The 72089-nt window shown below is 39.7% G+C and overlaps 1 protein-coding gene and 2 long non-coding RNA genes across 5 annotated transcripts; 1 reads left to right on the top strand and 2 right to left on the bottom strand.

Annotated features, from left to right (window-relative positions):
- The first annotated feature begins 10962 nt into the window (after positions 1-10962).
- On the top strand, positions 10963-13392 carry LOC137049893 (uncharacterized). The gene is made up of 3 exons (XR_010899747.1): positions 10963-11594; positions 12143-12186; positions 12353-13392. It is a non-coding gene; the product is annotated as an uncharacterized lncRNA (long non-coding RNA).
- An 18897-nt stretch (positions 13393-32289) lies between these two features.
- Positions 32290-51646, bottom strand: LOC137048490 (uncharacterized; the record flags this gene model as incomplete). The annotated part of the gene is made up of 4 exons (XM_067426693.1): positions 32290-32793; positions 32986-33303; positions 49836-49867; positions 51582-51646. Coding segments are annotated over 4 exons (753 nt in total), but the record flags the coding sequence as incomplete, so codon positions are not given.
- On the bottom strand, positions 45626-49809 carry LOC137091361 (uncharacterized). 3 transcript variants are annotated; one of them, XR_010908077.1, is made up of 8 exons: positions 49544-49809; positions 49197-49447; positions 49007-49098; positions 48463-48565; positions 47668-47745; positions 46387-46467; positions 46152-46227; positions 45626-45724 (listed from the first exon to the last, which is right to left on the bottom strand). It is a non-coding gene; the product is annotated as an uncharacterized lncRNA (long non-coding RNA). The 3 variants fall into 3 exon arrangements; XR_010908072.1 differs by having other exon boundaries at positions 49197-49809; XR_010908078.1 differs by having other exon boundaries at positions 48463-48598; positions 49197-49809.
- Positions 51647-72089: the final 20443 nt, after the last annotated feature.

Genomic DNA, 72089 nt, shown 5'->3' on the forward strand with positions numbered 1-72089 from the left:
GATATGCAGGATGCAATGCTACTCTATAGGTACTCAAGATTGACATGACACTGACTGAAACTGAGTGTTTCACCCCCCCCCCCCCCCCCTTAAGACACTGACAATCACAAGATCTCATCAGAGGAGGATTAAACACCTCCACACACAGCATTACCAGCTTCACACATTACTGACCAGACTGACTTTATTTCTGTCAGACGACCACAGAAGCTCTTATTGAGAATCAACAGAGGTTTAGATGTTGATGATTTATTGAATATACAACTTTAGTTCGATGTCACCATTATGGTGATGTGGGCTCTTGACCCTTGACTTTTTAACATTATTGTTTTGTCTGGCACTTTATGACGTGAACATCAAGAGCACATGAGAATATAATTATCATGTTGTTACTTAACTCACTGATCTTATGTCTGACTTTTATATACTTCCTTGTTTGCTTATTACTTATGTTTTTGAATGTAGAAACCATGCAAATGTCATAAGTTGACCTCAGACCAGTTCATGACACCTTTAAATATTTATAATTTGAACAGGAACCGTGTGATATACCAGTGATATTCTTACGGATACTTCTGTAAAGGAGACCCTTGAAAAGGAGAGAGAACTTTCCTCCTAAAAGGTGAAAAGGATTTACATTTATATTTGCTCTTGAGTGTGGTCTCAAATAAACACCCAGTAGAGTTCATTTCACACTGGAGAGTGTTTGCTGTGTAGGATTTAAGTGAAGAGAGCCATGTTCCAAACCATATACAGGCCTAAATAAAACATCTGTATTCATCAAAAAATACTTATCTTTTCTAGTTTAGAAAGACCTTTGACTGATGCATTACAAATACAGATTAATAGGATATAATTAAACAGTTTCAAACTATATAGGCCAAACTGAAAATGAAAGTAAGGTGAATAATCTTTAACTGATATTCATCTAAAAAGTCGGCCCTTCCCACATTTTGCAGTTTAAAGTCCTTTGACTGATGCAGTAAAACACTGATAGTGCTCTATAGGGCGGGGTCCAGTGTCCTGCAGGTTAGATACTTTCATCTTACTCAAAGTGCTTCATAATTGTGCAACCTCACTGTAAAACATTTCTAGTGCTTTCAACTAATTATTATTTAGTAACTAGTTCCACAGATTTTTTACCTTCACTCAATTTTGTTCTAGAAATTGTTACCTGAATTAATATTTGTTTAATTGGCTCAAACTTGACTTCAGCTTTAAAATGTACGTTTACTCAACCTGTTTTTATAATTAATTTAACTAAAACGTTTTAATTAGAGGTTTCATTTTTAAATGGTTTTAATTGTTACTAGAAATTGCAGTGGTGGAACTAGTTACAACATGTTATAGCGAGGATAAAAACAAATGAAAGCACATTGTATCATCTCCATTTATAACATTTGTCATACAAACAATACATTTTCATAAGAATTAATTTCAAATTTCATTAAATAATAATAAAAAAAATGACCAAAGTTGAAAAAATGACCCTTGTCACTTTTCTATAATGTCTTTTCTTTAGTGTCTTTAATGCACCTTTAGTTTTAAAAATACACACAAAGCAAAGTACACAGTGGAGCATTCTTGCTACTTGTCAGTGTTTCAGCCAGTAAAGGGATGGTTCACCAAAAATTAAAATTCTGTCCTCTGTCCATTTAATCACTCTGTCCATTCTGTCATCATTTAATCGCCCTCATGTTGTTCAAATCCTGTATCATTTTCTTTGTTCTGCTGAACACAAAATACGATATTTGGAAGAATGTTTGTAACAAAGCAGATAGAGCAACCATTTACTAACATAGTATCCCCCCCCCCCCCCCCTACTATGGTAGTGATTGGTTGCTCCATCTGCTTGGTTACAAACATTCTTCCAAATATCTTATTTTGTGTTCAGCAGAACAAAGAAACTCATGCAGGTTTAGAACAACATGAGGGTAAATGACAGAATTGTCATATTTGGGTGAACTATCCCTTTCAGAAGAACTGACTGGCTTGGATGAGAAACTTTGCAACGAGTCAGCATCAATGGATATCTTGGTCACACCCTGTTGGAGAAAGATAGAGAAAAATTAATAAAAAAACAAAAAAATTTATATTCTTTATACATTTTATCAATATTAAGAATTTACTTGCATGTGTGACTAAACTAAAGTTCAGAATTCGTCCCACTTGTGAGGACGATGAAATGAGCGCCATTTTATCATAGTATTCATGGTTATGTTGTTCCCTTAATTTACGGGACAATTTCAAAAGTTGAAAACACAACCACGTAACCCTAAATAGCGTACATTATTTGGCCTACATTAACTTAAGTTACACGTTTGATGTTTCAGTAAATTTGCACGTAAAAATCATCACCACGGCACCTTGGCCTATAGCTAATGAGAGAAAGTTTGTCTGACACAAGACCATAGACACGCTGATATTAAATCTAAAATACATTATATAGTATTATAGTTTTAAAAAAATGATGTATTATTACTTAAACATGGTTAAAGACCACATTAACGTAACGTAAATCATTTATTCAATGACCAGTGAACTTGACGTAGACATCACTTAGGCCTAAATAATCCCTATTTCCCTTGGATATATTTACTTCTAATTTACTTCTTACTTCACTTCTAACATTAAATATCCACACAAGCCTAATATGTTCGACATATTTGTCTGCAATTTAATCATTAACACTTACCTGACGCGTGAACTACACCCTCAAAATTGCTGATCCTGCTTCTTTGGTGAAACTCGCGAAGTCCTTTGATCTCAATCCTTCCGCGTAGTCAAACAAGCTCTTGTACGTATTCATTAAAATTAGGCAGATTAAATGCCACAATTAACTACATATGTTCATGAATTATATATGTATATTAAAAATGTAATATGTAAGTGTTGTAGGATCCATCTTCTAATCATAATGCAGATACCATCATAAACAAAACATCAAAAATACATCTAATTTCACAAATATTGTTCTGATATAGGCTATTATCAAATGTTTCTAACAGCCCGTTTCAACAGCACAAACAAAAATCTATTTACCATAGTAAAATATTGTCTTGGCCATATAGCCTACTTTTATAAAATATTGACTGGATTTGAAAATATCAATTAATTTAATGTTTTTCAAATATATTTCTGCAGACTTAATATAATTAGTCTTCTTAACTAAGCACAAGTAAGAAAATTAGTTCAACATATATTTTTTTGCTCTTCCAACATTTTATTAATTGAGTTTTTAGAGTGCTGCTCCAGCACACGTGTCTGCCGTTAGTACAATAATCCCGAAGACCTTGATTAATTAGAGCAATAACAATTAGTGTCTAAATGCATGCACAGTTAAGTTTACTGTTTAACTTTAACAATGCAGTTAAACTAAATGTGCGAAGCAAACATTGTTCAAAGCTGAAATAACCTTAAACATATAATACACCTTTATTAGACATTCAAAAATAACTTAATTCAAGTGAACTTCTTGACAAAAACTCATTATATTATATTTCGTATTTACCTTTGCCCTTCAGCGAGTAGGAAATATATAGAAATTGAATAAAGTTATCAAACACTAAATTTAGTGCGTTTAGATGCACACAGATATCAAGAATCAGCGTATGAATCTCAACAATAGTGACATACTTAATGCTGCAATGCATGTTGGGAGAGGTGAGTTTTATACTGTGGTGTCTTAGTAGGGCTGGAGCTAAACTCTGCTGGATCGAACTTGCCTACCCCTGGTCTAAAGCAATAAAGTATTTGCAAACTTTTTTTGTACCGAATCTCATGCTGTAACACCACAGAGCTGTTGTAATCAATAATGTAAAATCAACTCATCACCCATACAATTAGAGCTTGGTCTCAGAATGATATAAGTTTATCAGGTCACTAAATCATGTTTAAATTGAAAAAAAAAAAAACATAATCAATTCCTGAACAGATTTTCTCTTTGCTTTCTTTGCCATAACAGCAGCCAGAAAAAAACAATGTTAAAAAGTCAAGGGTCAAGAGCCCAACTAAAGCAAACACTGATCACCATTATGGTGACTTCAAACAAAACTAGGAATTTCAATAAATCATCAACATCTTAACCTTTGTTGATTCTCAATAAGAGCTTCTGACAGAAATAAAGTCAGTCTGGTCAGTAATGTGTGACGCTGGTAATGCTGTTTGTGGAGTTGTTTAATCCTCCTCTGATGAGAACTTCAGAGATTTAATGTCTTCTTTTATCTTCAGTTGATTTCATCTATAGCCCTATTCGGACGGTAATTGTTTCTCGTGGGGTCGTAAGGTATTTTCATAATTTACAAGAGCTAGTCTGTGATTTAATTGCCGTCTGAATCCACATCTCTTGTTTTCAAGAAGAGATCGCTTAAAAATGAACTCTTTATATCCCTTTCGACCCCTGAGGAGCACCGTATCGTTGCGTTTCCCTGTAATTTGGATGCATTTTAAAGATCTAGCCTACACTTTTATTACTGAAATGATGGAAAATATTTACAAGAATAAGCTTTCATCACCACACACACACAAAAAAACCTTAACATTTGAAATGAGCCGTTATTATGACAGTAATTAATGTTATATAAGTTCAATTTGCAGCATTGTATTAACTTATTTCCCCTCATTTCTACATTTCTCATTTCATAATTAATAATTTCCTATTATTAAATGAAATATAATTGTATTATTATTCCAAGCATATGACATTTTTACAGCAGACTAGGCATGTGCCTATTTTCAATAATGTGATAAATCACGATAATGAATATGCACGATATTGTTATCGTGAGCACTTCAAAATATCGTAAATAATAATTTATTAACAATTATTACAATTTTTATAATGCACTCAAGAATACTTTGCCCATCAACCGTACAAATGCTCAACACCGCTATTCTGCGTCAAAGGGAAGCGCTCAGGTGTAAATGAGCCCAACGTGCGTTTGCACATGACTGAACCGGTGAAGGAGACGCGCTGCTGAAGTGCCGCTCAGTGACAGCAGAGGGCGCTGATGAACGGCAGAATGCAGCCGGTTACCCCGGAAACCAGCAAACAAAAGCATCCGCGCTAGTGAAGAAGTTTTTTAAAACAGCCATTCGTTTTTGTAATCTCAATGTTGTTCATCACAGCACCAAATACTTAATACTTAAAGACTTAATAGGCTATTTATTTTCAAACTTAAACATTATGTTTTAATCTGGACTACAACATGCCCTAATGATTAGAATTTTTGGATTATTTGTCCAAAAGACATTACGACTTCATTAGTTAACATGTTAATTCATTATTACCAAACTGACAATGAAAAATACTTATAAAGAATTAATTATTCTAAGTAACGTTCATTTCTTAGTTACTGTTTAATAACAAAATAACTTTTTTAATGGACCGAAGATAAAACTAACAATGATCAGTATTTCTTTACTAACATTACCAAAAGCATTATACTTTCTGTAACAAATGTAGCTATTGCTCAATCTTAGTGAATGCATTAAATATTGAGACCTTATATTAATTTGTTACCTGTTGTTCTTTATAGCCTAATTCTTTTGCACTTTAATCTGTTTGAAAATGGTACTTTTACAGCTCTGGAAAAAATTAAGAGACCACATAACATTGATTTCTCTTAATTTTTCCTAGAGCTGTAAATATTTTTGGTGCATTGTATTATTGTATTTAAACATTCGGTTATTTTTGTTATTACAAAAATAGTTCTTAAAGCTGTTATGCTATGACAACACTTTTTTTGCAACTTATTTCAATATCGTGATAAAAGCGTCGCAATTAATCGCAACATGAAAAATTGATATCGGCACATGCCTACTGCAGACAAACAATCATTCGACTGACCACGTGAGCAGTGTTCACAGGAACACAAAACTCGCTCCTCCACCGGGAATAGATCACCATCCGAATGCATGAGTTTTATCACTGATTGTGGATGTCCGTATTTTTACAGACGTCCACATGAGAAACAATTACCGTCCAAATAGGGCTTAAGGCTGTGGCTGAAGTCAGTTGTAGTTCTTGTGTTTCTCTTTCCTTCAGTGATTCTGCTTGTTAACATCAGCTTAATTATCTCATTAACTCCATTAGCATAAACTGATTCAGTGTCACATTCAACAGCCTGTAGTGTGCACACTGAGCAGTGTTCATTTCATCTGGATTAACCCATGGGACTACATGGCTGTGCTGGCTGGGAAACGGTGACAGTTAAAGGGTTAAACATCAACATAAACTACTAACACCATTCCCTTAACTAAGAAATCCCCCAAATAAAATAACACTTAATCCCTAATTTTACTCTCCTAATGCAGTTCCTTTGCAAAGCATGCTGTGAAGCACTTTGAGTAAAATGAAAGATGAAAGAATCTAACCTGCAGGACACTGGACCCCGCCCTATAGAGCACTATCAGTGTTTTACTGCATCAGTCAAAGGACTTTAAACTGCAAAATGTGGGAAGTGCCAACTTTTTAGATGAATATCAGTTAAAGATTATTCACCTTACTTTCATTTTCAGTTTGGCCTACACTGTAAAAAATAATTTGGTGACTTAATATATCTTATCTTTTTGCATCAAGTTTTTCTTACTTATTTGGATACGTTATCTGAACTAATTCAATTGTTATAAAAACATCCCCTTTAGTTTTCTGAACTTAAATGTTCTAGTCATCATAACTTCACTTTAGTTGGTTGCAACACTGCTTTAATCAGTATTAATTGCATTACTATATTCCAGGGCTCAACATTAACGCTTGTCCGGGACAAGTGGATTTTTTGATGGGACAAGTGAAAAATAATTTTACTTGCCCGACGGACAAGAGCCTGATTAAAAACAAAAAACAACACTAGCGAATCACCGAAATGATTGTGCAAAAATGTAGTGTAAGTGGCGAACGATAGTGGATGATAATATAGGACGAACTGACGATAACAAGGTCGCGGTGTTGACGCTCATGCAGCCTCTCGAGGAGAAATTACAACACTAGTGTGTTTAAGCTGTTTCCTGAATAGCATCATGACTGAAAATGACACTGCTTTTATATGACAGTTTCATAAACAATTAAGTAACAATCACTTACATTTACATTCACTTAAAGTCACTTACATTTTAGATGCAATATTGAGTGCTTTTGTTCGATTTCAGCAACGAAAATCGTTCACAGCAGAACCGTAACGCATCTCACAGCAACAAGTGTTACTGAACGATTGAGTTTGAATGAATCATTTGAATGAACGACTCAATGACTCACTCATTAAGATGGCCACCTGCTGCCACTTACTGGAGGTTTAGTTTCAAACTTTCCAACATTTATTTTTTGTCTATTCAAAACTACAAATCTCAAAACATTATTTAATGCAGTTGTAATTTTTCAGTGTAAATTATTTAATTTTATTGTTAACAGCCCATATAGTGTCTTCATTTAATTTAATGTATTGATCAAATTGAACAATGTAAAAAAATGTAACCTGAAGCATAGCCATATTTAATAAGATTAGGGGGGAAATGCCCTTTATAAAAGGTAAAAAATATAAAAAATAAAAATTCATAAATATGCAGATTTAAATATGTCAAAGCTGATTGAACACTGGTGAGAATATTGCTTCAGAATAAATTATATTTACAACACACACAATTAAAAAAATATCAAACTTTTTTCCGGACAAGCAAATTGTTTACTCGGACAAGTGAAAGAACGATTTACTTGTCCGAAAGACAAGCACATGAACATGATTAATGTCAAGCCCTGTATTCATTTGTAAATTACATTTAATTTAGACTAAACTTACAGCAAATTAAAATCACAGCAACACATATCAGTACACAATTATATTTATTGAAAAAACAAACACGAAAAACAACCACACAAAAGGACTTATGCCTGCCTCAATAGCTGTTTGCCTCCAAAGTTGCAAATTTAACTTGTGCGTAAGTCAGTCAAAGAGAAGAAAATTCCCTTCCTGATAAACTGGGACCAATTATCACTGGGAAAAGTAAAAGAAGCCACTGTATTTAATATCCCAAAATGCACATAAAAGTAAGTGGATGGAAACATAGCTAATGTATGTCTGTGTGCATCAGTTCTCAAATAAAGCAATTTGTTTTTAAAAATTAAATAAAACAAGCTCACCCAACATAGATTACAGAAATGTCCTTTCTTCAGAAATTTTCAAAAAGAAACGGCACAGACTGTTAACCCTTTAGAACCTGAAGCTAAAAAGGGGCGTTTTCACATATTTTGTTTTTTTGACTGTAGAATTATAACAGAATGTGCTATCATATCATAAGTGCAAGGTGTTATTTTTTTCAGAAGACAACTGGCTTTCAATAAATTAAAGTTACTGACCCTCACTGTATGTGGTAAGTTTGAAAATAGAATATAAATAGGCAAAAACTGCAAAAACGGGAATACATTTTTACTGCTTTTTATTGAGAAAAAAATCAGAAACCCACTGAACGAAAGAATCTATCACTTTAAACTTGAAGAATAAACTATAATACATATATACAAGTCTTTTTGTGACACTGGGTTGCAGAGTTTTCACTCAGGAGCCTTTTTCTTTACCCCGTGGCCCCTCTGAGGTGGTGTTCTGGAGGGCCCGTTTGCTTTTGTACAAGCCACACTGGGAAAAAACAAAACAAGCTTGTATTACAAACTCACAATATATTTATAAATGTTTTTTTCATTATAAAATAATACATTAGTTAAAGCAAAGTTGTAAAAAAACAAAATAAACACTTAAAGTTATAAATACCACCAAATAACAATGAAGTAATCATAAAAAATAATTACTTACACACATGTACACATCACACACATGTAAACACATGAACGGATACACATGCATGCAAACACATGAACACAGACAAACACATGAATGCCATGCATGCAAACACATGAATGTAGTGCATGTAAACACATGAACGGACACATGCGCGCGCATACACACACACACAGTATGATGCATGAAACAGTGATATTTTGAACTAAAACATTGAATCTATGCCTATTTCACCGACATTTCTCACAGTTTCAGCATAGAAAAGACAAGCTTCACTTACCAATCCATGTCTAGATCAAGGATAGCAACAAATGCCTCCTCAACATCTGAATATGCAGTCTCTGGGTCTGAAGAGTCCCTCTCAGCCGCCCTTACAAGTGTCAAAGATAAACTCAATAGCCTCCTATCTTGTATACACCGTCTTCGCCATGTTGGTCCTTTTTTAATTGTGTTTTGGAATCTAAAAATCCTCTAAAACTCTGCCGCGCTCCATATCTCCGTTCTATTCGCCCTTTCCCGCTCCCCCCCGAAAGCCGCGGTGATTTGCCGATGGAAAACATGACATTATCGTAATAAGCCGTATACGGAAAGCGCAGGGTATCTACTTTAAGGAGCAATTAAAATTATTATGATAGTGCAAAGGGTTGAAGAGTTACGGTAACTCCATATTTAACAAGTTATAATGCAAAATATGTAACTTCTGGCGGACCGCCTTCCGCATCAAACTTATGAAATAAGTGTAATGCCTCTCGAAGTTCAAAAGGTTTACGCCACGTCCGACGTCATCGCCGTGCCAATTAAGTTTTTTTACACTATGTCCAATGCGTCGCTGCGCCAGTTACGTTTTTTCCCCTCTACGGCCGACGTCATCGCCGTGCCAGTTACACTTTTTCCGTAAGTTTAATAGGAAGGCGGTCCGCCAGAAGCTACATATTTTACATTATAACTTGTTAAATATGGATTTTTCTTTTCTTTTTTTACACATCGACTCACATCAGAATGTCTTTATTAACCCCCCGGAGCCATGTGGATTACTTCTTATAATGGATGGATGCACTTTTTTCTGGGCTTAAAAATCTGGACTGCCATTCACTGCCATTTATAATGCTTTAGATTTTTTTTTTAATACAACTCTGATTGTATTCGTCTGGAAGACACCTAGGATGGCTTGAGGGTGAGTAAATCATGAGGTAATTGTCCTTTTTGGGTGAACTTACCCTTTAAAAGTTTATTTTTATTTATTTTACCTGTATCGATTCAAACTCATATTTAATAATTTTCAAGGATTTTCATGAAACTTACCTGTATCTGATGGCGATCTGAGAGAGAGACCATGCAGTGAAGCGAGATGTAGTTTCATCCGATCCGTAAACCAGTTCAGTTTCTAGTCAAGAATTAAAAGATCCTAAAAAAAAAAAACATTTTATTAGGTTTATTGACAACATTTTGCAATGCTTATACTGTACAATGACTGATATAATTAGGGCTGAGTACTTCAAATTTCACAATTTGATATTATTTCAATTCATAAAGTTAATATTTACCAGAAATTGCAGCAAAAATAAGTGAAACTGCTGTCTACCCACATGGAAAGAACCTATATGAGGATATATGCGCATATATGAAACATATATGCAGCTTATATGTACATATATGCTGCATCTATGCACATATATGATAATATGTATGCTGCATATATGCACATATATAATATGTATGCTGCATATATGCACATATATGATAATATGTATGCTGCATATATGCACATATATTCCACATATAGGTAAAATTGAGGTGCATATATGTGCATATCAGGCCATATGTCTCCTGTATTGCTTCTTTATATCCACATATAAGCCATATAAGATATGTCTCAGCTCATGGCAGGATCCGGTCATAGCTCAATGTAATTTTACAGGTTATGGTCTGTATTATTTGTTTTGTTTTTTGTTTTTACAGAATTTTCCTGTTTTTTCATTATACAAGAAATGCCTGGTGTTTTACAGATATTCGCTGTAATTTAAATTTCGACTATTAAATTTACAGGAATTGCTTGTATTCTGGTAGCCTATTACATCTGTTTTTTTTTTTAAGATGGATTTTTACAGAATAATATGTAATTTTAGCCTATACATAAAAGTGTGATTAATATTTTACAGATTTTTTTTTGTAGAAAAAAGTAAACGAATGTTTAACTACAGAAATCAGCAGTCATTCAACATGTTTTACTTACCATTTAAGATAATGTGTTGGTTAGTGAGTTGTTTTAGGCTAAATAATAGTATTTGTACATTAGGCCTATACATATTAGTCAAACTATAAATTGGATTGTAGCTACTAATCTTTTAACCTTGTCTTGCAAACAAAAAAAAAGAAGCTAATTTTGATAATTTTTTGCACTGACTAATTCTCCCCTAAATTTCCTAACCACATCTATTCATGTACATTTGATGGGTTTCCAAATCCAGTTGCAAATGCAGCTGTGTGTGTGTGTGCATGTGCGTGTGCTTGCATGCGCGCGCGCGTGACGCAGTTTCAAATTTGCTGCCGGTTAATTTTCCGTTAGTCACGCCCACAACAGTTTGCGGAGAGGTAACGTTACAGTGATGTTAGAGCGGGTGATTTGATTTTATTTTAGGCTAAGCTACACTCGTGAAGTGAGTCGTGAGATTAACTGGATTTGAGCAGCCGTGAGCAGGATCTCGGAACTATGTGAGGAAAAATAACGCGCCATTTCAGCGAGAATGTCTCGGCAACTACAGCGACTTTTGACAAGCAGCGGCCATCATATCAACCGATCACTGGGCTGAGGTAAGAGTCTCATTCTATGATATTTATATCGTGTGGCTGCACATTGATGTTGTTGGTTGTTTTAAAGCTGTTGTTAACATTTCTAATCGTTGTTCAGTCACATAACTGGCGTTGAGAGTAAAACACTGAAAATTATAGCAGTTCAGGCCTCTTTCAATTTTCCATCTGTTTAACCAAGATTAACTTAGCTATTCATAAAGTTTGAAAGGTTGTATGTGGTAGTTATGTTACCGTCATTATATCTTTTGAAACAATGAACTAACTTTATCGATTAACTATAGGCCTATATATATATATATATATATATATATATATATATATAGCTCTGGAAAAATGAAATATGATTATATTATCATCGATCCAGTCAGATGATTGGACAGTTACGTTACACCCCTAGAGTTATATGATGCAGCTAACGTTAAGTCTTCCAGATCACATTAGGTTGAGGTTTTTGGTCTCAGTAAAACATGCTGGCATGTTTTAATTAATGTAAAAGTCCTATTTTTTTTATTTGTTTTATTTTTTTATGCTTTTTTGTGTGATTTCAGGTCCTGTGGAAAGACTGGAGGTCTACAGCAGGCGAGCATTGCAGGTGTGGAAAAAGGGCACTGTTCTTCTCATTCAACAAATTCTTTGTTTGCATCTTATCATGCAGCTGTTTTGAATAGTATTTTGTTATAATTGCAACTAGAATAATTCAGAAACATGGCTTTTCCTATCACTGCTATCCTGACACATCTCTCTACCCTTCATTCCAGCGGATGATCAGCCGTAGCTGCTCGCATCTCAGCCTGCTTGATGGAAATTTCCGACCTTCACCTGGATGACCTTTACCTTCAACTCAACCTCGCCAAGACGGAAGTGCTCATGGTTTCAGCCAGCCCTACCTTTGTGTTATAACTGATCAGTTAATCTTCACAGACCACATTGCTAGAACTGCCCGATCTTTAGATTTTCCTTGTACAGCATTGGGATGATCAGGCCATTCCTATCGAAACATGCTACACAACTCATCCAAGCTCATGTTCCAGCCACTGGCATCAGTGTTTGCTGATGCACTGTGAAGACTTGCGCTGTGAAGGCAAATGGCGCATTGTGGTGCCATCCCAAAGAGGCACAAAATCACTTTCACAGACCTTTATCTGGACTGTTCCATGCTGGTGGAATAACCTGACTAACTCCAGCCATTTTCAGGAGACCACTAAAGATGCATTCTTTTGTGAACACATGACCCATTAAAACTAGCTCTTTTCTGTTTAACAAAACTGCTAGACTAACTAAAAATTGTCACTGCACTTATTGCTGCTTCCATACTCTTCATTTGTAAGTTGCTTTGGATAAAATTTAATTGTACATGTATAAAATAATAACTGCAATGTGACAGTATAAAAATAGAAAGATAATTGTCTTTTAATGTAGATATTTTTGCATATTCTAAATTATATACTAAGCTTGTATTTCCTACAACAGAAGTAACTTGACATATGTGTTATGTAAAATGACTAATAATGTAAATGTGCAGTTTCTGTACAATATTTTGTAAATTTAACAGAAATTGGCTGTAAAGGTTGCTATTTATGTACAAGTAGGCCTACTTAATTTAGAGGTTGAAGTTGTGAGTGGTTCTGTTCAAATAAATATTAATACTGTAAATATGCAAACATGTTTTTGAATTGATGTGCTTACTGCATTTTTATAAATAATATCTTAGTTATTGTACATAGAAAACATATATTTTAAAAGTAAATTACTGTAGATGGACAGCAGGTTTGTAAAATAAATTTGATTGAAAATTTGATGTTTTATGTGTAATTTAACATAATTGATCCGTTTTTCCACAGTTTAATAAATTATAATTAACATTAATATACTGTAATAAATTTTTTTACAGTGTAGGTGAACATATAGGTGCATATATGCACACATATAAGTGCATATATGTGCATATATGTACATATAATATAGGAAAACGGCCAATTTTATATATGTCACATATATTAAAAACCTATATCAAATCCTATATTAAAACATATATGTTTATATAGGTTCTTTCCATGTGGGTATCCTTCTCCAACCATTTGAACAGATAGACGGCGCGAGTTATTAGAGCTCCATGAACCCCGTGAGGTAAAAGCGTGTAGGGACTCTGTATTACAACGGCTCTGGGAGCGCACAACACACAAAAATATCATTATAAAACAATATAACGTCATAAATACACGTTGTAGATGAGGTTAAACACGTACTTTGTATTGTCTTGGTTAAAAGTAGACTCCATGTCTGCACTGCACGGCGAGACATCCCCTGAGGGAAAAGTTTTGGCTCGTTTAAACGCGCACAGCATATACATATTGCTATAAATCAATAAATTATGCAAAACAGATGGTAAATTAGATAAAACACTTAACTTACTTTATAATATTTCCCGGTAAAAAAAGTTCTCTCGCCTCAGTCCCTCGTCTGCTCCGCACCGCGAGTCAAAGATATCTCCAAGTTTAGGTGCGCACGGACACACACACACACACACACACACACACACACACATCACAGATACCATCCTAAAACAATATAATGTTATAAACTTCATACTGTTAATGAGATAAAACACTATACCGGTGTAAACACTACTCAGTCATTTGCTCAGCATCGCGAGTGAAAGAAAATGGCGTCTGGCCTGTCAGTCGGTGGGGGAGGGGATATGGGGGCGCGCGCGTACAGCACGTGCATTTACTGGATGTACGTAATTATCCTCTCCGCCAGATGGCGCTGTTTTCACTAGCCGTGTTAATACAAAACTTTAACCCTTTACTCCTTGACTCATTGAATTAAGATTTTAGGTTTATATGGTGTGCAATGGTATGTATAAATACGGTAAGTTAAATAAATGTGCTCATATCTATATAATTAGAGTGTTGTATATAAATCAGCTGCACAGAGTAGATTAAGTTTAGTTTACTGCAGTTAAATAAATAGACTAAAATATAATTTGAGTAAAGCCTGCAGAAAATCCAGAGCAGCTGTTTCAGTTTATGTTTTTAAGTTAAAACAACAATTATACTTGTTCACTTAACTTTCAATCTAGTTGAGGACAAGAAAACTGAAATTGTTTTGTTGAAATAAAATCACTTTTTTTTTTTTTTACAGTGTATATGATTTGAAATGGTTTACTTATATCCTATTAATCTGTATTTTTTGATGAATATCAGATGAGTTTTATTTAGGCCTGTGTATGGTTTGGAACATGGCTCTTTTCACTTAAATCCTACACAGCAAACACTCCCCAGTGTGAAATGAACTCTGCTGGGTGTTTATTTGAGACCACACTCAAGAGTGTTAAAGTGTTAAATGAACACTGAAATTAGATAATCGAGTGATTCATTGATTGATGATTGACCATTATTTAAGATTACAGAAGATAACAAGCACAAACACCAAAGAAGGAAATCAATAACTGTTTAATGGTCAGAGTTAATCTGTTGATCATAATATGCTGTTTGTCATCGTTGTTGTGATGCCTACGCTGACTTGTCTGTGTCTTGAATGCTGTAATCAAAACAGTAAATCTAACTCAGAGATTAGACTGTAAATGAGTTTTGTGATTCAGACCAAATGATTATTATGTGAAAACATAACCAGCAACACCTGATCATCTTTTAGCTTTGCTTGTCTGGCTGTTACAACTCAGTTACAGCAGCCCAAAACTAAATCTAATGTTAGATATTGCTTCACATATGACATGGAGATTATTATGCAGGACAGTCATAACAAAAAGTACTAAATTTCAGTTGAGTTTGCAAATATTTCTTGGATGAACTTCAAAGTACTTGAGAAAGAGGGTTGATGTAGGGCATTTCTTTAAGTTTCTTTTCATTTTCATTTTCACTTGTATTGACTTACGAAATTAAGGGTCATTTCTTATAAAACACACACACACTGCTTCAGTTGATGACATATTTTATTGGTGTACAAAGAAAATGTAACATCGCGTGCAGACAGAATTTCTGGAGAAGGAAATGTCTAACTCTGGGATATTTGAAAAAGCTTGGAAATCTGCTGAACAGAAACACAAACTGCCAAGAATTTGTCAAAGAATCATTCAGTTGCCATGTATATGTACTCAAGCACAGGTTTTGATCAAAAAACATAGAAAATCAGTGATGCTGTTCCCACTGATAAACCAAAATATAAAGATGGAACATATGCATGGAATTCACTTCACTTTTGGTCAACAGGAGCAATAGAGATTATGAAGAAAACACAAACGAAATGCTACAATATACCGTGGTACTGAAGATCAATCTGATATGAATGTTAAGGGCAAAGAAGTTAGTTTTGGCCTATTTGCTTCAGCCGCTCTTGATCATACAGTTATAAATCTTGAAATCAGAAATTGTGAAGGTGCTGATATGACTAAATATTCAAAGTTTCATGATGAAAAAGAGGTGCTGATTCCTTCACATGTACAGTCAATAGCTGTTTCAGTCCACCTATTTTTAATGCATATTTTGGGATATTGCATTAAAAAATGGAATACGCCAAGATGCGGATACATTTTAAAAAATTGCATAAAAACTTGTGCACTCGTTTGAGTCGGATACATTTTCTATCCGATATGAAAACATGCGCATAAACTATGATGGAGATGCATTTACCGGAAAAAATCCTTGATGTGCATTAAAAAAAATCATGTGACTTTCACGATGTAACAGTATAACTGTACTAACCAGCAGGAAATTCTTGTTTGCAAAGCATCTGAAATGCTGTTTTGGTCATTCAGAACTCTGTTGTCAAAGACGCTCTGTATATTCACCTCCTAGAACTACATGATTGCTTTCCCAATCAGCAGCATCTGCCTCTGAAAGCAAGAAAACAAGTTTATTGAGACGCAAAGGTTTCTCTGACAACATCATGGCTGCGTAGAAAAAGGATCCGGGAACTGAAATGGCCAGCCTGCAGTCCAGATCTTTCACCCATAGAAAACATTTGGTGCATCATAAAGAGGAAGATGCGACAAAGAAGACCTAAGACAGTTGAGCAACTAGGAGCCTGTATTAGACAAGAATGAGACATTCCTGTTCCTAAACTTGAGCAACTTGTCTCCTCAGTCCCCAGACGTTTGCAGACTGTTATAAAAAGAAGAGGGGACGCCACACAGTGGGAAACATGGCCTTGTCCTAACTTTTTTGAGACGTGTTGATGACATGAAATTTAAATTCAACTTATTTTTCCCTTAAAATTATAAATGTTCTCAGTTTAAACATTTGATATATCATCTATGTTGTATTCTGAATAAAATATTGAAATTTGAAACTTCAACATCATTGCATTCTGTTTTTATTCACAATTTGTTCAGTGTCCCAACTTTTTTGGAATCGGGTTTATACGAAAAAAAGAAATGAGAAAAATGATTGTATATGGTTGCTTCTCCTGTGTTTCTTCGAGATTTTTTAACTGTAGTTTATCAGGAAGTGACGATTATGTTCTCTTTGACTCACCCGATGCAAACTACTGATGTGAAGACAAAAGCAGAGCAGAAAGATCTCTGGTGTGACACGGTGTTCGCTTTGAAAGCTATAAAGAGAAGCTTCCTGAACTGTGCAATAGCAAACAGTGGAAACCAAGATTCTTGTTAAACATCAAATTGATTGTCATGCTTTATTGAATCAAACATTCATGCGCTGGTCAGCAGTGGGAAAAGTCAAAGCAGCTGATTTAATATATTGGAAAACTGAGATTTGAATCTTTACAAAATAGGCAAATAATACAACTTGTTAAATTTTTTAATTTAATTGCATCTTCGTATTAAGTACATATACTTGTTTGTTTGTTTTTTTTACAGTATAACCAAATTCAACAACGTGTGTGATTTGGGAGGGTTACAGGGATAACCTGAACACATTCTGAACAAATCTCAAGATCAAGAAATGATGTGAAACGCAATAAACTTTGGGATAAGCAGCAATCAGGTTTACAAGATATCAGTCAACTTTATGTTTAACATCTTGGTATGATTTATTTGTTGATCTCCTCCTAATCAACTGATGAAATAAATGTCATAGCCTACTTGTGAAGATTTTGGGCCCGATTTTGACTCGCCGACAGGTTTTGCGAAATCGCTGACAAATGCCCGAGATCATAGACAAATCGCTGCTCGTGCACGCGAGTGACAATCACGCAGTGTGAATGATCAAAAGCCCTATTCGCACAGGATTAGTATTATCTGGGAACCTCTGGTGATTTGTAATAGTTGCAGAGAATGTCTGTGATCTTAATCATGATCCTAAATGACTGGTTATGATTTCATACAGCTATATCTATAACAAAAAAACATTTACAAGTCTTGACATCATATCCGGAAGATAAATCAGTAAATTTGATTAAAAGGCTTTGCTTATCCCCAGCGAATGTGCCACACATTCAGATGTGGGGGAGTAATTTCTAAATCACAGAGGTCCCTAGATAATACTAATCCCGTGCGAATAGGGCTTAAGACGCGATCAGAGAGAATCGCCGACGAGTCGCCAACGCCCGTGAGATATTTGACATGCTGAATATCTGGACCTGTCAGCGATTCAAACTCCTGCTGTGTGAAATGAGTTCTGACTGAAAATCACATCGGCGATGACCGACAGCCAATAAGAGAGGGAGATACAGGGCAGCGGGAGGTTCAGAGAGTTATAGACAGAATATCAGTATTTTAATAGATAGATTTACACTTCTGTCAAACAGAAACAAAGCCCAAACATTTGCTTGTCCAGCCGCAGCAGCAGCACATTACACAATTATGTATTTACCTCAAACTCTCTTTGCAGAACACAATCATTGCTCTCTGTCTCCCCAATCATTTCTTGGAAAAGAACCACAATCACCCCTGTGCCTAAAAACAGCAAGCCTATATCACCTCATGACTGAAGACCTATTGCCCTTACCAGCATGGAAAGGGTTGTGTTAAGGCATCTCCCAAACACCAATTTGTCAGGTCAGTTGTAGTTTGCTTATGTAACCCCAGTAACGATACTTGTTCTGTTAAAGCTGGGGCCTGGGTAAGTAGGCTTTTTATTTTTTCTGTTATGATTTAACTATAATAAATCAAAGTTATTTTTATTTCCCTTCACCAGCAATAAAGACTAAGGATTCAAATACTGGTCTTATGAGTCTTTAATCTTTTTAAATAACCCAATGAATTAGAAAAACAAAGTAAAAGGGATAAAATATGAAAATAACTTATTTGGGGAATTTTGGGATTGCTTTTGGAGATGTACTGGGAGGGAGATAAAGATTCTTAGTTTTCACAAATGAGCCCCACCCTGATGAGCGCTCAAAGTCCCTTTAGCAGTAAGTTTCATAAAGCCTAGCGAACTTCATAAAGTGTCCTTTCTAAACCCTCCCCTTTTCGAACAGATATAAAAGAAACTGAAGCATTATTTCTCATCATTCATTCAGTTCCTGACAGATGGATCTGCGAGTCTCTTTCGTTCTTCTTTTAATTTTTCTCACTGGAGGTACAAAAAACTGCAAGTATTGACATGTATTTATAATGTCTCTCTCTCTGTCTGTAAGGTTATTCTCTCAAGTGTTACTATTGCATACCTGATGGCACGGGTTTCTGTGCAGAGAAAGTGGTGACATGTTCAGCCGGACATTATAAAGGTGAAACCAATACGGTGGAACGACCCATTGGTAAGTCCAGTGTGATGTGGAAATCTGCTGTAAAAGTGATCATACTGCTGGAGAGAAAGTATACTTGCTAACTGCTAATCTTGGAATTGTTTTATTATCTTATGAAATGGACATTTATGTCTTTTTTTACAGTGACCATCACAACGAAAGCGTGCACAGAGGAATGTGTACCAGGGATTGTACTGGATCCAGAAGGAGAGACAGTGGTTCTTTACAATGCAGGTATGATCTTTGTTTGATTATGCACTAGCGGTTTGATTTCATCCACAGTAACTTCAAATGAGGAAATTATACAAAAATAATTCAATATGAACAAGTGATTGTTTTTTAAAGAAGCAAAATATCAAACATACTCAAGAATAGTGTAAAGTTATAGCAACATGAAAATGAGAAGCTCATGAATTAGTCAAGTAGTACTTTCAGAGTTTTATTGTTTTTAAATTGCGAGAAATTGATCAATGAACATGCAGTTTTCATAACTATTATTATTAGTATTATTATTAGTAGTAGTAGTAGTAGTAGTGTAGTGTTAAATAGGGCTGCAACAACTAGTCGATAAAACGATAACACTCGATAATGAAAATCAACGATTCTTCACAGATTGCCCTCTGTGCACGCAAAACTTCCACCAGTCTCGCCAAATTACAGCACTGAGTAACGCATTACTATGGATAACATGCATCTAGAAATAGTGGAGTGCAAACAGAGCGAGTTGCTGCGGGAATGATCCAAATGATCCAAGTGCCCAAAACATGAGAATAGCTTATTTTATGCTTCAACACTCAAATGAATGCTATTGGGTTGTTTTAACCCAACCGCCAGGTTAAAACAACCCATTTACTGGGTTTGTCCATTTTCAGCCCAACTTGGGTTGTTTTTAACCCATCATTTTTTTAGAGTGAAGCGAATGCATTAGTGTTTAACATACCCTGTCATGTGCTTTAAGCGGGTTCTAAGCGCAAAACGTTCAATTTACAGGATATATCCACTGATCTATCTATCTATCTATCTATCTATCTATCTATCTATCTATCTATCTATCTATCTATCTATCTATCTATCTATATATATATCAGTGGTTATATCCTTATCTGTAAATGGCACTAATTCATGCGAGTATTTCCATTTTGCATGAAAGCACATCCTGACAGTCTGTGCTAAACTTCACTGAACGAGCGGCAGACAGAACGCAGTCAAGAGGGAGGCCATTAATATTCAGTGCAAAAACACTCATTTAGCTGAAATATCTGCTGTTGGATGATAAATGTAGGTTTTTAAGTATTTTATGAGAGTAGAATAAGTAGACTGTAAAAGGATAACAGCGTGTAATTGAATATAAATGCAACGTCATGTTTCTTATAGCCCATCCTATTTACAGAATAAAGAAATGACAGTAACAGTTACTGTGTCCACAGCAAATGCGTGTGTGTTCCTGCAGAATATTATCTTATCTGTTAACACTGACTTTATGTTTTTGTTTTTCTTTAACATCATTTTAACGTGGGGATTTAAACCGTCCTTTTGCTTAGTGACGTTTGCACATAATGTATAGCACAGATATACCCTTATGAAAACATCCATGGTTTTATTACAGTAAGACCATGTTTTTTGGTGTATTGATTACCATTCTACACAAATACAATCGTATGTGTTTATAGCACCCAGCTGACACATTTGTTTGAAGGATAGCACTTGGCAGGATGTGGAATAGTGTTTTTTGTCAATAAAATACAATTTGTTTTTGTTTTTAAATCAAATTTATTTGCAGAAATTATTGACCAATTAATCGATTATCAAAACAATCGTTAGTTGCAGCCCTAGTGTTAACTAATACTAATGTCCTTTCTGTCTTGTTTAGATGGCGTGTATAAGGGAAGCTTCCTCCTGCTCTTGTCTCCTCTGCTCTTCTACTTCCTGTTTCAGTGAGGCCAGCTGAACTTCAGATTCTACAGACCATAAACTCAATTTAGTTTGTCCTAAGTTATTATAAAATGTAATAAAGAATTAAAGAACACATTGCAGGTTTAAAAAGTATGATAAACTTCTGTAATAAAATATTTACTTATGTGTAATTAACATCTCTCTCAGGAAGTGACTGAATGTAACGGATTCACAGAGGCAGGATTCAAAAGCAAGTAATTAGTTTATTTGACGGATAGTGTCACAGAAGTCAAAACTCAGAACACTGAAGAAGTCCGGATAAGACAGAGCAGTGAGAGAGGCTCTGTTGGCGACACGGGCAGGCTGTGAGCAGCTGTGACTCGGGAGGTCGGTACAGGTAATCCGGGAAGGGATCCAGCGTTTCACGGAAGGGGGAAACGACAACCAACACGGAGACACAAGGGGAAACATCCAACAACGCTCTGACAAAGACAAGAGAGAAACAGAGAGACTAAATAGGGTGAAGGTGATGAGTTGCAGCTGGTGCAGGTGATCAGCCACAGGTGTGTGATGAGCCAATCCCAGGCTCCGCCCTCACCTACATTCAACACGCACCCAAGAGTGAGACAGGGAATCCATGAACCGTGACAGTACCCCTCCCCCTAGGAGCGTCCCCTGACGCTCCCAGCCGACCTTACCTGTTGATTGTAATCATCAATAAGGGAGTGATCCAGAATGTCCCTAGCAGGAACCCAACTTCTCTCCTCCGGACCGTAACCTTCCCAGTCCACCAAGTACTGGAAACCGCGTCCCCTCCGTCTAGAATCCAGAATGCGATTAACCGAATATGTTGGTTCCCCATCTACGAGTCGCGGCGGTGGGGGAACCGGGACTGGCGGATTAAGGTGGGAGTGAAAAACAGGCTTGATTTTGGATACATGGAAGGCGGGATGAATCCTCCTGTACGCCGGAGGGAGTTTGAGGCGGACTGTCACCGGACTAATGATCTTGGTGACAGTGAACGGGCCGATAAATTTGGGAGCAAGTTTATTAGATACGGAGCGGAGAGGAATGTTCTTGGTTGAAAGCCACACTTTTTGACCCACGACGTAAACGGGAGGCTTAGACCGGTGGCGATCGGCTTTAGCCTTGGTGCGCGCTCCCACCTGGAGCAGAGTCTCACGGGCTCTGGTCCATGTGCGATGACACCTCTGGATAAAGGCGTGAACAGAGGGGACCGCGACCTCGGAATCCAGACTAGGAAAAATAGGTGGCTGGTAACCTACACTACACTCAAATGGCGAAAGGCCCGTAGATGACACTGGTAACGAGTTATGAGCGTACTCAACCATAGAGAGTTGTTGGCTCCAGGATGAAGGATTCTTGGATACCAAACATCGCAACACTCTTTCCAGATCCTGATTGGCTCTCTCAGTCTGACCGTTGCTTTGGGGGTGATAACCCGAAGACAGACTAACCGTGGCTCCTAGTAATTTACAAAACTCCTGCCAAAATTTGGACACGAATTGGGAACCTCTGTCGGAGACCACGTCCATCGGGAGGCCATGTAACCGAAAGACGTGGTCTACTACAGATACCGCTGTCTCCTTGGCTGAGGGTAATTTGTGCAAGGGAATGAAATGTGCTGCCTTCGAGAAACGGTCCACGACGGTCAAAACGACCGTCTTGCCCTGGGAGGGCGGGAGGGCGGTAACAAAATCTAGAGCGATGTGGGACCAGGGTCTCGAAGGAACAGACAACGGCTGAAGTAACCCATGAGGAGGTTGGTTAGATGTCTTACCAACCGCACAGACCGAGCAAGCCAAAACAAAACTGTGAATGTCGCGAGCCATAAGTGGCCACCAAAATCGTTGCTTTATTAAACTGCTAGTGCGGTTTACCCCTGGATGACAAGCAATGTTGGAGCAGTGACCCCATTTGAGGACCTCGGATCTTAACCCCTCCGGAACGAACAAACGACTCGGTGGGCCGCCGGGCGGGGGCGTTACCCCTTCTAAGGCCACTTTGACCTTCGATTCGATCTCCCATGTGAGTGTAGAGATAACTATCTTCTCTGGCAAAATACACTCGGGAGTAACCGGGCGTTCGGAAGCATCAAAAATACGAGATAAAGAGTCGGGTTTGATGTTTTTAGACCCGGGGCGGTACGAGAGAACAAAGTCAAAACGTCCGAAAAAAAGTGCCCACCGAGCCTGCCTGGAGTTGAGTCTTTTAGCAGATCTAATATATTCAAGGTTCTTATGATCCGTCCATACAATAAAAGGTACCCCCGACCCTTCAAGCCAATGACGCCACTCCTCCAACGCTAACTTGACGGCCAACAACTCTCTGTTACCAATGTCATAATTGCGTTCGGCAGGAGAAAGACGATGGGACAAAAACGCGCACGGGTGCATCTTGTCATCTGAGGGAGAGCGCTGTGAAAGAACCGCTCCTACCCCCACCTCTGACGCGTCGACCTCTACCACGAACTGACGTGTGGAATCAGGGGCGACTAAGATGGGAGCCGAAACAAAGCGGCTTTTAAGTTTGGCGAATACAGCCTCGGCTGTATCGGACCACCTGAACGTCGTTCGGGGAGAGGTCAAGGCAGTCAGAGGTGCGGCTAGTTGGCTGAAATTGCGAATAAAACGCCGATAGAAATTGGCGAACCCCAGAAACCTCTGTAGGGCCTTACGGGAATCTGGACTTGGCCAATCCATCACAGCCTTAACCTTGTCGGGATCCATGCGCATTCCCTCCGATGACACGATGTACCCTAAAAAAGGAACAGACTGTGCATGAAAAGCGCATTTCTCCGCCTTGACAAAAAGCCCATTCTCTAGCAACCTCTGAAGCACTCGTCTGACGTGTCGAACATGTTCCTGGAGAGACGAAGAAAAAATCAAAATGTCATCCAGGTAGACATATATGAATTGGTCGACCATGTCTCTCAACACATCATTGACGAGTGCCTGGAAAACCGCTGGGGAGTTGGAAAGGCCGAAAGGCATGACCAAATATTCAAAATGCCCCCTGGGGGTGTTAAATGCGGTTTTCCATTCATCCCCCTCCCTGATGCGAACCAAATGATAAGCGTTACGTAAGTCCAACTTCGTGAAGACGGATGCTCCCTGTAACCTCTCGAAAGCTGAAGACATCAACGGCAAAGGATAGGTATTCTTTACCGTGATGTTATTCAGCCCTCGGTAATCAATGCAAGGTCGCAGAGAACCATCCTTCTTCCCCACGAAGAAGAACCCCGCCCCCGCTGGAGAAGAGGAAGGGCGGATGAATTTGGAGGCTAGAGAATCAGAAATATATTTCTCCATGGCCTCCCTCTCTGGAATAGAAAGAGAGTATAGTTTGCCCTTAGGCGGAGACTTACCTGGGAGTAAATCTATAGCACAGTCATAGGGACGATGCGGAGGAAGAGAAGCAGCTCGGGACTTACTGAACACTTCCTTCAGGTCGAGGTACTCCGGAGGCACGTTAGACAGATTCACCGTCTCACTCTGAAAAACAGAACGAGACACAGACGAACAAGCAGACACCAAACAAGACTCATAACATTTATCACTCCACGCAGACACAGAGTTTTGTCCCCAGTCAACCCTTGGATTGTGTAACTCCAGCCAAGGGTGACCGAGGACAATGGGAGCCAAAGGGGAGTCCAGGATGAAAAATGAAATGCGTTCAGTGTGGTTGCCGGAAGTGATCAGTGTGAGTGGTTCAGTGGTGAATGAAATGTCAGGGAGAACTTGTCCGTTAAGTGCGTTGACAGAAATGGTGTTCTTGAGTGCAATGGTGGTTATGTTGAGTTTATGAACCAGGGCAGAGTCAATGAAGTTACCTTCCGCTCCCGAGTCGAGAAGGGCAAGGCTGGAATAATCCTGAGCTGCCCACAGCAATCTCACCGGGAGGAGAGTGGAGGATGAGGTCTTTTCCACGGAGATCCCGCCCGACAGTAGCCTTCTTTTTACCGCCGGGCGTGGTCTTTTACCGGGCAGGAGTCTAGCAGGTGTCCGTTCCCGCCGCAGTACAGGCAAAGACCACGGGATCTCCGTCTCGCCTTCTCCTCCCGGGAGAGCCGAGCTCGACCCACCTGCATGGGCTCCGGGTCGAAGGTGTGGCTGACCGCATCCGTAGTGCTGGCCTGAGGGCATTCGACGCTCCCAAGCTGAGGCTCCATCCTGGACCTCAGCCGACTCAGACGAGCGTCCACCCTCAACGCAATATCGATGAGACCGTCAATCTTCTCCGGAAGGTCGATGGTAAAGATCTCCTTCTGGATGCGGTCAGCCAGCCCATGCAGGAACATGTCCCACTGTGCCTCCTCGTTCCACTTGCACTCGGCGGCCAGGGTGCGGAACTCGATGGAATAATCCGAGACCGAGCGGTTACCTTGACGGAGCTCTGCGAGTTGACGTGCCGCTTCTCTTCCGGTCACCGCTCGGTCAAACACCCTTCTCATCTCCGCCGCCAGCGTCTGGAACGAGGAGCAGCAAGGATGTTGATTCTCCCACACCGCCGTTCCCCAAAGTGCGGCTCGTCCGGAGAGCAGGGTGAGGACGAATGCCACCTTGGATCTCTCCGTGTTGAAAGTCTGCGGTTGAAGAGCGAAAAACAAGGAACACTTGGTAAGGAAGGCTCTGCAAAAATTGCTCTCACCGGCATAACTCTCGGGGGTAGGCAGACGTGGTTCCGGTTGCCGCGATGCGGATGGTGTGTGGGGAATCGGCGGTGGGTCGGGCACAGTGGGACCGACGAGTTGTTGCATCTGTTGGGTCAGCTCGGCCACCCGTGCCACCAAGGTGTGTACTGCCTTTCCTGTGGTAGTTAAGTTCGCCTCCTGCTGGTCCAGTCTCTCGTTGCTGCTGGTCAGTAGGGCGTTGATACTCGCTGAATCCATGGTTGGTCAGAGCGTTCTGTAACGGATTCACAGAGGCAGGATTCAAAAGCAAGTAATTAGTTTATTTGACGGATAGTGTCACAGAAGTCAAAACTCAGAACACTGAAGAAGTCCGGATAAGACAGAGCAGTGAGAGAGGCTCTGTTGGCGACACGGGCAGGCTGTGAGCAGCTGTGACTCGGGAGGTCGGTACAGGTAATCCGGGAAGGGATCCAGCGTTTCACGGAAGGGGGAAACGACAACCAACACGGAGACACAAGGGGAAACATCCAACAACGCTCTGACAAAGACAAGAGAGAAACAGAGAGACTAAATAGGGTGAAGGTGATGAGTTGCAGCTGGTGCAGGTGATCAGCCACAGGTGTGTGATGAGCCAATCCCAGGCTCCGCCCTCACCTACATTCAACACGCACCCAAGAGTGAGACAGGGAATCCATGAACCGTGACACTGAAAATGTGTTTAACTTTTGGTTTATTTAGTCAAGGGTAGTAGTATATAAGAAAAGCACAAAGACAAAGAGCATAAAGACAAAGGGTGTTTTCACACTTGGGTCAATTGCCTGGTTCAAACTCAAGTTTGATTTCTCCCCCACCTCCTACAATCTCAGAAAGAGAGAAAAAAAAAGTAAAGTGAAGGTACAATTTTGTTTCTTGGGGAAAAAAAACCAATAACTTATTAAAGCTGCGAGCAGCGATGACGGGCCCAAGCCGGTGGCACCGCCACCCTGGTGGCATCAGCTTAACTGTGCACAGCAGGCCAATAGGCATTTAATCTGGGAAAAAATAAAGGGACTATGTCAAAGTCATTTGAATTCACCTCATTAAAGGGATCCCATGGTGTTGAGACTTGTATGGCTTAATATAACATAAATGATGTCTCTTACTGAATTATGTGGTAGAAAACCCATGAAAGATCTACGTTATTTAAAAAATCGATTTTATATTTGGACCATGGGCGGCGCCATTTTGTTTGCGTTCTAGGTTGATGACGTAGAGTGGTTGAACTCCTCAATCAGCTGGCATTACCCGTAGCTATTTTTACCACAACGCAACTCGAAAATTGTTTCAGAGTTAAACAAAACCAATGAATTCCTTTGTAATTATACTTAAAACACACTCAAACATACATTTGCACACAAACTCACCTACACAAGTCACAAACAGATCGGCGGGCGCGCACACACACACCTGACTGCTCTGTCTCAATCGCATGCATCATCACCAAAACATCCTGCCTCTCTTCCTCACGTTACTTTATCCCATCATCCTACCTAGATATTTCCCTCTGCTGGTCACATTAGGCATTATAGTTAATCTACTATCAACAGTCTATCTAGGGAACAGGATGTGTTGAACAGGATATCAACACAGGGAATAGATTGAGGGTTATGTATGCGCGCGCAGTGCGTGCGTGTGTGTGTGTGTTCGCGCCGATCTGTTGGGGTGTGTGTGTGTTCGCGCCGATCTGTTGGGGTGTGTGTGTGTTCGCGCCGATCTGTTGGGGTGTGTGTGAGAGAGAGAGTTTGTGTGCACATGTATGTTTGAGTGCGTGAAGTCGGACAGCTGTTTGTAAATCGGCTTTACTCGTTATTGCGGTGGAACGTGAGACTGAATGACTGCACTCGAACATGCACTATGGTGTCGGACAACACTACAAATGTCCGTCCCTTCAAATAATGCCCTATTTAAGGGTATAGGGTCGATTTCAGATTCAGCCCCTGTCGTGGAGACTGAGCAGCCCAACATCTCGATTGAGACAGAGCCTGTCGTGTGCGCGCCCGCCGATCTGTTTGTGACTTGTGTAGGTGAGTTTGTGTGCACATGTATGTTTGAGTGTGTTTTAAGTATAATTACAAAGGAATTCATTGGTTTTGTTTAACTCTGAAACAATTTTCGAGTTGCGTTGTGGTAAAAATAGCTACGGGTAATGCCAGCTGATTGAGGAGTTCAACCACTCTACGTCATCAACCTAGAACGCAAACAAAATGGCGCCGCCCATGGTCCAAATATAAAATCGATTTTTAAAATAACGTAGATCTTTCATGGGTTTTCTACTACATAATTCAGTAAGAGACATCATTTATGTTATATTAAGCCATACAAGTCTCAACACCAGGGGATCCCTTTAACTGCAGCAACTGGTGCCGCTATGACCAGGAACCACAACACTCACATCTATGAGATCAATTACATTTTATTAATTAGTTTTATGTCAGATGATGTCAAATGTCAATTTCAAAATGAGTGCAGAATACCATCCAAAAGCTGATGTTGTATTATCCTTACACTTCTCTTTATGTGTTTTTGACCTACCGTAGCTTCTGTTTGTTCACCAGTCTTATGCAGCAAAAAGCATGCATGGTTTTATTTTAATATGTGTGGCATTCAATATTTTTTAAAATAAATAAATAAACAAATAAACAAATAAATAAAGCTAAATCACAGAAACCACAACAATGATTTTAATATCAGTGTCAGGTAAGAGTAATATACATGCACAATTCCAGAAGGCCTGAATATTTTTTAAAGATATGTTATATTTTGTGTTGTACAATCAAGAGACAAGGTGACACACACACACACACACACACACACACACACACACACACACACACACACACACACAGAGAGAGAGAGAGAGAGAGAGAGAGAGAGAGAGAGAGAGAGAGAGAGAGAGAGAGAGAGAGAGAGAGACCCCCCCCACCCACACACACACACACACACACACACACACACACACATTAAAGGAGAAATAACTCAAATCACAACCACTCTACCAAAAAGGATGAAAGGGAGTGTGACTTGGCCACTGTGCCCCCACCCCTTTTTCTTGGGAGGAGCTACGGAAGTGTGTGCTGTCAAGGACAGTGTTGAATACTCTGGACACAATTCTGGAACTGGCTCTGGAATTTTCACTTACTACAAAGTACTTAGGCATTTCACTCACTGGAACAGACTCTGGAATTTAATTCACTGCAACAGACTTGGGCCCGGTTTCCAGATAACGCTCACTCTTAGCCCGCTAAGAAGACTCAAAAAGATATATCTTACCAAAGTTGTTTATTTTCCTAAGTATATTCCCCAAAGTGTCTCTTAGGAAGCTTCTTAACACGCTGCCTCTAAGAATGACTTAACAAAGGCGCTGTCCCAAGTGAAGGTGCTGAATCGATTGCTCAGAGATCGATTTTCCACTTCACGCGAAGGTGCATTACGGCTTTAAGAAAGACAACACATTCTATGCAAATGAAACATTACTCAAATTATTACGGTAACATTTATTTCAAGCTATTTTAAGTTATCAGTAAAATATAGAATATTAAAGCTATAAAATTGTAGAGACGGGTATCCCTTGCTAATCATCCACCATCCTTATCCTGTTGCTCTTGACATGGGTTTAAAGACTTCTAAAAAGGATGTAATACACTTTTATATTAATGGTACACTCTAAAAAATGATGAGTTAATTTTAACACAATGTATTGTGTTAAACTACTTAACACATCATGTGTCATTTTAACACATTGTGTGTTATTTTCCGTTGATTTTGAGTTCAAATAAATGAAATGGACAACACACTTGGGAGGTGAATTTTTTTTAATATAGCCATGTCAGGCAAAATGTCAAAAGGGCTTAAGTTTTGTTGAATAAAGACATTGACATGGACTAAATGTCTCCGTGGCTGGCGTCGTCTTTGATTTAATAGAAGGATATGTTGTATCACTTCCATAGTTGGTTGCTTACTGGACACCACCATGTTTACCCATTTATAGATCTTAGCCATTTAGACCCAAATTGTTTGTCAGATGTTAATTATCTAAAGTGATTGCCAATTTAAATGCTTTAATGACATTACAAAATAGCCTAATTACCACCATATTAGTTCTGAGACCAAATAAAGTCAACTTCATAAAATGGCCTTTATCCATAGCAAACATATTTTATTACTAGTCTTAAAATGTCCATAACATAAAATCATTGTTTTTATTTTGTACTGTACTGCGCTGATTTCTAAAGTGGCGGCGACTAGCGTCTTGAGCTTAAACAACGTTAAGAGAGCGCTATGAATGGTCCAGACCAACCTTACGAAAGTGAGACTTACATAAGATATACTTAGCATACGAATGTTTCGGGAATCATAGGGTTAAGAGAGAGGTTAAGGAATAGGTTAAGAACTACTTAGCGATAAGAACGTTTTGGGGAACCGGGCCTTTGGCATTTCACTCAAATGGACTTTGACATTTCCTCAACAATAAAATCTGAACCATTCAGCAAGAGATCACAGTTAATAGTCCACTAATGATGAACTGCATCTACTGGGAGACAGTTCTTCTTGTGAGTGCTCCAGCTCACCAGATGGTTATCTGCAAACTGCTCAAGAGGCTGACTGTCTTGATCTTCAACCCATGTTCATCTTTGAACCAGATCCATAGTATCTGAGGTCCTGTATTCTGTCATGAATGGTGGTGGTATATAAAGCGCACAAAAAGGAAGTCTCCAAAAGAAAATACTTTATTACAAAATATTTTTAGTTTTTAGGAAAAATAAGTCAAAACAGAACATACTTGTGACACATACTTTTTATTTTTGAAAATTAAAAATGTATTACTTCATGTAAAAAAGATTTATCTGTGAGTCAGCAAGAAGAGACGGTTCAGCGTACAGATAAAACACAACCCCCTGCAGAGCTCCACGAATCAGCAAGACCAGCAACATCACGTAAGGAAATGTAGCTTTGAAATATACCACCTACAGGCACAATACAAGAATGGGTCACATTCATTTGATGCCAAAATAAAAAAATGTTTCTTACAAATTAAAGTTGTTTGTTTTCCCTCATGTACAAAACTGAAATTAATTAGCTGAACTTCAGAATTTTAATAAACACAAAACGTCTCAGGTTACGTATGTAACCATGGTTCCCTGAGAGGGAACGAGACCCTGCGTCGAAACGCTAGGGGACGCCTCTGCGTGCCATGTCATGAAGCACTTGTGTAATCAGTCCAATAACGGGACGATACGTCACGGGCGGGTGACGTCATCGACCAGGAAGCTATAAAGCACACCTGGACCAAACATTCACTAGCTTCTGGAAAAAGTCGAACAAATCGATCACAGGCATGCCGGGAGTATGGCATCGCAACGCAGCGTCTCGTTCCCTCTCAGGGAACCATGGTTACATACGTAACCTGAGACGTTCCCTATCTCGAGGGAACTTCGAGCTGTGTCGAAACGCTAGGGGACCTCAATACCCATGCCGCCAGAGTCCCAAATGTCTGTATGTGTGATTCAACCCAGGAACACCCGGGACCCCGGAGTAGAGGCTACGTCTAAATTGTAAAACCTCACAAATGTATGCGGAGAGGACCACCCAGCCGCATCTTTTAAAGCAAAATTGCAGTCTGCATTTAATCTCCCAGGTTCCAATTTTTTTCGGTGCCTACAAATGAGATATTTGGGCACTGTTGGGTAAATCCTTTGTTTCATGCTGTGTTAATGCTTTCCAACTGCCTTTATACATTTTTATATAAAATTAATATATTCTTATATTATATAAAAGAAGTCTGGGCTAAGGACTTTGATGAAGAATTGCCCGATGAAACCTGGAATGAAAGTCTTAAAAAGATTGCTCTGTAAATGTGAGACAGGTTGATTCAGTTTCAATTGGTACATAGATCTAGGAACATAGACCAATATATCTTACATTCTGACTTTATACCTAGCAATTGTGCAAAAAGTGTGTTATAAAGTCAAAATTGTGAGATATTAAACGTGCAATTCTGAGGATTTTTTTTTCTGGAATTGTGAGATAAAAAGTCACAATTACATTTTTGTATATTGTTTTCTTAATTTCTTCGGCGGAATCAAGCTTCCATACTTTACTTTGTGCAGAATCACAATAATATTCTTCTTTCTCTAGATACTGATAAAAAGTAAACGAATTTCTGATGTTAAGAACCACGAGAGCTCGACTAAATCTTGCAAACACAAAGATGCATTTCTTAATATTGTAAAACAACAAAACCAGATCAAAAATGAATATTTCTGCATTTGAAATCATTATTTCTAGTTAACAGAATGTGAAAATGTTAAAGGGCATGATTAGGCTAAAAGTATCACATTAAAAATACATTTTTTATTCTCTTGAAAACTATTGATTTTTCACACTATGTATTATGCTAATATTGTTTTGGTGTGACCATCTTCATTTGCATGAAATAACCAATTAAACATACAGTTTTGTTTAATTTGGCATTGATGTTTGACCCTTGCAGAATATTGATACAGAAAAATGTACAAAAAAACATGAAAGATCTGACAAGAGAGCAACAGGACAGAAGCACTAGAACAACAGATAAACGTCATGATCTTTTGGGAGAGTTGCTTATACATTAATAATCATCTGGACATTCTGGCTGTTTACTTCGACTTGTTGATACTTGTAATGGACTTCCAATATTTGTCATGTTAGCATGCATGACTGCACATGTGATGATGGTTCTCTGATCTTCATACTGTTGTTTCGATATGGTCAGAATGCTGAGAACAGACACCGAGTCCTCTCTGCGGATGGGAGCGCTTGTTGAGCCCTCTATGTAAGGCTCACTTCTCACTTTCCACATGATATAGACATCGCCGAGTTTACGGCTGGTAACCTCACACACCAGAGAGACTGCGTCTGTGTTAGTTGTATCAGGTCTGTAAATGAAAATGGTGGGTATCTGTCCATCTGAATTGAGAAAGTGATAAATATTAATAAAAAAACAACATTTATCAGACAATATTGAATAACATATGTTTAACAAGACAGGCATTTCAAATGTGCTTGCAATTTTTTTGTCATACAATAAAATAATGTTCAACCTTTCATCATCTATGAGTGCACATAGAGCCACAAAGATGATCATTAGGATTGACTCACCTCCTTTATCAAAACTGATTTCCTGCTTGATGTCTCTGTTATTGGTGTCATGAATGCTGCAGGTGACCATTTCCCCATCGAACCATTTATTTGTATCAATGGTGATGTTGTGGACTCTTATAAACTGTGAAATGCCTTGAACAGAGTCTATATTTCCTGTTACAATGGTATGCACTAATTCATCATTCACTTTGCACAACACTGAAGCTTTTTCCACAATCTCTCGTTTATCTCCAGAAACAACAGCTTCCAAGACAACTTTATTATTGACAAATAATTCTCTCTCAATAGGTGGCTTCAGCGTCAGTGTGAGTTTAGCTACAAAGGAGTAAGAAAGAAAAAGAAAAAACGTCTCGGTTACGTATGTAACCCTAGTTCCCTGAGGGAACGAGACGCTGCGTCGAAACGCTGTGAGAACGCCTCTGTTCAAATGCGTCGTGAAGCGCCTGTAGAACCATTCCATCGGAAAAAAGATCGATCGTCGGCGTGATGACGTCATCGACCGGAAGCTATAAAACGTCCGTGAAAACAAACAGGAACTAACTTCTGATAAAGCCTGAAGTAAGTGATCACGGACACGCCGGGAGTATGGCAAAGCGACGCAGCGTCTCGTTCCCTCAGGGAACTAGGGTTACATACGTAACCGAGACGTTCCCTTTCGGGGAACTCGAGCTGCGTCGAAACGCTGTGAGAACGCTTATACCCACATCGCCATAGGACCAAGTGTCTCGTATGTGTGAAGCCGAAGCGCACACGGTTACGAGAGTACCTGTGCCCCTACAGTAGATGCCAGGTCTAGTTCGTAGAACCTGACAAAGGTAGAAGGAGACGACCAACCGGCCGCATTACAGATATCATGGAGGGAAGCCCCCGACAAAAGTGCTTTAGAAGCAGCCATACCCCTGGTTGAGTGCGCCCGGACAGCCAGTGGAGACGGCTGCCCGGTAGCTCCATAAGCAAGTGAGATGGCCTCGACCACCCACTTGCTCATCCTCTGCTTGGACACTGGGGCCCCCTTCTTAGGGGGTCCAAAGCAAACAAACAATTGTTCAGTTTTTCTCCACAGGGCAGCTCTGTGGACATAAGTATCCAGTGCCCTCACAGGACACAGCAGATTTAATCTTTCCTGGTCTGACGTCATAAATGGAGGAGGACAGAAGGCTTGTAGAGTGATGGGGCCCCGAGGGCTCGTAGGAACCTTGGGGACATAACCCGGCCTGGGATGCAGAAATGCTTTCACCATCCCTGGCGCAAACTCTAGACATGAGGGCTCTACCGACAGAGACTGAATATCTCCTATCCTTTTAAGAGACGAAATGGCCAAAAGGAAGATGGTTTTTAGAGTGAGGAACTTATCCGAAACCTCCTCCAGAGGTTCGAACGGAGGTCCGGACAAGCCCCTCAAAACAATGGCCAAGTCCCATGCCGGGACCCTCGAGTGCATAACTGGCCTCAACCTTAATGTGCCACGAAGGAAGCGTGTAATTAGAGGGTGTCTTCCCAAAGACACTCCACTGCAAGGGACGTGGACAGCACCCAAGGCCGCCACGTACACCTTAAGTGTGGAGGGGGTCAACCCTGCAGAGAACCTCTCCTGCAGGAACTCCAGCACTGTACCAACCGGGCAGTTAACTGGATCCCACTGGCGTTCTCTGCACCATGCTGAGAAAAGTCTCCATTTCAAAGCGTACAGCTTCCTTGTGGACGGAGCTCTGGAGTGTAGGATGGTCTCTACGACCTCGGCCGAGAGACCCTCCTCTATGAGCCTGGCCCCCTCAGAGGCCAGGCCCACAGTTTCCACATCTCTGGGCGTGGGTGCAGGAATCTCCCGCCCGCCTGAGAGAGTAGATCCCTCCTGGTCGGAATCTCCATCGGAGAGCCTTCCAGGAGAGATATCAGGTCCGCAAACCACACTCGGGTCGGCCAGTTCGGAGCCACTAGAAGTACCTGGGCCCCGTCCCGGCGTACCCTCTCCAGAACTCCTGGAAGCAGGACAATCGGGGGGAAGGCGTACAGAGGCAGCCTCGGCCACTCCTGTACCATGGCATCCAGCCCCAGCGGGGCCGGATGGGTCAGAGAAAACCACTGCGGGCAGTGAGAATTCTCCGCCGAAGCGAACAGGTCTATCTCTGCCTTCCCATAAACCTTCCAAAGGAGCTCCACCACCTCTGGATGGAGTCTCCATTCCCCGGGCCTCGGCCCCTATCTCGACAGGCTGTCTGCTTCCTGATTCAGGGCCCCCGGGATATATACTGCCCTGACTGACAGCAATTTCCCTTGGGCCCACAGGAGGATCCGATGTGCCAATTTGTCCAACGGACGAGACTTCAGACCCCCCTGGTGGTTTATGTAGGCCACCACGGACGTGTTGTCTGTTCTGACTAGTACATGGTGGCCCCTGAGGTCGGGCAGGAACTGTTTCAATGCCAGAAACACTGCGAGCATCTCTAGCCGATTTATGTGCCAGTGCCGCTGATGCTCCTGCCATAGACCCTGGGACGAGCGACCACTCATGGTCGCCCCCCAGCCCGTGAGAGAGGCGTCTGTCGTTAGCGTTACGCGACGAACAAGAGCCCCCAACACGGGACCCTGAGATAAAAACCCCGGGTTTTTCCACATGACCAGAGCACGTAGGCATCGCCGCGTGACTTTGATCGTGCGGAGCGGATTTCCCCTCGGGGAGAACCCTTTTGTCTTGAGCCACCACTGCAGTGGCCTCATGTACAGTAGGCCAAAAGGTATCACGTTGGACGCTGCTGCCATGAGACCTAACAGTTTCTGGAACTGTTTCACAGTGACGGCTTGGCCTAGCTTCTGTTCTTTGGCGGCTGCCAGGATCGATGCTATGCGTGTTGGCGATAATTGCGCCCGCATAATTACCGAGTCCCAGTTCACACCCAGAAAAGTGGTTCTCTGAGCCGGAGAAAGCACACTCTTCTTGGCGTTCAGCCTCAACCCCAGCTTCGACATATGGGCGAGAACAGCATCTCGATGCTGAACCGCCATCTGCTCTGTATTCGCTAGAATCAGCCAGTCGTCGATATAGTTCAATATGCGGATGCCCTGTAGACGCAGCGGCGCCAGAGCTGCATCCACACACTTGGTGAACGTGCGGGGTGACAGTGCTAGACCGAAGGGAAGTACACGATATTGGTATGCCTCTCCCCCGAAGGCAAACCTCAGGAACTTCCTGTGATGTGGAAAGATGGAGACATGAAAATACGCATCTTTGAGGTCTATGGTGACAAACCAATCCTCCGATTTGACCTGCGCTACAATCTGTCTGAGTGTAAGCATCTTGAATTTGAGCTTGGCCACCGAGCGATTCAATAGCCGCAGATCTAATATCGGGCGTAAGCCCCCATCCTTCTTCGGCACGATGAAGTAACGGCTGTAAAAGCCAGACTCCCTGCTGGGAGGGGGAACCCTCTCTATAGCCCCTTTTTGCAGGAGTGTCTCTACTTCCTGTGCCATTACCAGAGCCTGCTCCGGGCCCACCTCTGTAGGCAGGACACCGGAGAAAGGAGGTGGACGACTTCCGAATTGAATGGCGTACCCCCTTTCTATTATCTGCAGGACCCAACGAGATATATTTGGTAGACGTTTCCACTCGTCTAGAAAATCTACTAAGGGAACCAGCCTCTCGAGGCTGGCCTCTGGTGTATTTTGAGCAACAAGCACAGTGCCCTGAAGCGGCGGACCGGCAGGGAACAACTGACTTGACTGCTCGGGGACCCCCCGAAGGGGGTGCGGACCACCCTCGGGTGGCCCGCGGAGACCGACTGCGCCCCGGCATTGCGGCAGGGTTGGCAGCGCGGCCCCCCGAGGGTGCCATAGGGAAACGGGTACCGTAGGCAGGGGTAAGCACCGTTTCCCTACGGGGGGAACCACCCTCAGCGTCCTGACGCTTCTGGCGTCAGGAACGCTTCGACGAGGCCTTCTTGGCGATCAGGACTGTCCGCAGATCAGCCCTGCCCCTCGAAGGCCTCGTCCTTTTTTTTTTTTTTTTTTCTTTCTTTTTTTTTTTTTTTTTATTTGCCATCGTGTGCAGGCATGCAGCCGCTTGACCCGCCGCCGAGTACGCTTTACCCACCCTAGCCGACGTTGTTTTTAGAGGTCTGGTGGGTAAAGTCGGGGCCTTCAGGGACGATGCCGAGGAAGGCGAGAGATGGCTCGCAAGCGTCTCTTCAACCTTTGGCATCGCCCCATAACCATACTGTCTCAGCCCGCAAATGTTGCTGTAGACCGAAGTCTGCGGGCTGAAGACACGATATGAAGCCGGTCTCTTCCACGATCTTGCCACCTCGGTGTGCAAATCGTGGAAGAACGGCAGGCCCCGTCGCTGAGGTTCTGAGGCGCGAGACGGCAGGAAGCGTTCGTCTAGCTTACTATGACGTTTTCTTCCTGCCTCAGATCTTTCAGTGGGCCAGTCGATGTTTAACCTGGCCACTGCTCGCGTCAAAACCTCAACTAGCTCCTCACTAGCAGGGGACTGAAGTGGCGAATCTTCAGTATCGATACTTTCAACGTCCACCTCCTCAGAGCTGGACAGATGAAGTACCGGCGGCTCTCTCGGGGGGGAAGAAACCGCCATGCGTGCTTCCATGCCCCGAGAAGAACCGCTGGATGGAGCAGGTGAGGGCAGAGATAAGGCAGCGCCCGTCTCTAACCCCTCTGCAACATCCAATTGTGATCCCCACGACTGCAGCCTCCGCTCCGCCTCGGCGGCAGCGGGACCAGAGCCGCGGGGAACACGAGCCGAGGCACCCTCCTCGAAGAGTGCCCGGCGGGAGCGCAGCGTTCTCAGTGGCATACGCTCACAGTGCTCGCAAGCAGCCCCCTCGAGGGCTGCCTGGGCATGCTGCGCTCCCAAGCATGCAACACAGAGAAGATGTGTGTCCCCGCCCGTGATGTAGCGTGGGCAGGGAGGAACACACTTTCTGAAATTGCTGCTTTCACTCGCCATTCTATCTATCTTATTTTCTCTTTTTTCTGTTAATATATTGAATATTTAACAAAAAGGGTGGAAAATCTCTGCTTTCTAGTATAATAGACAGACAAAAACACCAAATAGACAGACAGGTTCACACAGATCGCTTGCTGAAGGCTCAGAAGCTAGTTCCTGTTTGTTTTCACGGACGTTTTATAGCTTCCGGTCGATGACGTCATCACGCCGACGATCGATCTTTTTTCCGATGGAATGGTTCTACAGGCGCTTCACGACGCATTTGAACAGAGGCGTTCTCACAGCGTTTCGACGCAGCTCGAGTTCCCCGAAAGGGAACATGATTTAATCTGTAAATTTGTATTCATTGAAGAGAAAGCACACAGCAAAAAAGCCAGTGTACATTTAACTCAATTTGAGTCAAATTTAACACTCATAAAATGTATATATGACTCCGTCCGTTTGGGAGTTAAAATCACACTTTTTAAAGTGTGAAATATGTACACTACTCACAGAGTACATTTTAACTCCCTAAGTGTTAAAATGTACTCTTGTGAGTAGTGTACATATTTCACACTTTTTACATATTTTACCCCTTGGGGAAATTCTGGTCAAACACAATATCTCCTTCTACTGCTATGCAGACGACGTCCAGCTGTATCTCCCCTTAAAAGCTGATGGACAGGCTGCAATCCATTCTTTGCTTGACTGTTTGTCTGACATAAAGGTTTGGATGGATTCTAACTTCCTCGTCCTCAATGCGGGTAAGACAGAAACAATTATTTTTGGCAAAACTTCCCCGGCCTTCTCAACTGATGACCTAGGCCCTTTAGCCTCTAACGTCAGGCCCTCTGTCAGAAATCTGGGGGTGATCTTTGACAATGCGTTTAAGTTTGAGCAGCAGGTCAGTGCAGTAGTCAGGAAAAGCTTTTATCACTTAAGAACTATAGCTAAGACTAAAGCCTATCTGCCCCAGAGTGATCTAGAGAGAGTTATCCATGCATTCATTACATGTCAACTGGACTATTGCAACTCTCTATACTCCGGCATTGACCTTTCCCAGCTCCGCCGCCTGCAGTTGGTTCAGAACTCAGCCGCTCGACTCCTCACTTGCACAAAAAAGCGTGCACATATCACCCCGGTCCTCGCATCGCTTCACTGGCTCCCCATCCGCTTCCGCATTGATTTTAAACTGTTACTGACAGTATATAAATCCCTACATGGATTGGCCCCCACATATCTTTCTGAGCTTCTCCACCACCACATCCCGTCCAGAGCACTACGGTCAGCTGACCTACTGCTGTTGGAAGTGCCCAGAACAAGACTAAAAACCAAGGGGGACAGAGCCTTTGCAGTAGCAGCCCCCAGACTCTGGAACTGCCTTCCCCTCAACATCCGTGCAGCCCAGTCTATAAACATTTTTAAGTCTCTTTTGAAAACTCACCTTTTTTCACTAGCATTTGATTAGTGTCTCTTTATAAGGGCCAGTATAGTGACCAATGTCTACTTTTCTAATTGTCCTTTTACGTTATTTTAACTCCCGCACTTATTGCCTTATCGCGCTTTTCATTTTTGATTTTATATATTATAATTATTATTTTCTTCTATGCCTTGTTATGCTTATTGCTCTTAGTATTTTATTGTGAAGCACTTTGGTGTGGCTCAGCCATCTGTAAATGTGCTATAGAAATAAACTTGACTTTGACTTTGACTTTGACACTTTAAAAAGTGTGATTTTAACTCCCAAACGGACGGAGTCATATATACATTTTATGAGTGTTAAATTTGACTCGAATTGAGTTTATATTGAGTATAATGGAGTTGAAAAATGAAAGTTGAAAAAATGAATGCAAAGAAATGTTTTAACAAACTAGTTCTTTATTAACAAGCAAGACCCTTTACATCACTGAAGGTTAACTTTTAAAATAAATGAATAAGGCACAGTATAGGCATTTCTGTCATCAGAATTATATTAAAACTTCTCAAGTGGTGTGTAATACTTCAAGTCCTGCATGTCAGTGAATATATGTCCTGTGTCAGTGAAGTTGGTTCAGTACCTTCAACTTTGCAACAGAACAGCAGTACTTGAGTCAACACAACATTCAGCAGATGAAAAACAGTTGCAGGATATCTGTGGATCAGTTGTGTCCAGTTGCTAACCGCCAGTGGATGTGACGTCTGATTCCCGGTGTCGTGTATGGAATGTGACGTTTGATCTCCAGTGGTGTGACACGTCAGCGTGGGGTGGGGTTTGGGTCTATGTGTGATGGCTTATTAGTCTGATGATGATCACCAGTAAAGTCATGTGTTAACCAGCTCCTCGTGTCCGTGACTCATTGTGTTTATCTAAACACTGGCGTGGTGGCAGCGGTTACGAATCCACTCCGTCAATGCATTCGTTGAGCTTTTTGATGAACAGTTAACGCTACGAATGATTGTAAAATTAGGAGGGGAGTAACTTTGATGACAAGACACGAGTTGTAAGCATGGCAAACACACACAGAGCACCGAAGCAGTGGTGTCTTACTAAAGTTGAGACAGTGAACTCCTTTGAGAATTGGCGTCAGAATCTTGTCTACACGCTGTTATTGGACGCGGGATTTGCTCCGTTTTTAAAGGATGATGTGAAGTGGGAAAAGAGGACGCGGACGTCACCATATAGGGGTTTCACCGATGATGGTGCGGAGATTCCTGCAGCTCAGCGACGCACGCGCCAACAAAAGGTTAGCATGCTTGAGCTTATGCTGGGACAGATTGCAAATTATTGTCCAGTTATATCCCGCAACACTATTGTTAAGAATTCTACGTGCATTGATCAGATATGGCAGACAATTAGGCTACATTTTGGATTTCAGTCCACAGGCGCCCATTTCATTGACTTTACTGCAATTAAATTAGAGCCTGGTGAGGGTCCGGAGGATTTATATCAGAGATTAATGGCCTTTGTTGAAGACAATTTACTCCGTAAAGACTGTGGCATTTCTCATGGAGGGGTAGCTATTGTAGAGGATGAAGAGCTCTCTCCCACAATAGAGAATTTTATTGTTCTCACATGGCTACGACTTATACATAAAGAGCTGCCAAAACTTGTAAAGCAGAGGTATGGCACTGAATTACGATCGCGTACGCTGGCGTCTATAAAACCAGAGATATCACAGGCTCTTAGCTCATTATTGGACGAACTTCAGTCGTCAGAGGATGCCAGAGCTATGCGTACTGCTGTGTCAAGCTTTCCAAGGCAGAAACCATTGTCTATGGGTCGATTCAAGAGATCATGTCCATTATGTAAAGAGGCTCACAGACCAGATAATCATTTTCTCAGTAAGTGCTCCTATCTGCCTCCCCATGACAGAGCATTCATTGCTAAAGCACGGCAAGTGGTGGGCTCGTTAGATCACACAGGGGGAGAATCTGATGATGGCCAGGAGGACTCTGTGTATTGCCCTATGGCAGTGCAGCGTGTTCATATCATGCAGTCACCGTATCTTGACGCTTTTCATGGGTATGCCCCAGTCAAGTTGACCATTGATAGCGGGGCTACAGGAAATATGATAAGGACAGCGTGTGCCAGTAGACTGGGTCTTAAGATTACCAGTAGTACCCAGTCAGCTCACCAGGCAGATGGCTCATCCCCTTTAAAAGTAGTTGGCGAGACAAAAACCCAGTTTCATAGAGATGGACATGAGCTGTACTTTGAAGGGCTTGTGGTAGAAAATTTAGACTCTGATATCCTTGCGGGCATACCATTTATGGAATGGAATGACATCTCCCTTCACCCTGCTAAGCATCAGGTCTGTGTAGGACCTAATATGTATGAGTATGGTTCTAGACGATCAGTGGGGAATACGCACGTTGTCCGACGAGCACATGTCCTTCGTGCTACTTCATCACATACTGTGTGGCCGGGTGATTTTGTTGAGCTTGAACTGCCTGCCGAGTTGGTGAATGTGAATGAGAGGCTTGCCGTTGAGCCACACGAGGCCTTTACACAGTGGCTTGCACCAGCCTTGTATACAGGAATATCAGGTAAAATCCGAATTCCCAATTTGACTAACACACCGCAGGGCATTAAAAGAAATGACCATGTGTGTCGTATTCGTATGACATATGTCCCAGAGCCTGAGCAATCTGTACGGAGTCTGCCTGAGACCTCAAGGACAGTTACCCATAGTGCCAGAATGACATCATTTTCTGATTTTGTCTCTTTAGATCCAGATAATATAATGACTTCAAACATCAGAGAGAGATTTCGGGAAGTCCACCGAGAATTTGATGAAGTCTTCAACCCACAGTTTAAGGGTTATAATGGTGCTGTTGGGCCCTGTCAGGCTAGAGTAAATATGGGCCCTGTTCAACCACCACAGCGGAAGGGTAGAATTCCCCAGTATTCAAGAGGCCAGTTACAGGAGCTACAGGCTCAATTTGACATGTTAGAACAGATGGGAGTCTTTCAGAAACCTGAGGATGTGGGTGTTGCAGTTGAATATGTTAATCCATCCTTCCTTATTAAAAAACCTAATGGAGGGTTCCGTCTTGTGACAGCATTCACAGACGTAGGCCGCTACAGTAAGCCTCAGCCATCTCTCATGCCAAACATCGATGCTACTTTACGTCAGATCGCTCAGTGGAGATATATTATTGCAACTGACCTCACAAAGGCATTTTATCAGATACCCCTTTCAAAAGATTCCATGAAGTACTGCGGAGTAGTAACACCATTTAAAGGAATTCGTGTGTACGCTAGATGTGCAATGGGAATGCCGGGATCAGAGACTGCCCTGGAGGAGTTGACGTGTCGAGTACTCGGTGACTTTCTTCAGCAGGGAGAGGTGGTCAAAGTTGCTGATGACCTTTACTGTGGCGCTAATAGTTTTGAGGAATTGCTTGAGGTCTGGAGAAGAGTATTACTGGCTCTTCAGGCATGTGGTCTGTGCTTATCCCCTGCCAAAACAGTGGTGGCTCCCGCACAAACCAACATCCTAGGATGGGTATGGAGACAAGGCACCATCAGCGCTAGTCCACATCGCATTGCCACATTAGCCTCATGTACTCCTCCCATGTGTGTTAGAGGCTTGAGATCTTTTATTGGTGCTTATAAAGTCTTGGCACGTGTACTTAAGGGATGTGCATCAGTTCTTGCTCCCCTTGACGACATGGTTGCTGGGTGTGAGTCAAAGAGTGCAATTGTGTGGTCAGATGAACTTCTCCAGTGTTTTCACAGGGCTCAGAGGACATTATCCAGTAACTGTGCAGTGACAATACCGCGACCCGATGATCAACTTTGGATCGTTACTGACGGTGCTTTCAGGGAGCCAGGCCTTGGTGCAACTTTGTACGTAACACGGGAGGGAAAATTAATGGTAGCTGGCTACTTTAGCGCTAAACTTCGGAAAAATCAGATCAATTGGCTTCCATGTGGGATTGAAGCTCTTGCTATAGCGGCTGCATTAAAGCACTTTGGTCCATTTGTCATCCAGTCAGCAAAGAAGGCGTGTGTTCTTACTGACAGCAAACCGTGTGTACAAGCCTTTGAGAAGCTGTGCAGGGGCGAGTTCTCGGCAAGTCCACGTGTCACTACGTTCTTGTCAACTGCAAGTCGATTCCAGGTGTCTGTTCGTCACGTTGCTGGAGCTGCTATTCTTCCATCAGATCATGCTAGTCGCAATGCTGCAGCGTGCAACAGCCCAACTTGTCAAGTGTGTGGATTCGTTGAGGAGTGTACGAATATGGTTGTACGCCGGTCTGAGATTGGTGATATTTTGCAGGGAGTACAAAAAGTACCTTTTTCAAATAGAGCGTCATGGCTGTCCATACAAGCAGCGTGTTCAGATCTACGTAGAGTATGTGCACATCTTCGTCAAGGTACACGCCCCTCTAAGAAAGTAACCAATGTCAGAGATGTAAAACGATATTTGAATAATACCACTTTAGCAAAGGATGGGCTCCTAGTCGTACACCGTCATACACCACTGGTGAGGTCATCTGAGTGCATTGTCGTTCCAAGGAATGTGTTGCATGGCTTACTTATGTCATTACACATCAGGTTGAATCACCCTTCTGCCCATCAGTTGAGACTCGTGGTTAGCCGATACTTCTATGCACTGGATTTGGAGGCTGCTATTCAACATACCAATAAGGGTTGCCATCAGTGTGCTGCATTAGCAAAGTCCCCTTCGTTTGTGGTGGAACAGTCCAGTAGTGATCCGCCAGTGACTGTAGGATCTTCGTTTGCAGCGGATGTCTTAAAGCGTGAACGTCAACTCATTCTAGTGGTTCGTGAGGGTGTGACATCTTTCACAAGTGCCCTTTTAATCGCTGATGAGCGAAAGGAGACATTGCGAGATGGCATTGTAAGCCTGTGCATTGGCTTACGTCCACTTGATGGTCCGCTGGCAGTGGTCAGGACTGACCCGGCACCAGGATTTACAGCATTAATAAAGGACGAGGTGCTTGCTCGGCATAGATTGGTCGTCGAAGTGGGAGCAGCTAAAAACGTTAATAAAAACCCTGTTGCTGAAAAAGCTATTCAAGAACTGCAGGATGAGGTTTTGCGATTGGAGCCACATTGTCAGTTTATCACACCTCTTCTTTTGTCTATGGCTGTTGCTCAGCTGAACAGCCGGATTAGATCACGTGGCATGTCGGCCCGTGAGATGCTGTTCCAACGTGATCAGTTTTCTCTTAAACAGTTACCAGTCCATGATCAGGAGTTAATTACTCAACAGCATATACAACGCCTGGCAAACCATCCTCATAGCTGTAAGGCCAAAGCACCATTGAACCGATTTGCAGTTTGCCCAGACGTTGGCCCAGGAGATCTGGTGTACTTGTATAGTGATCGGAATAAATCTCAGGCACGGAGTCGTTATCTGGTACTTAATACGGAAGGGACGTGGTGCAACATTCGAAAATTTACAGGATCACAGCTACGACGTGGCTCATATAGAGTTCGATTGAGCGATTGTTACAAAGTTGAGTCTAGCATTGAGAAAATAGCAGCAGTTGAGGAGGATTTGGACTCTGAGAGTGAGGAATGGGATGTGAGCTCTTCCCTACAGATTCCTGACATTCCTAGGGCAATAGCCGAACCCGCAGCGGCATCAGCACCAGCACTATCGTCTGACACTCCTACGACAGTAGATGCATCAGCACCCTTACCTGGTAGTCCGGTCAGCAGTACATGTAGTTCCCCCTGTCACAGCCCGGTGCCGACAGTCCGAAAGTCTGGACGTCTTCGCCGGCTCCCTGTTAAGCTGATGGACTATGAATTGCAGTAGGCATATAGCCTTGACTCGTATCCTTTTGGGGTGTGGGGGGGAGATTTATTTAATAAGTTTATACATGTTGTATTTAGTGTTCTTTAATAGTTGAGTACACTGTATTGTATGATTCTAACAGATGTTTCTTGTTGCCACATAGCTATCCTGGTCACCTCACTGTGATTTATAGGTCAGCAGTTACTGTAGGAGAGGTAGTGTGGTCTTATGGAAAATGGGTGGCGCCAGTGGATGTGACGTCTGATTCCCGGTGTCGTGTATGGAATGTGACGTTTGATCTCCAGTGGTGTGACACGTCAGCGTGGGGTGGGGTTTGGGTCTATGTGTGATGGCTTATTAGTCTGATGATGATCACCAGTAAAGTCATGTGTTAACCAGCTCCTCGTGTCCGTGACTCATTGTGTTTATCTAAACACTGGCGAACAGTACAGTTCAGTGCATGGTTGTTGTTTCACATGCAGAGCAGGGAAGGTTGTGCAGATCCAACTTTCTCGAAAAATCCTGGAATGCTGGTTCCCTAGACAACACAAAACCAGACCAATTACAATTAATATTATTTGTATTTTATAAATACAGCAAGTTTATGGTGGAAAAAGTCCAATCATCTTAGACTTTGGTGACTCAAACATGAAACTATTTTGGTTAGAATTGACTGATTTCCAAGTAAATTAAAGGCTTACATCATCCAAAAATGTTAATTCTGTTATTAATTAATCATGTTAATTAATTACTCAGATAGAGCCATTCACTACCATAGTATTTTATTCCACTATGGTGGTGAATGGTTGCTCTATCTGCTTGGTTACAAACATTTTTCCAAATATCTTTTTTAGTGTTCAACAGAAGAAAGAAACTAATACAGGTTTGGAACAACATGAGGGCGAGTAAATGAAGACATAATTTTCATTTTTGGGTGAACTTTCCCTTACAGAAATCTCACTTACTAGTCAGCTGCTGGAATGATTTTGGTTCGCTCCTTCCTGACTTTGGGATAGGCAGAGATTTCCCAATCTGTTGAGTCTAAAATCAAACAGAAACCATCTACATGTCAAATCATGAAAACAATTAGTTTGACTCTTTTTTGTTTTTGTTATTATTTGATGTTAGCCAAATTCCAACAAAGCTATCATTATTTTTGTGCCCATGATTCTCTGATATATGTTATCTATTAAATCTTACCATCACCAGGCAGGTTCTATTCTGTAGTCTTTAAGCACCAACCCAGGGCCTTACTTGATGCATTACAGAAACTCCTAAAAACTGAAAATATAAAAACAAATATATTTAAAGGGATAGTTCACCCAAAAATGAAAATTTGATGTTTATCTGCTTACCACCAGTGCATCCAACATGTAGGTTTTCTTAGCCTAGAAATCTAGACGCACCCTAGCGGCAGCAAATTTAATCTGCTCGCGAGTGTCGTCTAGCAACTCTCAATACCCTTCTGAGCTGTAAACGCCTAACTCTTGCCGAGCCAATCACATTGTGTATAGAGTTGGTAGGCGGGACCATAATGACGACGGCCGAGTTGCGTTTGCGTGCTTCTAGTAAACACAAAAGCTGGCGAACGGCGGACTTTCGAATCAGCTTTGACTGCATTTCTGGAAGACTTGGAGTTAAGCTTTTCTCTGAGAAAAGAACGGCACTGAAGTCATTCTTTTGTTTCTTCAGAACATAAATAAAGATTTTTAACTCCAACTGTTGCTGTGTGTCAGTCATATCATGTGAATGGGTAACAATTCTATTAGAGCAAAAAATTAATAAATACATGCTTAGACGACATGCACAAAGAGCCCTGTGGTTCATGACGACATATTGATATCTTAAGACACAAAACGATCAGTTTGTGTGAGAAACTGAGCCTTATTTATATATTTTTTTACCTCAAATACAAAGCTATATCCAAAAGCCTGGAACGCCTCTCACTTCCAGTAAGGTCAATATCCACACTCGATATACGAGCCAGAGCGTGGATATTGACCTTACCGGAAGTGAAGCGCGTATATATCCAGAGTGTGTATATTGATCTTACCGGACATGAAGCGCGTTCCAGGCTGTTGGATATAGCGTTGTATTCGAAGTAAAAAAATTATATAAATACGGCTCGATTTCTTACACAAACTGATCGTTTTGTGTCTCAAGATAACAATGTGTCGTCATAAGCCACAGGGCTCTTTGTGCATGTTGTCTAAGCATGTTTTTTTTTTTTGCCCTCATTGAATTGTTACCCATTCACATCATTATATGACCTACACACAGCAACGGTTGGAGTTAAAAATTTGTATTTGTGTCCTACTGAAGAAACAAACTCACCTACATGTTGGATGCACTGGGGGTAAGCAGATAAACATCAAATTTTGAACTATCCCTTTAAACATGAAGGCATATCCAAACATTATCCAAAAAGTTAAAATGATAAATACATTTTGCATAAATATTTAATATGAAAGAATTACTTACCCATTCTAAAAGTATTAGTCCTCCAAATAAGGAAATTGTTGAGTTGTTCTTCTGTTTTTCAGTCATATGGTACGTGTGCTGGCAAACAAGAGTTAAAGATAGTTTGAGGATGAAGACATACTTTAAATAGTCTTAAAGAATACATTTTTTATTAGTTTTAATCAGACCCCATTCATAATGAATCAATTATATTAAAATTCTTACCCATCTACTTCAATAATTTCAACAACAACTAAGATAAAGGGATAGTTCACCCACAAATGAAAATTATCCTATGATTTACTTTAGCCTAAAGTCATTCTAGGTGTATGACATTCTTCTTTCAGACAAATTCCATCAGTTATATAAAAAAAAAAAAACATCCTGTCACGTTTAGATGCACTTTCATGGACTTCAAAGCATAAACAGACATTCACTGCCATTATAAAGCTTGGAAGAGCCAGGACATTTTTGGTATAACTGATTGTATTTGTCTGAAATAAAGTCATATGCACCTAAGAGTAAATCATGGTCTAATTTTCATTTTTAGGTGAACTATCACTTTAAAGCGTTAGTTCTCCCAAATTTTTGAACTCTGTCATCTTTTACTCAAATTGACTTACATAGTATTTGTTCTATTCTTTTATGATAATTTTCTAACTACCATCCTGTCCTGACTAAAACATGTCAATAAGTGATTTGAATTGGTATGCACAGAGGTCATAGTTGTGCTTTATTGTAAATAAATATTATTATCTATCCTTCAATAATCTTCCAAGGCAGGCACCACACATTTTGTCTATACCATATACATACCTTTTTTAATGGAGAACAGAAAGAACCATCATCTGTCAGCCTTGGTTTCATATTAGGGGATTGTCAAAAATCAGTGTTGATGCAGCTGTTGAACTTGATGCTTCTGAAGACAGAGACATCAGACAGGTCAAATTTTCTGCGCAAAACAAAAGAGGTCAACATTTTCAGAAAAAAACGTTCATGAAACAATCCTGCCTAAAACTTGGTCACTGATTTTGCACACAAATAGCCTTCCTTTGTTAGTCATTTCATCTGCATCTTTGAATCTGGATTTCTACCTAATACAAATCAGACACAAAGATTAAGTAACGTTAGTGCTATAAGATTACAGTTTGATGAATGAACAATTAATTAAAGAAAGGTGAAAGCGTTAACGTTTCTCCGTCTGATGCTAGTTTCTTCAGGGAGGCCACTGTGCATGGCTCGTCTGTATAAAACTCTTACGCAGCCTTTCAAGCAGCATAGCTACTGGATTCGTTTTCCAAGACATAAATACATAATGATACATTATAGATACAGATTTATATAGGTGTGGGACACTTACTTTTTCGGCGTTGTCTCTGTTTCGGTATTTTCTCTGTTCTCTGTGATGCGGTGCAAACTCCCTGTGCACCAGATCACGAGCCTCCGCCTAGTCTGAGAGGTTTAGGCGCGTTATTAAAGCGTCAAGTTATATGTCGTTATAAAACAATATGTCCTAAAAAACGTGTTGCAAATTAGGCAAAAACACTTACTTTCGGTGTTTCCTATGGGTGTTTCCCTTATACAAGCAACCCTCCACGTCGTCCGCTCCGTATCGCGAGTCAAAAGATGCAGCATGTGAAAAAAGTTGTCTCGTTTAAGCGCGCAGAGCATTCAGACATCGCTTTAAATCAATATGTTATAAAATACATATTGTAAATTAGGTAAACACTAACTTACGGCGTTTCCCTGTTAAAAAGCAACCGCCTCAGGTCTGCTCCGAATCACACGTCAACGAAAATGCCTGTATGAGAGCTGTTTAGCCGGGCACAGCACATTCATAGGTATAAAACAACATGATGTAATAAAATATATATGTAAATACGATGAAACCGCATACAACACGCAATATTAGCGTTATCCCTCCTTCTGTGGTCCGCATCGCGAGTCAAAAAAAATGGCGTCTGTGAAAAAAAGTTTCAGCTTGTGTCGCCGAAATGCCCCGGATGTAATTTTACTCTCTCTCTCGGTGTTGAGATTTAACTCTACATATGTTCACCGGCCAGAGAGTGCGGTTTACACTAGCAGTGTTAATTCAACACCAGAAATGTAACACTTTACTCTGAGAGTCCTTAACACCAGGATTTTAACACTGGAGATTTTGCTGTGCATGAGAGAGAGCAAAGACTTACCGTTGAAGTTCTTCGTCACATTAATCGTTTTTCCCTGGTGCAGTGGCGGCTCCAGAGATTTTCTGTTGCAGGTGCTATGGGGATGCTTAACACTTAAGAGAAGGTGCTTTGAATTTTGCGGCATCATTATGGCATTATGGAGTCGCATTGGACCACCCTGGTTTAAATTAATACGTACACACCCGCCATATATATATATATATATATATATATATATATATATATATATATATATATATATATATATATATATATATATATATATGTGTGTATATATATATATATATATATATATATATACACACATATATATACACATATATATAATTAATATTAAATATAATATAATTCTGGGCTCTCTTGAGGATGGTTTCTAATATCACCTGCAGCTCAAACCGTAACCATAGTTGCCAAGTCCGCGTGTTACGTGACTTTGGGCTTCTTTTTGGGCAAGTCGTGTTAAAAATCTTGAGTCGTGGGTTGCGTTTTTTTGGGCTTATTTTTTAAAATGTGTTTGCTTGTTAGGAAAATATGACAAGCAACTTTGTTTCTTAATAGTTGCTGTTTTGCCCAGTACATTGCTGACACGGTCTTCTCACAGCTAATGGCCATTCAATGCAACGATACTGCAATTCGTCCTCATACATCCCGTCTCGCTCCTCATTGAAGAAAAATTGCGTTCAACGTGCAGCATGTGATGTGACCATAGACTGGGACATTATAAATGCACGTAATGATAGTTCGTAGACGTAAATAGACGAATACATTTTTTGTTTTACAAACAATACAACAAGAAGACATGTACAGAGACGGAGGAAACGGAGGAGAGGCACCTAATTTACCGATTTAAAAAAAAAAAGATAATAATAGATTTTTTTTATAATGTACTTTTTAATTCCGAAGAATCTCAATGTATTTATTATTACAGGCTATGATAAAACAATAAAATAAAATGTGTGCATGTTCACCACTGCTAATGTGTGCACTAACTCCGACTAAAATTACCATAATTAGCCTTCACATCACTTTTTCCATCTCCAAACCTCTTCTGTTCACAGCCTTTATTGCAATTTGAATAATTTTGTAATATCACATCTGTTTTTGCTTTTCAAACTCTGAAAGGTTTCAATTTAATAGCAGGCTCATTTATTGATAAATTGTTGATCATAAATTATAATGATAATAATATAGTAATATTGGGCTTGTGTTTGAAGCTGCAGTTGATTATTTAGCTCGTGAGAGTTGGTAACACTGACTGACTGTAACGTTAGCATCCTCAGTGAAAACCGCCGCCGCCGATTCTCTGTCTTTAAGTTCATCCCAGGAATTTTCTTGTTCTTGAGGCTCTGTGATGACGAGTGTTGTGTCTGCACCTTCACAGTCTCGTTTCTGGTTTCAGGATATGACTCAGAACGTGGACGTTTAGGGAGCAAAAAACGATCCAATTTGGTGTAACGTTATTTTACTTTGCTAAAACTCGCTATCAAAAACAAACTCAGAGGTTCGCGGGCGCCGAGCCCATTGGCCAAAGATGATCACCTGTTTGGGCCTCATGTATTTAAGACTAATATATAATTTTAAATTATTATTTAATTCCTATTTTAAAAACATGAGAGAATATTCAAACATGACTTTAAAATATGAATATAAAAAATTACAGACATTTCTTGGGGGTGCTGGGCAGGTGCTATGACTAATATAGGGGGAGCTGCAGCACCACCTAGCCCCCCCCTGGCGCCGCCACTGCCCTGGTGTGTGACCTCGCAAGTATAGTCAGTATTTGCTTTCCATCTCTCACTGTTGACTTTATAAAGACATTCATCGTTCTCTTCGTACTCCAGTTTTGACTGTGTCGGGATGTTGGTAGAATTAGCTCTCCATTGTACAGCGAGCTCTTTGGGGTAGAAATTCTCAATAACACACATGACAAATGTACTTTTCTGAGTTGTTACGGGAACCAAGCTCAGGGTTGGTGTTTGTGGATCCACTGAAAGTAAACCAATTTAGTTTGAAATACAATGAAACTTTTGAAGACGTAAGAAATATTGCTACAACAACTGTTATTGTCTGTCATCGTCTTTTCTGAACTGTTGTCTAACTGTGCTCTCTTAACTACACAAGTTATATTACTTTGAATTAATTTCTATTCAATTTTTATAACTGACTTTAAAATGACCAGGTCATTCCCAGTCTAATCCATCAATTTGAAACCAAGAAAATTGGCACACGCAGCCAGTGGAGACCATCGGCCAAGGTTAGGATTTTCATTAAATTGAACGTTACATATTTACTGACAAAAAATAACCTTTTGTGTACCAAAAAAGAAAGAAGGGCATGCATTCAAGTCGATAAAATCTAAATGAATAGGACATTTAAATGAAGAACAACGACACTTGCCTTGACCTCGCACATTATTGAAGGAAAACAACCAAAAGATGAAGCCGAGGACTTTTAGAGGATCAGTCATTTTGAGCTCTCTTCACAGTAAGTTTGTTGGTCTTTGCCTCTGAAACTCGTCCCCACTTTGGGAATATGATAGCTGATCGAAGAAGTTAATCATTTACCAAAGTCAAAAATATGTCTTTTTACACTCTCTGTGCACAGACAATATTCCTGTAAACAAACACAAAAAATCTGAAGCAGCCATTTATGTTTTTCATTTAGAAACACCAAAAGGCAAGTTCCCTTAGCGAAGTCAAACGTCTTAAGTCACATTTATATATATTTATATATTTGTAATTGCCACTGCAACGTGTGTCATTTAGAAAATCTGGAAGATTTGACTGTAAAGTTTGACTGTAAATGTGAATATGAGTGTGCAAAAATAGCACAGAACTAAAGTTGCCTCCTATATGACCGATGATCCTCCTTATCTCACACTGAATAAAAGATAAATAAAAACATGGATGCCATTTATTTGATCTTGGACTTTTGTTAAACACTGAAAAATGTTCAACTCAAAGGTCTTTCACTTTATTTGCAAATGGTTATGTGCTAGCTAAGTTTTGCAAAACTGACCAAAGGTTGCTTTGTATTAAATGATAAACTTGGTTTTCTAAATTTGTAGGCAATACTATAGGGGTGAAAAAAAATGCATCTTGAGTCTCTCTCCAATGATTCTGAGAAATTTTCACTACGGACTCTGACGTAATGGTTTTTATATCATCCAACATTCTATCCCCTTACACTTGCATTTTTTACTTTCTCAATAAAACTCATCCTGTATGGTTTATAAGCCTTTTGAAAAGTGGGGACCACTGGCTAGTGATCTCAGGTTTTACTATCCTTGTGGGGACCAAATGTCCCCATAATGTAATATAAACAAGGACACACACACACACACACACACACACACACACACACACACACACACACACACACACACACACATATATATATATATATATATATATATATATATATATATATATATATATATATATATATAAAACATAAATAAAAGGTACATTTTATGTAATAGCACACAGCAAAAGACCCTTGTTAAATTAACACTTCCTAGTGTTGGTGTGTGTTCACTACCGAGTTAAAGTAACACTGAATCAGTGTTGGAGTTAATGAGATAATGAAGGGATTAATTGAGCATTAGTGAAGAACACCTGCTGTTAACAAGCAGAATCACTGAAGGACAGAGAAACACGAGAACTACAACTGACTTCAGCCACAGCCTAAAGTTGGCGATACACTGTGCGGTTTCTGTGCGATTTCAGCAAGGTTACCTACTCACACTGTAGAGTAGATCACATGTGATGTAAAGCCAGAGCTCAGGATTTATGTGCTCATTGTGCGGTCCAACCGTCAAGCGCGACTTGTCTGCTCACACTGTACGAGTGAAATATACGCGATAAAACCTCTGTGCATTGTTCCGACGACAGACCATGGCGTGGGCTATTATATGAGATAGCCTATCAAATGCATTAGCTATCGGCATCAAGAGAAAAAGCATTTATAATGTATGTATAAAAATGATTATTATTAGGCTAGGCCTACTTTTATTATTCAATTGATATTACATGTAATTTGTAATATCAATTTTAAACGTTACCCCAAACGTTACACATTTCAAACGTTACACTCACTTTTTCTGGAGGTGTAGCAGGAACACGAATAGTTGGTACTATTGGTATTGGTACTATGGTAAGGAGATTAAAAAAAAAAAAAAAACACTGGATGGATTTTTATCATTATAGGATGGTTGTGTACAGGCACTGCCAGCACACATTTCCATACCATCAGCTTGTAAAAGTGCATGTACCATTATATGACCCCTTTATCTTCAAGTCAGTTGTGTAGGGAAAATTCTTCCACAAATGTTTTTCCGACTACCTCTTGCAGTGGTTAAAAGTGGAAAACCACAGGACAAGCAATGAGTGGTTTTCAATGGCCTGTTCGGGAGAGCAATGTGTGTCGTCGTGTTCAAGTTGTGGCATGCGGTCACATGTGGAGAGTTCTGTGGGTGACCACTCAATGATAGCTGTGCTTTTGTTAACGGTACTGATTGTTATTTTTTACTGTGTTGTTGTAGTTTGCATTCGTACTGTTTAACCTATATTTTCCAGTGTAAATATTTTGTCTGGTTTATTTCTTTCAAATGAATCTGACTGAATGAATTTGAATTACATTTTTAAAAGTGTATTACATTTGTAATAAATAGTTGGCCATCTTTAGAGCATTAAGAATGGCTGTCTCTACTGTACTCATCCCACTTAATTTATGTTGGTAAAGTCATTAACAGCCAACAATGTATATTTGAAACATTTTGCTTTCTTTTTGATTTCTTTTTCAAATGCTCAAACATTGTCATGATATTATAGTATTAAAAAGGTTTAATGATATCATTCAAATACATGTTCAACACTTCTATTTCAAAAACTTATGTAGTATGCAGTCATATGTCTGATCTAAATAAACTTCACAGATGTGAATAAAATAAGAACTATTACAGTAATATCTGGAGCTGCAGTTCTACAGTCTCACCACCAGAGGACAGTGTGCCGTTATCCTGAGAAACTACTCTACAGACAGGCGCATATGCTTTTTGGTCTGGTTCTCAAGGGAATGCCTGGAGATGCTGGATTTTTTCGGGAGTCCTCGAATAATCAGTTGTATTAAAGGGTTGGTTCACTCAAAAATGAAAATTACCCCATGATTTACTCTTCCTCAAGTCATCCTAGGTGTATATGACATTCTTCTTCTAGACGGGTACCCCAGTTTAAAGAATCAGGCAGATAGGGATCTATTTATCACCATTTTATTTTTTTACAACTGCTTTAATTTTCCTTGTTTTTATTTTTAATTCTTACACATGGTATTCTTATTTCTTATGTAAAGATAAAATGTGTTGTGAATACGGCCCCTGAAGTCTAAGATAAAAGATTCCCACAGAGAATAGTCTACATTTACATTTATTCATTTTGCAGCCAATGTGTCTTGCAGAACGGACATGCAGTGTACATTTTGTGACAAGCAGAAATACATTTTTTAGATGTTTTCTGACATATGTTTCTCAAACCGTGCTGCATCCACCAGCGGTGTTAGAGCGAGTACACCCAGGTTTTACGTGCTAGAAGCACTGCACTCAAATCGTATTTAAAAAAATAAAATAAAGTTCTATATCATTTTTCAGTGTATTTCAACTTTTGATTTATTTAGGGAACAGTGTTGACTACACAGTAACAAAAACACTCGTTTTCTATGCACGGTGAATATTTCCTGATTAGAGCCATACAAGTTTAAGACTGACTACAAAATATATTTGTACCGTTTTTCCTTTCAGTGTCAATTTTCATGTTCCTCTATATTCAAGTCTTTTATCTCTGTGATGAAAAGAGTTTCCTTCATTTCAGCTCGTTGCTTACTGCTGAGAGGCAGTTTGGTGTCTGGGACACACAGGTGAAGCCAACGCTGCCAAGACACAAACACAAGGAAACAACACTTCGGTGAAACTGAAGGGGTTAAATTTATAGATATAATTGGTTAGTTGTGTAGATTTGCTTTGGTTAAATAGTTATTTGAACATTTGCATATGACATCTCAGAGGCACTTTCATCCTCACCTGTTTCAGGCTTCCTTCCCCAGCAAACAGTCGGCCCATCGCCCATCCAGGCACCAGCAGAATGGAGGACAGGGCCAGTAACCAGCCTAGTGTATAAGCCCAGTCTGGGTACACATACCAGCGGTTAAAAGTCAGGGGCTGGTACTCCACCACAGAACAGACACAAGACGCCTGAGAATGAACAGAAGAGAAAGAGAAGTATGATGGGAAAGAAAAAGAACTGATCCAAATTTAAGTGGTTAAGGTAAAAATATATAGATTCATTTGGATGATCAGTTTTGGCTTTAGTTGGACTCTTCTGGCTGCTCTAACTTTGTGTAAGTAAAGCACATCCGTTATGATAAGAGAAACTGTGACCTGGGCTGTGTTTCTCCAAAGCATTGTAAAACTAAATTCCTTGACCATTTGTTGCTTTTGTTAGGGATTGATGCTTTCAATGCTGTTGAGAAACACAGCCCAGGGACCCGTTTCAGAAAGGAGGTTAAGTAAAAACGTAGAGCATTAAGGCCAAAGTATTTAAACATACTGTTTGACTTTTGACCAATAAATCATCAGTGAAGCCCAAACAGATGAAGCGCAGACACACTCAGCAGAGACACGAGAGGAGTCAGGTATTTCCAGCACACCATGAATATGGAGCTGGGTCGTGACTTTGTCATGTCTTCAATAACGTCAAACATTCTCTCAGCTCCTGTGGTTAGAGAGCAAAAGAATAAATCACTAGCTTTCCAATAACTGCCATTGTATTCTGTTGGCTTTTTATGTTAGGGTTAATTTTTGTATCTTGTGTATGACTCACCAAAGATCCAACCCATGGCCAGAGACTCAAACGCAGACAGAAACAGAAGATTGGCTCCATTGGAGGCATAATAATCAAACAACTGAAATACATACATTTCCCCTACAGACACACAGCTCAGTCTAATAGAACTGAGGAGTGGGAAAACAGGTGTGCCCTACACAAAACACCTGGGCCCGTATTCTAAAAGCTTCTAAGAATCCTCTCAGAAAACTCATTATTAACCATAAAAAACTTAAATATGTAGGAGTTGTAGCTTAAGAGTGATTCAGGACCGATCTGAGATCAACTCTGAGTGAGGAAAATACTAAAACTTTAATGTTAGTGAGGCTGACTGTGATTGGTTTGTTGTCTAAGAAGGAAAAAAGTGCGCTTTTAAGAATAGAGTCTATAAGCCTTCACTTTGAAGTTACAGGCGTCATTTTTCCTGTTTAACTGTATGTGGTGTGTATGCAAGGGCGTAGATTTGGTTGTACTGCCTTTGTGTACTAACGTTGGTGTACTGCCTGTTTATATATATATATATATATATATATATATATATATATATATATATATATATATATATATATATATATATATATATATATATATATATATATATATATATTATGTGTATTGTTATTGGATAATTTCTATCTATCTAATATATATATAGCCTAACTTTACAAAGGTGCTGTTTATCTTTACCTGATCACCTGCTCCTCTCCCTCTGCTGACTTTTCTACCCTGCTGGTATATTTACCTCGAATCTGTTATAAAAACATGTTAAGATATTATATACCTTATAATCATATGAAATTTGTGTATAATCACTCATAAAATTCTAACATAGTAGAGATTATAAAAAGAAAGAAATTAAGTATTGAGACCGCCAGCAGGGGGCAGTGATTCACTGTTTTAATGAGTGAGCCACTTAAATCATTCATTCATCCAATTCGTTCAAAAGTCAGATTAATTTAAGAAGAAAACAAACAGCGATGTGAATACTTTTGTCATTGACAATTACACACACACTGAAAACAGACAGACCGTTTCGGTAACTTTTACTGATAGTTAAAGGGCATATAAATAAATTGCAATGGTTTAGCTAGCTAAATATTTTATGTCATGTGTACTTAGCTATTACACCATATTCTCATACCTCATTCTCAGTACATGCTTTATTTTTTTGCATCCCTCTCTGACCAGAAATTAAATATAGTCCGCTGTCCAGCACTTCTCTTCATTTTTGGCGCTAACGTTACCCGCCGTGTCTCTCCCATTCAAACACCACTCGCGTTGTTTTGGTGAAAGTGTGACTCGCTGGTTGGGAGTTACCAATCGGTTCAATGGAGGGGGAGTATTTTTTGTCTGATTTATTATGATAAAGTCATATTTGATTAGGAACAAATAAATGAATTCTACATATTTTTCATTTGATCTACTGTGATTTTCATGTTGAAATATTGGGGGGGGGGTTGTAACTTATGGACTTGAGTATTGGGGGGGGGTTACCTCCCCCCATCCCCCCCATAAACTACGCCCCTGGGTGTATGTATAAATACGGTAAGTTAAATAAATGTGCTCATATCTATATAATTAGAGTGTTGTATATAAATCAGCTGCACATAGTAGATTAAGTTTAGTTTACTGCAGTTAAATAAATGTGACACCGTCTGTGAAACCCCGGCTAAAGTCGCAAAATTTAATTATGAGATTTTGATCGTCAAAGTGCCATAGCCATAAAAATGACGAAAATAGGTAATTTTTGTTTATTGCTGTAAATCGGTGGCGTTACTTTGTTTTAAAAAGTGGGTGGGATATAAATTGCGTATCATATGCACGCGAAAAACTGCGTACTATATGCACGCCAAAGCTCATTTTGACGTATCAGGGTCGCTAAACGAAAAATAAAAGAAGTGGGCAAAACGCTTTATCTGTGTAAACCTTGTTTAATGCATCTGAGTGCTGCCGTATCTTCGAATATGAATACGGGTGTAGAGCCAGAAGAACTCACGTGCGATCGCAATGTGACAAGATCTGTCTCTGTGCGGTCATCCGAAAGCGCACACATGCACGTCTCAGACCACATCCATTGAGCTCTCTTTCAAGTCTTGCACTTTAACGGACAAACTCACACAAGAAGTAGCCGATGTCAACATGTCCATCTTGATGAGTATCCAAGCAGACATAGTCTGAATATGCCTTAAGTGAACATACAGTCGAGAAAGCGATACCCCTGGGTCTTAAAGGAGCAGTAGCCTTTACTGCTGTCTGTTTAAAGGGGGGGGGTGAAAGGCTGTTTCATGCATACTGATCTTTTTACACTGTTAAAGACTTGGATTCCCATACTAAACATGGACAAAGTTTCAAAAACTAATGTTGGACGTTTGATGGAGTATTTCTTTGTCAAAAATACTACTTCCGGTTAGTCATAAGTTTCGGTAAGTTTTTTGCGATCATGCGTCCACTTGACGTTAAAGTTTCGGAATTTCCTTGTATGGGCCTTACGGACAATTCTACCGGAAGCGCGTGAGAGAGAGCGAGGGAGAGAGCGAAAGCAACAGGCTACGCCCATCAAAGCGCTGGCTTGTAGGATGCTGCACAGGTGATGTGCACATAACAATGTCACCAAAAAAGTGCGTTTTTGGTTGCCAGACCAAGACAGTCCTGCACAGATTCCCAAAACCCCGCGTTAAGGCAACAGTGGATGGAATTTGCTTTTCCGGATTAGCAACTGAGTTGCGCGAATGTTTATATCTGTTCGCTGCATTTCGGTGCCGACTGTTTCATAAACAAGGCCCAGCTCGACGCCGGATTTTCCCGATCGCCTAATGCTGAAGGATGGAGCAGTCCCAACGTTAGAACCGCAGGCTGTGAGTGAGACTGCTTCAAATGTCTGTGTTTATGTGTAACTTTATGTTTGTGTATTGTAACAGCACTCCAAACAACAATACACAAAGAGTGGGGAAATATGTTGAACTAAATAAGCGCGCTTCTTCATTCAAATGTGCTACTATTCCGTGTCTTTCTCTGTAAACACTAACTTAGCCTGCCGTGCAAAACCAGTCCGCTTACTAACGTTACAATTGTCTACACAAACCACGCGTAAACACACACACACACACACGTGCACAACTGCACTTCCCACATGTACACCTTCAAAGACAAAAATACGACGATATAATTCAAGTATAAATATGTAAATAACACAAGCCGCTAAGCATATTATATAGTTAGTGTATAACTTGTACCACATACAGACGTCCTGCTCTAGTCGTTTTTGCTGCTGCTCCTGTTCAACTGCAGCCTCTGGGTCTGATTCCGGATCATAGATGTATGGCTGTATCTGATTAAAAGCCATATTTTTATTTTGAATAAAGTTTTTTTCCCGCTGTTAGGGATGACACAGCTTTACGACGCACTCGACTCAACACAATAGCAGCGGCGTGCACACGTCATTATTTAGCTCCGCTCACACGATACGCCCCCACCCGCTCGGCTTTTTTCGGAAAGACTCGGAACAGCGCATCTTTCTTATATAATTATAAAAAAAATAAAGACTTTTCGGAGATATGCAGGATGCAATGCTACTCTATAGGTACTCAAGATTGACATGACACTGACTGAAACTGAGTGTTTCACCCCCCCTTTAAGTAAAAGAAGATAAGGAATCACTCACTGCTCTTGATTGAATAGCTTTTGTAAGTTTAATAAGGATTAAAATTTAATTTTAACACTTAAATATGCAGTAATTTTTCATTTGATTACTTTATTAAATACATTGGTAACACTTTGCGGTAAGGGTACATGAATTATCATGAATTCATGCATTAATTAATGCATGACTTATGCATTACTACATGCATTAATATCTCATGAATCATCAGGAACTAACAGGAATTCAAAGTCTTTCATTCATGACTTCATGGATGAACAACGCCTTAATTAAAACATTAACTAAGGTGAGTAAATCATCATACATTATGGTTTATTACACATGATCATGATGTTTTCAGTGTTCACAAAAAACATTGATCTAATTCATGCATGTAAGACTACTTTTAGAAACCGGAATTTATGTATGTTTGAATGTATTTATGTAATTAGTGCATATTTTACCTACTATGATGTATTGTTGTTGTTGTAGTTGCAATGTAACATGTTAGAATGGACCCCAGGAAGACTAGCTGATTACATAGACTTTCAAGCTATCGGATCCATTAAAATAAAAAAATAAATGAAAACAATAATAATACTTACTCTAGTTGTGTAATGTAAGTGTGAACTTGTGAAAGTGTTTTATTACTCATGATCTCTGAGTTAAGCATGTTCATGTCTTCTTCATAGTAGCCTGCAGGTAAATGGTCAGACCCCAAAACTGGCCACAGGCTCAGCACATAGCACATGAATTCTGTTGCCATTATAATACAGTAGTCATCATTAACTAAGCATTAGCTTCTCATGACTTCATGTTTGTGGCCCCTCAACTAAAGTGGTGACATGGTCCTTTGAAACAATGATGTGTATTAATGATGGCATTGTGAAATGACATGGATATGTTCATGAAAGTTCAAGCCTTTACACACAGTTATCGTAAGCTTTTTCATAGTTTAATGTGAAGTACAGATGAATATTAAAGTAGATAAATTCAAGTTCACGTAAACTCTTCCCTCCCTCTGCTACGGCGTCGCGTTATGACAGTCAACACGATGATAGGCGTGTTGGACATCGGCTGCGGCTGGATGCATGCGATCGGCGAGAGTAGCCGAGTGCAGTCGGAGAGGAGCTGCAAACGGAGACGTGAAGTCGGACACTTTCTGCTTCCCGTGGTGACGCTTGCACTGCGTTTGCAAACTTTATCGCAGCTGAAGTTAAATAAATACAATATTTCTGAAATATCTTTTACTGTCTATGAGGCAGTCGGGGGGACGTGGAGACATAAAGTCTGATAAAGTCAAGGGGGAAGAATGGGGAGAAGCCCATAGTGAGCCAAAAGCAACGGGAGAAAATATTTAAACAACGTGATTCAGATTTCGCTTTCCACAACTACTAGAAGACTCACAGCTGTCAGACAGGAGGCTCACGTCACATCTACGTCCTCAAGCTCAGTCTGAGCCTGCGCAGTTCGCTCAGCCATCAGGAAGTGAGAGCCCCTAGGTTGACTTCATTATTTCGCCGTTGACGTCAATGGGAACGCTCCGTCCATTTCTTTTACTGTCTATGGCACGTGTGTGCAATATGACTCCATGTTGCTTCAAGCACATCATTTGCACAGGATACGTGTTAGCGCATGCACGCTTTGTGCTGCTCTGTATTCTGTTGCGCAATAAAAGATTATCATTTCTTTTTCAGTCCTGTATATAAATATATTTGTTGTAGTTTATTTATTTCTTTTGAATCAACAAAGACACATTACAAAGTCCTATTATGTTTTAAATTATCAAAAGATTTGACTACACTGAAAAAATGATCTTATTTGGTATTTGTTTCTTGTTTTCAGTCCAAATATAAATGAAAATTAAGTGAGATTGTGCTTAAAACAAGCAACATGATCTGCCAATGATCATGATCATGATTAATGAAAAACTTTAGTTAATCACATTAGTTTAGGCCTATATAACTTACTGGTCTAGCCTGTGCATAAGGTAACGTTGATTTTCGAATATTCCTTTAATAATTCACAATGTCTCACTTACATTACACAACTAGAGTAAAGCAAATTAATTAGGCTCCTTCCGATAAATATAATAAAACATAATTAAAAGTAGTCTTACATGCATGAATTAGATCAATGTTTTTTGTAAACACTGAAAACATCATGATCATGAGTAATAAACCATAATGTATGATGATTTACTCACCTTAGTTAATGTTTTAATTAAGGCGTTGTTTATCCATGAAGTCATGAATGAAAGACTTTGAATTCCTGTTAGTTCCTGATGATTCATGAGATATTAATGCATGTAGTAATGCATAAGTCAAGCATTAGTTAATGCATGAATTCATGATAATTCATGTACCCTTACCGCAAAGTGTTACCGTAATTATTTGTGCTGCTGCTTGTATTCAAGTTATTTGTTATTTTCTTTATTTTGATTTGACAGTAGTCCTTTTTTTCCATCAACATAGCAAATACTGAACCATACAGAAACCGTGAAAACTGTGAAAACCCTGAAAACCCTGAAACTGTGAACCTAAAACCTTGATACAAACGGAATCGTGAGCAATCTGTACCGTTAAACAAATTAAATTAATTATTAAACAAATAATTTCAATTAATTGATTTGGTAATTGTTGCTACAATCAAGCTCTTGTACCCCCAATTCGTTTGAATGTTTTTGTGCTTTTTGGACATACGCATCATAATAAATAGGCCTGTTTTACAAACCTTTAAGAATTTTCCCATAAATGTGTCATATATCACTGAAAACGGGAGAATCTCAGCTTTAATGTGGTATATGGCTCATATGCAGGATAATTATAGATCAAATGTGTTGCAGTTTTAAAAATAAGCTTGTGTTTACATTGGAATTTCTCAAAAACATGATTTTCTGAGCCCGAAATTCAGCAAATCTTTAACGTAGCCATACTCAGTTAATATTAGAGATATCAAGGTTATATTTTAGCAAAAAAATGACTTTAGGAGGGTTTTCACAGACGGGGTCACAAATAGACTAAAGTATAATTGGAGTAAAGCCTGCAGAAAATCCAGAGCAGTTGTTTCAACTTATGTTTTAAGTTAAAACTACAATTATACTTGTTCACTTAACTTTCAGTCTAGTTGAGGACAAAAAAAACTTAAAATGCCTTGTTGTCTGGACAATCGTTATTGCTACTGATATTGTTTTGTTGAAATAAAATCACAAAAATATTTTTTACAGTGTATATGATTTGAAACGGTTTATTTATAATCTGTATTTTTTGATGAATATCAGATTAGTTTTATTTAGGCCTGTGTATGGTTTGGAACATGGCTCTCTTCACTTAAATCCTACACAGCAAACACTCTCCAGTGTGAAATGAACTCTTGCCGTCTTGCCGTCTACTGGTCTCATGTTTCCTTCTCTGGTTGTCTGCTATATTTTTAACCTGTGATACGCTTCGAGTATACGATCGTCAATTTCTTCTAGACATTGGCGACTCTGCTTTTCACTCACTCACATACTCTCATACAACGGATGTGGATTACCCTGTTTTCAAATCGCAAAAGTCACTCAGAGCGATCATCCCGCATGACATTCGACGCTGGCCGCTTAACCCTTCACGGAGAAAGCGGAAGAGGAAACGTGGCAGCCGCGGAGGCTACATCGCGAAATGGAGATCGCATTTACAAGCCGGTTTATTCTCCAATCTGTGCGCGGATGTTTGGAGTCCGCTGGCTGCGGTTTACTGGTGGCTTCATCCTGTTCTCCCCCTTCACCTGAGTCCTGTCGCTCGGGCTGATCTTCACAGAGGTGGCCTTCGCTCCCGACAGCAAGGAGTTAATTTTGAAAACTTGCGTTCCTTGAGAAGAGAGTCTTCTTCTACTGTAACTTTACCTCCGCCTAAGATGGCTTTAATAAACGCCCGCTCTGTGGTGAATAACACCGACATATTGAACGACTTCTACTCATCTCATAACCTGGATTTCATGTTCATCACAGAATCCTGGATAAAGGTTGGTGATCTCACACCTTTCTCTGAACTGATCCCAGCGAATTGTACATTTTTTAATTCTCCTCGTCCTAGTGGTCGTTGGGGTGGGCTAATAACAATCCTAAAAAACTCTCTTTCTGCAAAATGCCGGCTTGTTCCTGTAACAGCCTTCTCCAGTTTTGAACTTCAACTTCTTCACCTTGACTGGAATGGCCCTGTCTATTTAGGGGTGGTCTACCGCCCTCCTCACTCCACTAAGGATTTTATACAGCAATTTACTGAACTTATCGTTAATAGTGCTACAAACTTTGACCCCTCACTGATGGGCGATTTTAATATCCATGTCTGCTGTTTGTCAAATTCCTTGTCACAGGAGTTTGTTTACATGTTAGACGCTTTAAATTTATCACAGTGGATCAAAAACTCTCAGGCCCACATGTTGGACCTTGTTCTTTCTTATGGGCTTGATGTAACGGAGATAGTGCTCTCTGATTTTCCACTCTCTGATCATAAGCCTATTTTATTTTCTCCATCCCTTCCGGAGCTCTGTCAAACCACTGTTGCTCCTGTTACATTGTCACAAATCTATTCTACACAGTTTAGCACAAATTTTGATTTGTGTTTTAATGAACTATGCTCGCACCTGCACTTGGATTACCTTTTGATGATCTGGATGCTGATCAACACCTGAGCTTGTTAAACTCTGCCTGGCTAAAGGTAGCTAATGTGATTGCTTCTTTTAAACCTCATAAGTGCAAACCTAAATCTGCCAGGTGGCAAAACTTAGTCACTCATGATCGAAGACAAATCTGCAGAAAGACTGAACGCAAATGGAAACGGGACAGGCTATATGCCTCATTCCTTTTGTTCAAAGACTCTCTAACTTCTTATCAAAATGCTGCTAAGTCTGCAAAAGCTGTCTATCTTTCAAATTTAATTGAATCTAATCATTCTAACCCAAAGACCCTGTTTTCTGTCATCCAATCTGTTGTGAATCCATCCGTTAATACATGTTCTGTTGCTTCTGATGCTCTATGTGAGGATTTCCAAAAATTCTTCATTGATAAAATCACCAATTTAAGACTTACTGTCTGCTCTAATTTAACTCCTAGCTTGTCGCCTGCTTCTGTTTTCTGGGAGGTTTTTGAACCTATTAACCTCCAGACACTGAAGGACGTGATTGTCAAGATCCAAAATTTTTAAAACAAATCTTTGATTCAGTTGGGCCAGGAATGGTCTCTTTTTTTAAGAAGTGTCTCAAAATGGGTTCTGTTCCTGCTAATTTTGGCCACAGTCACCCCTCTTCTTAAGAAGCCTTCACTAGATCCATCAGTTCTAAAAAAAAACTTCCGGCCTATCTCTGTCCTGCCTTTCCTGTCTAAATTACTGGAGAAAATTGTGCTGGACCAACTCCAACACTTTCTGTCACAAAATGGTATCTATGAGGTCTTCCAGTCCGGTTTTAGATCTGCTCACAGCACTGAGTCCGCCCTTCTGAGAGTATTCAATGATATTTATCTCTCCACAGACTCTGGAGATACCATGGTTCTTGTTCTTTCAGATCTCTCGGCAGCTTTTGATACCATTGACCATCATACTCTTTTATCAAGATTAGAGTCTTGTGTGGGTCTAAAAGCTTCAGTTCTGACATGGTTTCAGTCATACCTGTCTGAAAGGAAGTTTTTAGTTAAGATGGGTAATTTCTCCAGCACTGTGGCGCCTCTGACCTGTGGTCTTCCTCAGGGCTCTGTTTTAGCTCCATCTCTTTTCTCTCTCTACATGCTACCTCTGGGTGATATTTTAAGGAAACATGGTGTATCATTTTATTTCTATGCGGACGATACACAAATTTATATTCCAATGCAAAGAAACAATTCTACAGCTTTAGAATCTCTGCTTCTATGCTTAGAGGAGGTACAATCATGGCTAGCCATAAACTTCCTCTTTCTAAATGAAGACAAGACGGAGGTCATTGTATTTGGCCCAAATGAAAACTCTCAGTGTATAAGCCCTGATTTAAAGAGTCTATCGCCTTTTAAATCCCTAGGAGTGCGGAACCTAGGTGTTCTAGTTCAGTGGTTCTCAAATGGGGGTACGCGTACCCCTGGGGGTACGTGAAGGCACTCCAGGGGGTACGTGAGATTTTAAAATATTGCCTACATATATTTAAAAAGTAGCATCCATTCAAATATCCTTTAAAAATAATTATTTCATAAATATGTCTGTGAAATATAAGTATTATAAAATTATTTTTTTATTCAGAAGGCTATTCAATTTTATTATCCTAAAAACCCAGAATCTCCCTCATACCAGGATGGTTTGACCCAACCTGTCATTTGTGATTTGTCAATCACTTGGATCAACGATTGTGTGATCAGACGTCCCGTTTCTCGGGGACAGTCCTGGTTTTTATTGTTTTGTCCCCGGAAATGTAGCCGTTTTACAGCCCATTCCAAACAACCCGCAGATATATTGGGGAAAAAAAACGTGCAACCAATGTGACGGATTGGGGCCGAGTCTCAGTCAGGTTAGTTTGTTTGTGTATTCTATTTTAATTTAAATCAGTTTTTTTGTTTGCAGTAAGGAAATAAAACTCACAACAATATTATTTTGGGTTTAATAGACTTCATTTAAACTTTCGTTTGGAGTTAATTGCGCACACTCTTTAACGAGTAGTTGGAGTTTATTCTTACCCTTCTTTTGTTTGTCTGTTTTGTTATGGCTGAGTCCCGTGAGCTGGTGCGCCGTCTAAAGGGGTTCGGGTGGAAACACTGGACATACATATATACTGTTCCGGCCCTTAATCTAGCCGCACCATTCCTGGTTCTGCCTGGGGGGAGGACTCCAAGAACTCTTCCTCTTGTTTTGATATAGGAAGTAAATTCATAAAGTGGAGTAATGTGACGAAGTGTTATTTAATGTATTTGTTTCCAGGTTTATTTGATGTTTTCATATGTTTGTATTTTGTGTAATGGCCATTATTTGTGTATCTGTTTTTCCCCCTTTTGTGTTAATTGGTGCTGGCCACCAATGTATAAAGGTATGTCTGGTGTTTGTAAGTGTGAGTGTTGTTCCGTGAGGGAATGGGTCCTGTAGTCCTTAGACCTCTGTTGTATTTCTTTTTAAAAGCAGATACAGAGACTTATGTTTATTGTATAAGTTTGTTTGTTTGGTTGTTGTTTTTTCTCTTATATTTTGGTTTAGCTCAGTTAGGTTAACATTTGCTTTGGTTTTTGTAATCCTATTCTGTTGCAATAAACCCCTAAGCGCTAGTATTAGCCTGCTGCCTCCATGTTCTTTGTGCGTTCACTGGCCACATATATCACAACCAACATCATACAGCAGCCGCTGGTTTTAGGAGCAAGAGTTTAGGGATTATTTTCACCAGCAGATGGCGCTGTGTGCTACGCTGACTCTACTTGGTGGCGTGCGCCGCTAATACTTCATGAAGAACGTCGAGAGCAGACAGAACAGCATTATCGTCAAATATCAAAAGAAACCTCGTTATCGCTTTCAAGGTAGTAACATACTAACTATTGGCTTTTAATATAAAGTAATATTGTATGTATGTACTTTATAAAAGAGCCTCAAAAAGGTACGGATTGATTTGCCCGAAAAGTTCCTTAGTCACAACGCAGTGATTACCATACCTCAGAAATATAACTTACAGTACATGTGCAGAATACATATACTTTTAATAAATTGACATTGACCTTGACCTTAAAATTAGATAATCGAGTGATTCATTGATTGATGATTAACCATTATTTAAGATAACAAGCACAATCACCAAAGGAGAAAATCAATAACTGTTCTAATGTTCAGAGTTAATCTGTTGATCATAATATGCTGTTTGTCACCGTTGTTGAGATGCCTACGCTGACTTGTCTGTCTGTACCTAAAGTAATGAATTAATAAATCCTTCAAATTATATTGAAATTCTTGAATGCTGTAATCAATACAGTAAATCTAACTCCGAGATTAGACTGTAAATTAGTTTTGTGAAATTAGCTTTTATCTTTGCTTGTCTGGCTGTTACAACTCAGTTACAGAAGCTGAAATATAACTTACATGTGCAGAATACATATACTTTCTACCTAAAATAAGCCTAAAATGCAAAATAACAACCAATTAAGGATACTAAGAATTATTTTCAAGCATAAACATAAAACTTTTGAAGTAAAAACTGATTTATATAGTATAGCCTAAACTTAAATACAATTATACAATATTACAATATTTTTGAATAGTTTTATTTATCATGTTTGTTTTATTTTTATGTGTTTTTGTTAAGTCGTGTTACAATATTGTTTTAAACTGCTTATTTACAATGGTTAACAGCTTAACTGTTTTCATTGTTTGTTTTTTAAAATGTTTTTTTTTTATTGTTTTAAATCCAGACCAAAAACCCTAATAATCAAACTAAATCATAATGATTATTAATGTTAATAATAATATAGGGACTCCACAACAACAAAAACATTAAAATTATTGTCCCCGTTTTTTAACTAAAATACAACAACAAATTTGAGTGATTTTAGAGATTTTAGTGATATTTTGACCACTGAAATAGGAAATGTCCCAAGTTACCATTTCAGAATAATGGTCACTGTTTTCACTACATTAGTTTGAATCACTAAATTTAGTAATAAATATATGCAATAAATTTAGTCATGGATTATTATCATCTAAAATGTTCAAAATAGTTTACATTTTTCAAATGTTTAAATTTTGTATGTGTTTATCTGTTCAAAAGTTTAATAAACCAGACACGGATGGCAGTGCTCTTTTTTTTTTAACCAAAAATACTTTTCGCTGGTTAGGGGGTACTTGGCTGAAAAAATATTTCACAGGGGGAACGTCACTGAAAAAAGGTTAAGAACCACTGTTCTAGTTGATCAGCATTTAAAATTTGACAAACAAATTTCGTCCGTAATCAGTTCAAATTTCTACTAGCTTCGTCTACTCTCAAAAATGTACAGGCTTTCTTACACCTAGAACTCTGGAAATGGCTGTTCACGCTTTTATCACATCTAGGCTTGACTAATGCAATTCTTTATATCGCAGCATTGCAAGCTCTCAAATTGCTCGTTTACAGTTAATCCAAAATGCTGCGACTAGACTTATTCATAAGTGTAACAAATATGACCATATTTCGCCAGTTCTTACTTTACACTGGCTGCTGGTTCGACAGAGAATTGATTTCAAAATTTTAATGTTTGTTTTTAAACTCTGGAATAACCTCCCCTTAGAGATTAGAATGGCTAATACCCTGACAGTTTTTAAGTCTCTGTTAAAAACTTTCCTGTTTTCTCAAGCTTTTTGACTACTTTTGACTGTTTTGCACTGGCTGTGGTGTTATGTTATCCCTTAACTTGACACTTTTAATTCATCACTTCCCCCTTATCATCTGATACTGAGTTTGTTACTCTTTGGATTTTGCTGTATTATGTTGCTGCCTAAATTTGCTCTGCATTTAACTCTCTTGTCCTTTCTTAGTCTGCTAATGATGCTTTTCTAATTATTATTATTATTATTATTATTATTTGAATTGTTAATGCTATTTGATCCTATTACTGCTTTTTGTCTTTATATTTAATTTGTATTGCTTTTTCTTCTATGTTACTTTGTTTTTGTTTATTTATTCTTTGGACTTTTATCTGGCTTTTTTATTCAAATAAAAAAAAAATGTTTACTGTGCTAATTAATTGAGATTTCTTACAGCTCTTACAGCTTGTTGGCCTTGTCTGTTCCGTTGCTTCTATTACTCTCCCCTTTTTTGTAAGTCGCTTTGGATAAAAGCGTCTGCTAAATGATTAAATGTAAATGTAAATGTTTTTTGTAAAGCACTTTGGTCAGTCGAGTGGCTGTTGTAAACGTGCTATATAAATAAATTGACCCAGACCTTGACCTTGAAATTAGATAATCGAGTGATTCATTGATTGATGATTAACCATTATTTAAGATAACAAGCACAATCACCAAAGGAGAAAATCAATAACTGTTCTAATGTTCATCTGTTGATCATAATATGCTATTTGTCACAGTTGTTGAGATGCCTACGCTGACTTGTCTGTGTCTACCTAAATTAATGAATTAATAAATCCTTCAAATTATATTGAAATTCTTGAATGCTGTAATCAATACAGTAAATCTAACTCAGAGATTAGACTGTAAATTAGTTTTGTGATTTAGACCAAATGATTATTATGTGAAAACTTAACCAACAACACCTGATCATTTTTTATCTTTGCTTGTCTGGCTGTTACAACTCAGTTACAGCAGCCCAAACTAATTCTAATGTTAGATATTGCTTCACATATGACATGGAGATTATTATGCAGGACTGTCATAACAAAAAGTACTAAATTTCAGTTGAGTTTTCACATTTCTTGGATGAACTTCAAAGTACTTGAGAAAGAGGGTTGATGTAGGGCATTTCTTTAAGTTTCTTTTAATTTTCACTTTCTTAATGAGAAAAATTAGAACTTGTACTGACTTTAGAAATTAAGGGTCATTTCTTATAAAACACACACACACTGCTTCAGTTGATGACATATTTTATTGGTGTACAAAGAAAAATATAACATTATGTGCAGACAGAATTTCTGGAGAAGGAAATGACTAATTCTGGGATATTTGAAAAAGCTTGGAAATATACTGAACAGAAACACAAACTGCCAGGAGATCATTTGTCAAAGAATCATTCAGTTGCCATGTATATGTACTCAAGCACAGCTTTTGATCTATATAAGAAATTCAGTGATGCTGTTCCCACTGATAAACCAAAATATAAAGATGGAACATATGTCACCTAGTGACCAACGTTAAATAAAATAAATCAGGTCCCAGCCAGAGAAACAAAACAGACAGTCAATGTGTGGGTACAACAAATAGTCTTTATTGGGACAGCAAGCACTACTAGAAACCGTGTTACTTAAAGGAAAAAAAGTCAACTACAATGATGTCTCTGAAGCTGTTTGGGAAGAGGTTAAAGTTCGGTGACTTTGCAGCAGGTCGCTCCACCGATCCTCCCTCCAACAGAAGTCAAGCAGACACGTCCAGAAGATTACGGCAGTCATCCGACCCACAGGAGAAAGTTATGGCACTCAGCAACAAACCGCAAATGCTGTGGGAGATCCCGGTGTCACCGAGACAGTCTTCACAGCAACACTGGGCCCAGGAGCCCAAGATGGATAATCCAGAGGCTAGGAGAGAGCACCAAGAATGACCACTAACGTCACAGATAGCAGGTCACACTTACACTGTAGTACGATAAAATATAATTACGGCCCTTCAGGCAGCATTAGAGAGCGTTGAGGAAGGTTCGAGGGTTAGAGAGCGTTGAGGGAGGATCGAGGATAGCCACAGTCTTCGGGACAATGCCAGCCACTGGAACCATCAGATAGGTATTGCTGAGGCTAAAAACAAGTGATCATCATGAACACCAACACCACAGAAAATGGACCCCCATTCACAATATGTGGTAATAAAATATAATTACGGCCCTTTAGGCAACATTAGAGAGCGTTGTGGGAATCCAGCTGCAGTATACCGGTGGTCAACCAAAGATGCCTGGGAACTTGGGCTTCATGTGCAGAGCAGGAAAGTGCACTCAACACAAAATGGCAGCAGATCAGCAGTCACCAGTCTCCACTCTGTTCCAGAGAACCAGTTTTTATCTTGTTCAAACTAAGCATGGCCGGCTGTTAGACAATTAGTCGCTAATTGCCATTATCAGCAGCCAATGCAGATGCAACAA

The sequence above is a fragment of the Pseudorasbora parva genome, chromosome 2 (genome assembly GCF_024679245.1).
Source record: "Pseudorasbora parva isolate DD20220531a chromosome 2, ASM2467924v1, whole genome shotgun sequence".
Classification (NCBI taxonomy): Eukaryota; Metazoa; Chordata; class Actinopteri; order Cypriniformes; family Gobionidae; genus Pseudorasbora; species Pseudorasbora parva.